The sequence below is a fragment of the Acomys russatus genome, chromosome X (assembly GCF_903995435.1).
Source record: "Acomys russatus chromosome X, mAcoRus1.1, whole genome shotgun sequence".
NCBI classification, from domain to species: domain Eukaryota; kingdom Metazoa; phylum Chordata; class Mammalia; order Rodentia; family Muridae; genus Acomys; species Acomys russatus.
In genome coordinates, this window is record NC_067169.1 from 76,916,319 (window position 1) to 76,975,429 (window position 59,111).

At 43.2% G+C, this 59,111-nt stretch overlaps 1 protein-coding gene across 1 annotated transcript; it reads left to right on the forward strand.

Moving 5' to 3' along the window:
• The first annotated feature begins 6,834 nt into the window (after positions 1 to 6,834).
• Drp2 (dystrophin related protein 2) lies at positions 6,835 to 51,469 on the forward strand. The gene is made up of 23 exons (XM_051140934.1): positions 6,835 to 6,973; positions 21,501 to 21,678; positions 26,207 to 26,370; positions 28,140 to 28,296; positions 29,409 to 29,529; positions 31,757 to 32,025; positions 32,395 to 32,541; positions 32,985 to 33,063; positions 34,607 to 34,667; positions 34,990 to 35,051; positions 36,730 to 36,804; positions 37,819 to 38,020; positions 38,229 to 38,314; positions 39,140 to 39,297; positions 39,784 to 39,950; positions 41,532 to 41,643; positions 44,039 to 44,175; positions 44,439 to 44,504; positions 44,775 to 44,840; positions 45,647 to 45,790; positions 48,093 to 48,330; positions 50,526 to 50,646; positions 50,930 to 51,469. Exons 2-23 carry the CDS (start codon positions 21,562 to 21,564, stop codon positions 51,052 to 51,054), a joined length of 2,874 nt encoding a protein of 957 aa, XP_050996891.1. The 5' UTR covers positions 6,835 to 6,973; positions 21,501 to 21,561; the 3' UTR covers positions 51,055 to 51,469.
• The last annotated feature ends 7,642 nt before the right edge of the window (positions 51,470 to 59,111 follow it).

Below are 59,111 nucleotides of genomic sequence, written 5' to 3' on the forward strand. Positions count from 1 at the left end.
AGGTAGGAGAGTGATACTTAGAGGTGATACAGAGAGAATGCTATAAGAGTATGGGTACTGACCTCAGGGATGAAAATGAATTTTGAATTGTCTCAAGATGATGGAAAAGGAAGACTGTAAGAAGATATGAGGTCAGAATGGCTAGGATAAAAAACCCAAGTGACAGCACATGCTGGCGAGGATGTTGCAGGTGGGCGTGCAAACTAGTACAACCACTTTGGAAATCTATCTGGTGCTATCTCAGAAAAATGGGAATAGGGCTTCCTCAAGACCCAGCTATTCCACTCCTTGGAATACACCCAGAAGATGCTCCAGCACACAACAAGAAAATTTGCTCAACCATGTTCATAGCAGCCTTATTCATAATAGCCAGAACCTGGAAACAGCGTAAATGTCCCTCAGTTGAAGAATGGATAAAGAAACTATAGTACATTTGCACTATGGAATACTACTCAGCTATTAAAAACAAGGAAATCTTGAAATTTGTGGACAAATTGATTGAACTAGAAATTATCATAATGAGTGAGTTAACCCAGAAGCAGAAAGACTCACATGGAATATACTCACTTATAATTGGGCACTAGCCCAAAAGGCATGTCCCATGAAAGTCTTCACTTACCAGGAGATTGGGATAGATGTGAGGACATCCTACTGGTACTCTAGGTAAGAGAAATATAGGAGAATGGGGAAACAGAAGGATCCAGAGGGTCCTAGAAACATATGAAGAGACCATTATGGCTGGCGGATCTGGACCCAGGGAGGTCTGCTCAAACTACTGCAGCAGCCATAGACAATGCATGCAGTAAATATAGAATCCCTACTTAGATCTAGTCAATGGACAGGATGTTATCCACAGTTGTGTGGAGAGAGGGGACTGACTCTGACATGAACTCTGGTGCCCCATATTTGACCACTTCCCCTTGGTGGGGAGGCTTGGTGACACTTAGAGAAAGGATAAGCAGGCTGCCAAGATGAGTCTTGATACGTTGTGATCATATGATGGAGGAGGAGGTCCCCCTCATGTCACAGACCTGGGGGAGCAGAATAGGGTGAAAGAAGCGAGAAGGGAGGAATGGGAGGAAACAAGCAAGGGGATGACAATTGAGATGTAATCTGAATAAATTAATAAAAACTTTAAAAAGGAATATAAAAGGCAATAATAAGAGACCCATCACACTAATTGTTACATCTGTTCTTGAATAAAATATAATGGGTTAAAAAATGAAAATATGAGCAACAAACTTTTGTAGAGGGACCATCTACCTTTTCAGTAAAGGAAAGAGATTATTTGCTGATACAAATGCCTGGCATTGGGTATTTAGGAAGACTAGAAATGAGCTGAAGCAGGACTTTTGGTAAAGTTGGTCATGGAGCCAATGAAGAAAGCCATGGAATGGCAAAAGACAATGGAAACTAACTATACCAACTCTTCCATGCCCAAAGGAGAAGAAAGGGTGCTTACATTTTTTATTTCTCCTTCAGACACTTAGCAAATAACCAGGAATGGTAAGAGGGAAAAATAATATGAAGAAGATACATTGGGGGAACAAAATATACTTTTCCATGATGGTGCCAAGTGCCTGTTTTTCCACCATCATGCACACTGCCCTGCTTCATGCTCTCAACAGATGGATACTACACTGTACCTCAAGTTTCTTCTGGCTGTTCTCTTCTTCAGTCGAGCCTTCATTATGCTCATCACTCCACTGTGTTTATGTCTCATTGGCTACCTCACTTATTTTACTATGAACAACTTGAAAGTCATTTCAGAATTTTATTTTTGATATGGCCTTGTGTTGCTGCACAGAACTCAAGGTATGAGAGATTTTCAGTAATGGTTCTGTGAATAAAAGCCACTGGGTGTTGCTAAAAACAAAATCTGATTACATCACCTTCTTGCTTATAATTCTTAATTCAACTTTAGCACAGGCTTCCATTCCTTTTATGGTTCCACAGCTTTAGCTTCCACTGGAACTTTCTCCCTTTTCACATCTGAATTAGGCCTTGGTTAAGGACATAAAAGCTATATAAGCTTCATGGTTAATCATGTAGGTATTGGCCAGTAAGGTCTAAGTTAAGCCTTATGCTCATTATTTATTAGTTATGTGACCTTGGGATTGCTTGGGTTATTAATGTTACTGTGTCATAATACTTGTACTGTAAAATGAAAGTATTAATAAAAACTATTTGCTGTGAAGATAAACAGAGCAAAATAATTCAAACAGTGCCTAGATAATAGCAAATATTCAACAATCATCATCATCACCATCATCATCTTAAGTGTTACCAGTTGTGTTTGTAATATTGTCAACAGGATTGAGAATCACCTAAGAGACAAACCTCTGGATATGACTGTAAGAGAATTTCTAAGTGGGGTTAATTGAAGTGGGAAGATCAACCTTAAATGTAGATGGTGCCATTTCATGGACAAAATCCAAGACTGAATAGAAAGGAGAAGGTGAATTGAGTAGTAGTATTCATTGCTGTGTTTTCTGATCCTGGACCAACTTCTTCATAGCCCTGCTACCATGTATCTCCTGCCATGATGGAATACATCTTTAAACTGTGAGTCAAAATAATCCTATTCCTCCTTTTGTTAAATCTATCTATCTGTCTATCTATATCTATCTATCTATCTATCTATCTATCTATCTATCTATCTATCTATCATGTGACGAGGTCAGAGAACAATTTGAGGGAGTCAGTTCTCCCTTTCTACTATGTGGGTCTATTTTGTGACACAACTTTTCTTGAGGAGGTGCAACACACATAACTACTCACCCCAGACCGAAGTGCAGATACCACCTAAGTCTAACTTGGTGAACCAGTGACTTTTACTTACAGGAGTATAGGTGAGTGGTCACTTATAGGAGCAGAAATTACTCAAAGACAAGTTGCATCACTAAAGCCCATCTCAGCACGATGACAGTTCATAAAGCTGGGGACCTGGGAGCACACTGTGCAGCCTGCAGGTAGCTCAACGAGTTGGATAGTGTCCTTTCCATGTGCTTCAGTTGGTCTAAACCTCTTCCGGGCATCTCAGTTGGTTTCTGTTTCTTCCACAAAGGTGGTCTGGTATCAGAGTCTTCTCTGCTGCTCGGCTTGTCTGAGGCTTCCTGACAGCTCCAGTGGGCTGAGCCTCTTTGCAGATTGGCTCTGCTTACTCTGGCAGGGAGGGTTCTAGTCAATCTGTTTGGTTTCAGGGACTTCCTGAATCTATTTTGATTGGTCTACCTTCCTGTTTAAAGAGTTTCCCTGCAGGATGGAATGTTCCAGTCTCACAGATAACTGTTATACCACAGGGTCTCCAGACTGAACTTAAGTTGTTAAGCTTAACTGCAGACAACTTTACTTGCTGAGCCATCTCCCCAGGCCCCTTCATTCTGTAAATTGCTTTGTCAAGTATTATGTCACAGCAATGAGAAAAATAAGACACTGGCCAATGGCAGCGTAATGTTTTCTGTCTCACAAGGACCCTCAGAATCCTTAATCTAAAGAGCAAGGAAGACAGAACCTTTCTGCTAAACTACTCTCTGAGAAAGACATTTCAGGAAGCAGTTTGTTGCATCCACCAGATAAACTCTATGGGTTTGTTTTCACAGAGACAGACGCTATATTTTTGATCTGCAGTCTGAATGCTTCCTCTAGAAACAGGAAAGAGAAATGTAAAGGACTATTACAAGTGCTTCTTGTGACCTGGGCAAGTCCAAGCGCCATCAAAGAGAAGAGCATGTACCCCATCAGGCTCCCTCCTCTTCTTCCCTTAGACCATGGCTCTGGTTTTGTGGGGGTGTGCCAGTGAAGTGGTGCCAAGGGTCAGCAGTGAGTCGTGCTCCCTGTGTTTACTGTCTGTCGGCGTTTTCATTCTATGTCCATGCCAGCCAAAACACATTCCCAGAATGTTCCCTCTCCTCTTTTTTCCCCCCTAATTATCACCTCTTCAGAGTCATGCCCAAGCAGTTGTAAAAGACTCCTGAGGCTCCAGGTGTGGAGGTAGTGGTAAAACCATGACCAGGTCCACAAGCAAGCCTGGGTGGTGCTGGCTAGTGAGGAAAAGTTTTGGTGAAGGCACGCTCATTGAAGTTGAACTCGTTCTCAACAGCTCCTCCAGAAACCAGGCACTCTTGTGTTCATTGGTGATAGGGTTTGTCTTCATTTGCTTCCTATGGCTGGGGTAAGAGCTCAAAAGCAACTTGGGAAGGGAAGGTGTATTTGACTTACACGTTGCTGTCCTTTGTCAGAGGAAGCCAAGGCTGCAAGCTGGAGGCAGGAACTAGAGACTGGCGAATGCTGCTTACCGGCTTGCTCTCCACAGCTCACTAGGCTTGCCTTTGTATATGAGCCACATTCATTTTCCCAGAGGTAAGCACATCCCACAGTGGGCTGGGCCCTCCCTCAACAATCATTAATTAAGAAAAATGTTCTACAGACTACCTTGCCTCTGGTAGAGGCAATTCCTTTATTGACTGGTGTCCCCCCCTTTCCAGATGACTCTAGCTTGAAACAATTTGACAAACAAAACAAAACAATAACAACAACAAAATAAACCAGCACAGCATGTTTGTGTGGGCGTACCTATGCAGGATTGTGTTTGGGGCAGGGGATTAGGATAGGTCTTGGTGTAGGTCAAAGGACAGTTTCATGGGTTAGGTTCTGTGCCTTCCATTTCTTGTTTCATACAGGGTTTCTCATTGTCTTGGAACTTTGCCAAGAGGGCAAGTTATCTGGCCAGCAACCTCTCACTGTGTCTGTTGCCCATCTTGCCATCTCTTTGTTTACAGAAGCTTGTTACTGCCTGGGCCTTTTTGCATGGTTTTTAGAAATCAAACTCTGGTCCTCATGCTTGTAGCAAGCACTTTACTGACCCAAGCCCAGAAACCAGTGACCCTTCCTGTGCCTGGCTGGGGCCTGATGCCTCTATTGTTAAGGGCACTTACTTCTCTTGCAGAGGACCCAGATTCAGTTCCCAGTACCCACATGGTGGCTTATAACCATCCCTAACTCCAGTTCTAGGGAACCTGACAGCCTCCTCTGGCCTCCACCGGCAACCCACATACACATGGTACACATGCATATATGTAAGCAAACCACTCACACATATATAATGTTAAAAAATAGATAGATAGATAGACAGACAGACAGACAGATAGATTTGGGGATAGGCAGTGAGTTCCCATTTTGTTTGCTTTGAAGAGATCAGGCCTTATTTTAGCCATCTGTTGAAGCCAGAAATTTCTGGTTTTTTTTTGTTTTTGTTTTTTTTTGTTTTTTGTTTTTTTTTTTTTGAGGGGAGGTTGTTTGCTTGTTTTTTGAGACAGGTTTTTTCTGTGTATCCCTGACTGTCCTGGAACTCACTCTGTAGATTAGGCTGGCCTTGAACTCAAAGAGATTCGCCTGCCTCTGCCTCAAACAAACAAATTTTAAAAAACTTTTTTTCATTTAATAAATTACAAAATAGGGATTGGAGAGATGGCTCAGAGGTTAAGAGCACTGGCTGCTCTTCCAGAGGTCCTGAGTTCAATTCCCAGCAACCACGTGGTGGCTTACAACCATCTGTAATGAGATCTAGCGCCCTCTTCTGGCCTGCAGGTGTACATGCAGGCACAATATTGTATCCATACATAATAAAATAAATAAATAATAAATTACAAACTAAAGGAAGTACAACTGTAAAATATGATGATGATGATGATAATAATAATAACAATAGTTATTGTAATAGTTCTCAGTCCTTTAGACATTTTAACACCAGCCCCAGATCCCACAAATCCAGAAGCATTTTGTTTTACGTTTCAATGCCATCAGAGGGTATCGAGTTTCCATCCTCAGGGGAGTTCAGTAACACCCCAATCCAGTCCCTTTTTCCCATACATCCTCGGTTCTCAGAAGCAGAGGGAGGAAAGGAGACCCTTTGCCAAGACCTGAAGCTGCTAGGGCTTGAAGCATTAGTCTCTTTTGGGTAGGATGATGGCCAGCGAGAGGTTTCTCTCTGCCTTTACCCAGCCATTCATTCATTCTTCATTCCCTTAATATGTGTTAAGTGACCTGAAGTATACTGAGCCCTCAGTAACGGAATATAATAACCTGCATCCAGATCTGTTGCGGGTGTTTGGGAGGTAAACCTTTAACAGTTAAAAGACTGAGAGCTGGTGTGGATAAATTTGGTGACAGTGAGTGGGGTAGTCAGTGAAGCGAGCCAGGAAGGAGCTTCATTTTCTTAAATTATTCAAAATCCCTTTTCTTTCCTTTACTTGTTGAGTTTCACACACTGAAGGTCTAGGAGGGAGTAACTACAAGAGCTCAGAGGTCACTGGCAGACTGAGCTGTGCCCAACACTGTACCTTGAGTACCAACGACAATTGTTAGAGCACAGTGTTTCAGCACAGAAATGTAATCCTGGACGGGCTACTGAGGGGCCCCTGCCAGTTGCTGGCTCCGAAGTTGCTTTTGGCTCTGGGCTGGGTATGTGGAAGTCGGGGGCTAGACACTTCGCCTCAGCCCAGCAGCTCTTATTGATGATCTCTGGGACTCTTTTGTCTCCTCCTCCCACTGGAAGCCTCTCCTCCTTCTCCCCCTCTCTCCCTCTGCTTTTCAGGCTCTTCCGCTTTGCTTTTCTGCTTCTAATGAATCGAAATCTCCGAGAGCGACGAAGGCTCTGGTAGTTTTATAAAACTGTCCTTGCTCTCTCAGCATTTGTCCAGTCAAGGGTATCTTTGGCGGAGGTCGGAACGGTGCTGTTGGTCCCGGTGATGATTGCATAGCAACACAGAGCAGCTCCGAGAGGGGAGGAGGAGGAGGAGTAGGAGGAGGAGAAGGAGGACAGGGAGGTGGGAGATACAGAGGGAGAGTGTGCACACAGCAGCTGTCGGCATCCCTGTCTGAGGGACTTCTTTGCTGATTCACAGAGGCAGCCTAGCCCGGGCCTCCCAGCTTCCAGCTAACGCCTGCTTCGCAGACCTGACGGAATCAGAAGGTAGGCCAACAGAGAAATTATTTCCAAGCCTCGCCCTCATTCAGCTGGCTGAAAGAAGGGAAGCTTCAAGGGTACTGTCTAAGGGGGTGTCTGTGTGCAATGTTCTTGTCTGCCTGCGTATGCCTTTGGGGGAAAACTTGCATTAAAAATGCTTCTAATGAAGTAGCCACTGATTGGATTCATAAAGGAGGAAAAAAAAGAGACCCACAAATAGTAACTCAAGACAATTCAAGCAATTGTGATCTAAAGATGAATAAGAGGAAGGTGCATGGCTTGTTTTGTTAATAGGAATGGGGTGTGTATTTATCTTAGATTTTTTTTTTCAATGACATGCTTTTTGTCTAAAGGTACATTTGCTGGTGAGAGGGAAGGGGTGTGTGTGGAAAGCATTTGCTGGAAAGAGAAGAGAGGCAACAATGAACCTCCAATTTTCTGAGCAAATGGTATTCTGGCCAGGAGCCAGGACACAGGAGTTCTTCCCTGAAGTAAACTGGGCTCAGGCCTCAGAGACCCAGGTGAAGGGCTCATGGCATCTCTGCACTGAGTTCCTGACCCCCGTCATTTTCCCTGATGCACTTTCCCCATCGTCTGTTCTGTTTTCTGATTCTCTGTACCTGAAACTCGGAGGCATCCTTTACCTCTCCAGAGCATAGTTTGGACTGATTTGAAATACAGCTTACTTCTCTAGAGTCCAACACCCCATTTCCTTATACATGCCTGCTTCTCCTAGCCTTAGGTTAAATGCCCTAACCTGATACAGGGACCTGGGACTACATGGCTAAATATGGTTTCTCTTTCTTTTGCTAGGTACATAGGGACAGAGCTCATGGGTTGCAAGCAGATGAAGTGTCTGGGGGTTGGGAGAAGACATCTTACGAGAAGAGATCTAGTGTTAGTTTCTCTTGAGAACATGGCACATACATTAAAAAAAAAAAAAACCCAAACTATATTTTTCTGCTTTCCTTTCCATTGTTCAAAAGAACAAAGGCATTAAAAATCTTCATGTATGGACTTTCTCAAAGGAATCTTTGGTTCTAAATTCAGGACTTCCAAGTAAGTCACCTTCCAAGACAGTCCAGAGGAAGCCAGAAACCTCAGCAGATTCTTCTTCTGCAATTGGAGTGGGTAGATGATTGGAGGGAATCTGCCTCAGCACTGGAAGTTGAATGTCCACTCCCTGAAAGACAATGGAGCTGCTCCTTCCCTGGTGAGCAGGTTTCTCTGCCTCCAAGTGCTGATTCCTGCCAACCCTTAATAGGAGGTGGAGGCACAAAGGAAGACACTTGTACTTTCTGGATTAGGCCGGAGCTGAGTGGCTCTGAGCTCTCACCAGGAACACCTTTCAGCTCCGCTGCCACTTAAAGGAAGTGAGGCTTGGCATGAAGCAACAAACTTAGGATAGGCCCCAAATTTAGATGCACAGAACACATCTAGGACCCAGGCTTCCCATCATGCATGCTCACAAGTTTCTGCTTGATCTGCCACAATACTTGTGAGGTGATGTTAGCTCTCATTCATGAAGGTGAGATGTTACATTTTCATTTGTTTCATGTGCATGGTGGGGGGCGGAGGGATGTGCCACAACTTTCATGTGGAGGTTAGAGGATAACTTGTAAAAGTTCTACTCCAGGGGCTGGAGAGATGGCTCAGCCATTAAGAGCACTGACTGCTCATCCAGAGGTCCTGAGTTCAATTTTCACCAACCACATGGTGGCTCACAACTATCTATATTGGGATATGATGCCCTCTTCTGGCCTGAAAGTGTACATGCAGATAGAGCACTGTATACATAATAAATACATAAATAAATCTTTTAAAAGAAGTTCTACTCCATCCACCATGTGGGTTCCAGGGATCAAACTCGGGTCCTGAGGCTTGGCAGCAGGTACCTTTACCCACTGAGCCATCTTACCATCCTTCCAAATGATTCCAAACACTGACAGATAAAATAGTAAGGAAATCTTTCTAGGACAACAGTTTTCAGAGAATGTTAATAGATTCTGTTTTAAAGTGTGTGTATGTGTAGGAAAATGTTTTGGAAATGCTTTTTTAACTGAATTGTCCTCTTGAAGAGTGACATTGTACATAAAGTACATTAAAGGCTCTTAGGAGTACTGCTAGAAATAGAAATAAATCTAAATATTTTTTGACATGGGAAACACTTGAGTATTTTACAGGGATGGGTTTAGCAGTTGCTGCTAAGTAACCAATTAATCAACCAGACCAAAAAAGAAAAAAAAAAAACTTGAAGGAAGCAATCAACTGAAAACAAATATCTATAAGGCAATCCAGTCCACTATTGTATTTTTAAATATGCAAATCCAAAAGATGAATAAAACTGCCCTCTTTCCTATAGCTAATGAACGGCTGAATGTCAGATTGTCTCCTGATGCCTGGCTGAGTACACCCAACTGTTAGGTTTCTAGTAGGTTCCCTCCTGTGGAACTAGTTCCAGGAAAATGAAGAAGATTTAAGGAACAGTCTTTTATATTGTGAATGCTACATTGGTATTTATCACATTGCATTTATTTAGTGTCTTGTTATATCCGACAATGATCAGCTTTCCATTTAGTATGGGATTTGTTGCATTTTTAAAAGCACTGTGTTATGAAATGTTTTGTCCATTCAAAACAGCATAAAAGGACATAATACGGATATAATGTAATCTATACATGATATGATGTCCAGGTTAAGAAAGACATTACAATAGAGTCTAGTTTTCCATAATTAAAGCTCCCCTATTCCACAATGACCACTATCCTGGATCTAGTGTTTGTTATTGTCTTTATTTAGTCATACTTTTATCTTTACCATGTATATAGTATATATGATATGTGTGTGTTTAAAAACATGTCAATGGTACTCAGTGTATGTATTACTCTGCAACTTGTGTATATAGAGTCAATACTATACTTGTGAAATTTACCCATATTGTAACATGTGGCTCTAATTCTCTCATTTTTCAATAATGTATTTATGAGCACAACCAATGTTTATCTATCAATTCTGTTACTAATGGATGTTTAGGCCACCTCCAGCTTGCAGCTATGACGATTAGAGCTTCTGTGCTCATTTCTAAGGAGTGGAGTTTGGGTGAATGCTTCTGTCCGAAAGATTATCTGGAGTGGAATTGTCCACTCACAAAATACAAGCAGCAGCATCTTTAAGAGATGTTGTCAATTCCCTCTCCAACCTTGCTTACCAACTTACACTCTCACTAGAAGTTAGGAAGTTCCACTTTTTTTTTTTTGAGTTAGTTGACTCTTAGAATAAAATTGTCACTCATGGGATATATCTTTAGACTTTTGAGTGGGAAATACATTTTATTTCTCAAAAGTGCTTGCTAGGTCTTATCTCAGGAACACATTTCCTTGTTGCCATCTGCCAATAAAGGGGTTTCTTAGATGACCTCACGGATCTCTTCCACTTTGGCAGTTGAAGGCTCTCTGATTTCTTCATTAAGTCGAGTGTATGTGATGTAGATACTTGGCTTTGGCTACACTGCAGGAAATGATTTTAGTACCACATACATAACGGGTGCCTCTCTCTAACTACCATACTGTCTAGTAGAAAGCCACATTGGGAGAAGCAAGGTGCTCATGCACCCTCACCTTGGACTGAGGCAGGGAGTCTGTAGCTGCAAGAAGACTCCCCATTATCCTATTATTTCCTAAGCATGTTCACCTTAAAACTCAATGTTTTTTTTCCTCCTGAGAATAATAAATGGTTTGTCAATATGGGGGGCATGACAAAAAAGAATTTCTCTTGTGTAGCTCCCCAAAAGTGTCAATATACAGTTTATTGTATGTATGTCTAGGCTTTCTTTCTGCACATGTTCACACATAGATTTGTAAATGCATTTACAAAATTGGACTTTTTATCAAGCATACCATCCTAGCAGTTGTTTTCTTTGACTAAAATATATATTTTTGGCATCTATAGTAGTTAGGTTTTTGTTTTATCAACTTCACACAAACTAGAGTTACCTTGGAGGAACAAACCTTCATTGTAAGAGTTCCTTTGTAATATGTGCTTACTCCTGCTGTGACTTGAGGTACCAGGGTGGATTGGTACCTCATAGTGCACCCCCTTCTCTGAGAAGAAGAAGAGGAGGAAATGGTGGGAGGGGAGAGTGAGGGCAGGACTGGGAGGAGAAGAGGGTGGGGGCTAGGATCAGGCTGTAAAGTGATTAAATAAATAAAATTAATTTTAAAAAAGAGAAAGTGCCTTCATAAGATTGGTCTGGAATTTTTCTTCCAGTATCTTCTGTAGGGCTGTATTTGTGGCTAGGTACTGTTTGAATGGGGCCTAGAGAGATGGCTCAGAGGTTAAAAGCACTGTCTGCTTTTCCAAAGAGCCTGAGTTCAATTCCCAGCAAACACATGGTGACTCACAACCATCTATAAAGAGATCTGGTGCCCTCTTCTCGCATGCAGGCAGAACACTGTACACAAAATAAATCAATAATTTTTTCTTTTTTAAAAATATATTTTATTGATTTATTCATGTTACACCTCAGTTGTTATCCCATCGCTTGTCAATAATTTTTTAAAAAATTATTTTCTCCCTGTATGGTGATTAAAAGTTTTCCTGGGTATAGTAGTTAGGGCTGACATCTGTGTTCTTTTAGTGTCTATAAGGCCCAGGCCCTTATTTCTGGCTTTTAGGGTTTCTGATGAGAAGTCAGGTGTAATTCCGATAGGTTTGCCTTTATACGTGAGTTGGCTGTTTTCCCTTGCAGCTTTTAATATTATTCTTTGTTCTGTACATTTAGTGTTTTGATTGTTATGTGGCACAGCTCAGCCTTCATGTGGATCCTCAAGTAAGGGGAGTTGGGGCTGTCTGTGACGTGGACATTGTTCCCAGCTTTTTGATCACTCCCCCCTCCCCCGCCTCAACTCCCAGGCAGGACTGCCTTGCCAAGCCACGAGGGAAGAGGACGTGTTCAGTCCCGATGTGACTTAATGAGCTGGGCTGGGTAGAAAGGGGAGCTCCCCTTTTCTGGGGAATAGGGGAAGGGGGAAGGGGAGGAGGGAGGGTGGGGCTGGAAGATGAGAAGGGATGGGGCTTTGACTAGGATGTAAAGTGAATAAGTAAAAAAATAAGAAAAAAGAAAAAAATGGTGTGTAAACAAGTCCGTGGGGGCATTTTCTTGATTAATTATTGATGTGGAAGGATCCAACCCACTGTGGGCAGTGCAGCCCTGTGCAGAGGGTCCTATATAAGAAAGTTAGGACGAGCAAGCCAGAAAGCAGCATTTCTCCATGGCTTCTGTTTTAGTTACTGCCTCCAGGTTCCTTCTTTGAGTTCCTGAGCCGACTCTCCTTCATAAAAAGCTGTAAGGTAAAAATAAACCCTTTCTTTCCCAAGTTCTTTTGCTTATGGTGTTTATCATAGGAGCAGAAATCAAATCAAGACAGCATCTGGTAAGTCAGGGCAGATAAAGCTACATCTTTTTAGCAGCTACATAACATTCCTGTCGGAGTGGCTGCACTAGCTAAACAGCAGAACGTAAGGGTTAACTGCTTGCAACAAGACAATGCGACATAGATTTCTTTTCCATGACTCCACACTGCTCTCCTCAGTTGAAACTGAGACTGCATAACCACATTCCCTCTCACAATGTGGTTTTTCTATTAGACAATGTAGCAGTAAAAGAGGAGGCACACGTTCTCAGTCTTTTCGTTAGCCCCATTTTGTAGATCTAGCCGCTGAACTACAATAAGGTTAGAGAGCTTGTGCAGAGTTTTGCTAGTAAGTGGCTGAGCCAGATGCAGAGACAAACACTCTGGCTCTTGGCCTAGGCCCTTCATCATCATGCTGTGCTTCCTCTCAGCAGAGACCACTGCCCAGTCCCCTGTTGATGGACACTTGAGTCAATTGGACAGTTTTACCCTTTCACATTACACTACAGTCGACATCCTTGTCCATTTCTATAACTCTCTCTGTAGTGTAAGTTTCTAACCGCCGAGCGTTAGGTGGAAAGAGTTTATTTGTTCATTTTAAAGTATCGATTGAGCTCTAGACAGTGAGGAAGCTTGGAGCTCAAACTGAGAAGCTTGTCAGTCCAGGAATTTATTTCTCCAAAGTCCTGCAAAGGACATTTAAGTGCTTTTCTGAGGTTTGTCAGCTTGATACTGCCTCAGACAAACTCATTGCATTCTGGCTCTGGCTCTGGCTCTGTCTGTCTGTCTGTCTGTCTGTCTCTCTCTCTCTCTCTCTCTCTCTCTCTCTCTCTCTGTGGTTTATTTGTCTGCATTGACAAGGCCCAGTTAGCAGTTAGTAGGAGGGAAACCATGCCCTGCACTGGAAACCCAGCCAGCTCCTTGGGGCTAGTGAGGTTGTGACCGTTGGAAAAGAACCTGTCACTGCCGCTTTGCTAGGCCAGCATACTATCTGCAACTATCCTTTATACCCACAAGTCAATGGAGATACCTCCCCTAGACAAAGTACTACAGGCAACTAATGGCTGCTAGGAGAAGGAAAATTAACCTCTCCCAGGGATGGGCGCCTCTACTGGTTGTCCAGCACTGAGTGATCAGCCCTGAAACCGTCCAATAACACACTAATAACAAAAAAAAAATGAACTCAGCAGGTTGTATTTATATATTTGTGCATATACATACACACATTATGTAAAACCAACATATACTAACAACAATGCTTCTGCTTTGGAAAGTGATGAGTTTAGATCATGAGGGTGGGGCTGTAACGGCTGAATCCTCTGGGCATTATTAGGAGGGGGAAAGAATGAAGAGGATGAAGAAAAATGTAAGCATATGGAGAGTTGCAAAGGCCCCAAGCATGATGTGACAAAGCCTGAGCCAATGTCATGTTGTTTGTTTCAATTCATAGCTTCTAAAATTGTGAGCTAACTAAGACTTTAAATTGTTTGAAATTATGGTTTTGTTATTTGACTTTAGTTTTTTAAGACAGAGTTTCTCTAGATAGCACTAGCTGTCCTGGAATTTGCTATGTAGATCAGGCTGGCTTCAAACTCACTAAGCCTGTCTTTGCCTGGGACTAAAGACAAGCACTACCACACCAGGCCTAAAATAATATTTTTAATTGAAATAGATTTACATCACTTTCCCTTCCCTCTTTCCTCCCACCAGCCCTTCCTAGTTGCTCTCCCTGGAACCCATCCTACGTTTTCCCCCTACGCCCCCCCCCGACTCTCAAGTTGATAGCCTCATTTTCTTTATTGTTGTTACATATGTGTGAATTTAATTTATGTCATTTTCATACATGTACAGAATGTATTTGTATCTTAATGCGCGTGCGCACGCGCGCGCGCGCGCGCGCACACACACACACACACACACACACACACACACACACACACACACACATTTATGTTACTCTTTCTTGCTTCCCTTGCTCTTCCTCTAAGCAGCTGCCCTCCTCTGATTGCTAAGGGACCAGTTACAACAGTGCCTCACAGTGTGGGTTCTAGAATGTACAGAGATAACATCATGTAATGGTGAAGAACTTTCATTCTGGGACAGACCTACCTGAGTGCAGATTTCAGCTCTTTGCCGCATGGTTTCAGTATGACTGAGCAAGTTACTGTCTGTCTGTGTGCCTGTTTTCTCATTGCATGTTGAAGACAACAAAAATAATGACTGCTTTATAGGATTGTTGTGAGGATTACATATGTTAGAATGAACATATATTTATATAAATACATATATACATGTTTTAAAATTGAAATCTGTGTGTGTGTGATTTTGTAGGTTGTTTTTCCTTGAGAAAGGTTCTGTCTGTGTAGCCCAGATTGTCCTTATACGCATAATCCTCCTGCTGTAGACTCTTGATTTTCAGCTATGCACCACCATGCCTGGACAGAGAGTCTAGCTACTGTTACTCATTTGGATATAGAAAAGTTGCCACATCATTTTCCCCCCAAAAGAACCGAAGGACTTATCCTAGTTCTTTTTCTGTTGCTGTGATAAAATCACTTGGATAGAGGCCAGAGACATAGCTCAGTGGCTAAGAGCACTTGCTCACTACCTGTAACTCCAGCTTTGGGGAACCCAGTGCCTCTGACCTCCACAGGTACTGGCACATGCCTACATACAAACAGACATATATAAGGAAGAAAATGGATCTTTTAACAAATACTTGGGAAAAAGTAAGTGAAAGAGAAAGGGTTTTTTAAAAAATTTATTTACTTATATGGATACAATATTCCTCCAGGGAGTATGCCTACATGCCAGCTGATGGCACCAGGTCTCATTATAGATGAGCAATCACATGGTTTCTGGAAATTGAACTCAGGACCTTTGAAAGAATGGCCAGTGCTCTTAACCTCTGAGGCATCTCTCCAGCCTCCGAAAGGGTTTGTTTTAGCTTACAGTTAAGGTATTACATCATGGTAAGAGTGCTGGTTGTTTGTTGTCAACTGGACATACACCTAGATGTATCTGGAAAGAAAGAATCTTAACTGGGATCATTCTTTCATCAGCTCGCCTATAAGAAGGTCTGTAGGGCACTTTCTTAATTAGTGATTGATTTGAGAGGGCCCAGCCCATTGTGGGTGATGCCATCCCTGGGCTGGTGGTCCTGGGTTCTATAAGAAAGCAGGCTGAGCAAGCCATGGGGAGCAAGGCAGTAAGCAGCACCTCTCCATGGCCCCTGCATCAGGATTCTGCCTTGGCTTCCCTCAGGGGGCTGTGGATATGGAACCTAAATCAGCCCTTTCCTTCTCATATTGCATTTGTTCATGGTACTTTATCACAGCCTTAGAGACCCTAATTAAGGCAGCAGGTAAGTCAAAGCAGCAGGGACTTGAAGCAGCTTGTCATCTCACATCAAGAATCAGAAAATAGAGATGGGTAAAACCATGCTCAGTTCTCTTTTTCTATTTTATTCAGTCCAAGATTCTCCACACCAGGAATGGTCCCTCCCCCAGTTGAAATGGATCTTTCTATACTGATTAATGCAATGAAGGCAATCCCCTCAGAGCCTACTCTTTATCTAGATAATTCTTCTCTGCCCAGTGATTCTAGCTTCTACCAAGTTGACTGCTAGCACCATCCATCGCAGGCTTCCATGGCATCTTGAAGGAAAGTGGAGAGGAAGGAGAAAGTTGCTGCTTTGGAATACATAATATAGTTACATGGTTAAAATTCAAAAAATACAAAAGAATATTGAGTTTAAAACCCATATTTCCAAGCTTGAAGAGCACTTGTTGATCTTGCAGAGACCTGGGTGCAGTTCCCAATACTCACATAGAGCTTACAACTGTGGGTAACTCCAGTCTCAGAGGATCTGATGACCTATTTTGACCTCCATGGGCATCAGGAACAACAATGATGCACATACTTATATGCAAGCAAGCATTCATACACATAAAAACAAAAATAAATAAATAAATAAGTAAATAAACAAAATCCATATTTCCTACTGGTGATATGAGAATTTTATTGTGTGGATTATGATTTTATTTTTCAGCTTGGTCTGTCATTGTATGGGGATGTAATTATAACTCAACATATTTCACATACATTTTAAATACACTTTTTAAAAAGCATACTACTTTTTTTAAGGGAGAAAATTCGAAAGGAGTTGAGAGAGAATTTCTCTACAGTTCCCTTCTCCAATGGTAACGTTACTTATATGCTTCCAAAAGATATTTTATTGCAAATATAAGGGCGTACTTTTGTGAACAAATGAAGCTTCACCATCTTTGCTTATTTCTTGTTTTTTACTTTATGAAATCCTATTTTAATTGTATATAGTGGCATATATCTATGATTTTGGTTACTTGGGAGGCTGAAACAGAAAGATCTAAATGTCAAGGCCAGTTTGATAAACAGCACAACTCTGTCTCAAAAATAAAAATGGCTAGGGATGTAGCTTAATGATAGAGCACTATCTTAGCATGTATGAAACATAATCCCAGTTACACACACACACACACACATGCACACATGCACGCACAGGCACACACATGCACACAGACAAACATACAGAGATGCACGCGCGCGCACGCACGCACACACAATCAGGGACCCTTTATAGGTTCAGTTATATCTCAGCATGTTCATCTGAAAAAGAAATTATAATTTTGGCTGGGACAGCTTTGCCAAATTGTACTAAAAAAATCTTTATTTCTGTTAGCGTGCTTGCTTTTGTTTATTTCTTTGTTTGAGGCAGGGTCTCACTCATCTCAGGCTGATATCAAACTGCTATGTACTCAAGAATGACTTTGAACTCTCCATCCTCCTCTCTTCCTCCTAAGTGCAGAGATTATAGGCATGGACCACAGTGCCTGGCTTATGGGCAGAAGATCTCAAAAGACAGTTTAAGAGGCTTCAAGTTCATGCTGTACAAAGAGTCTGAATAATAGTATTTTGATGCCTGCCAATCTTAAACATTTATATTTGACAGAATAGCAAAATAAGTCCTAAACCATTGTGCAGGATTTCTCTACATGTCCTGGAACTTACTATGGGGACTAGTTTGGCCGTGAATTCACTGAGATCTGCCCGCCTTGACCTCTTGAGTGCTATGAATCTTTTTCTTATTGATGTTTGCTTGTAAAAAGAGTGTTTCATTTACTTTGACCTCCATCACTGATATTCTTACTTCTGCTATGCTGCTCTTGGTGATGTTTTTCACTAGTTTTAAAATTTTTGATTCATACACAACATTTTATTATTAAATTTATTAATTTATTGGGGTGTAATTTTTGAGAGTTGGCTTTCTCCTTCTACTGAGTATTTCCCTTTTATCACACTCAGGTTGTCTCACATTAGACCATCTTTTTGGCCCCATTTCTAACATTTCTATGCTATCTTTTCCTATTTTCAAACTTTCTGCTTCCTTGCTGATCTTCCCCTCCATGTTACTGCTTTCTTGCATAAGTCTTGGATTCGAATCATGTGTTACTTTGTAGCCTCTTTGAGATCGCTGATCATCTTTACTGGCAAACGTTTGAAACTCATTTCCTTTATCTTTTAGTTCAGTAACTGAGGAGCTGTGCTCCTTCGGGTGAGTCATGCTGCCTTGCTTTTTCGTGTTTCTTGGGTCTCTGAGATTAGATTTGCACATCTGCTGTCTGCGTGTCTCTTGTTAAATTTTACTTGGAGATATTTTGATTGAACAGCCTTCTTTGGAGGGCTCAGTTCCCTAAGACAAGTCAGAGAGGAGAGAGCAAAGTGACTGTGGATGGGAGTTCTGCTTCCCTTCCCCTCATCAGAGAGCCACACGGCTGCAGTTTGTCCAGTTTAGAGCACCTCTAGTTGGTGCAATGCTTTTCATTTTCTGTGCACTTTCCAGGCTTATGCTCACTCACACTACCTTCATGGCTTTCCAAAACACTTCCTCTCCTCCCTTTGAAACAGGCTGTTTTTAGTTAATTCTGACTCCTCTTCCACCTGGTTACTTGCAACCAGTTTCATGCTGCCTTAGTTACGGTTCTATTGCTGTGAAGAGACGCTACGACCACAGCAACTCTTAAAAAGAAAAACATTTAATGGGGGCTGGCTTAAGTTCAGAGCTTTAGTCCATTGTTGTCATGCAGGAAGCATGCTGGCATGCAGGCAGATGTGGTACTGGAGAAGGGGCTGAGAGCACTACATCTTGATCCACAGGCAGCAGGAAGAGAGCTGGCTTGAGTTTCTGACACCCAACGTCTGCTCCCCACATTGACACACTTCCTCCATCAAGGCCACACCTACTCCAATAAGGCCACACCTCCTAATAAATAGTGTTTATGGCCTATGGGCCAAGCTTTCAAACACATGAGTCTATGGGGGCCATTTCTATTCAAACCACAACACAGGTCCTAGAGATCACCTGGAACTTACCAATATTTATTTTTCAAAGACTAAGTACTACATCTTTCCATCTGATAGTAATGGTGATCTCTGGGTTGTGGTAATATGGCAGCTTATTTTCAGTTTCATCCAACAATTTATTTCACATTTTCCAGTTCTCTGTAAAGAGTGTACATGAAGGCTCAATGGTATACCTCTTGCGTAGCACTTAAAGGCCTTGAGCCCTGGTCTGTGCGCTACAAGTAAGTAAGTAAGTAAATAAATAAATAATTTTCAAATGAAAAAGTTTTTAAGGGCTGGAAATGTGGTTCAGCAATATAGATCTTGCCTAGTATGCAGAAGTCTCTGGATTGCTGCACCACAGAAAAAATTCTTTTGAATTTTAAAAACATGAAGTACTTGTGAATTCAACAAAAATAAAAACATTTTTGACTAGAACTCACTATGTAATTAAGGCTACCGTTGAATTCTTCAGAGATCTACCTGTCTCTGCCTCCTGAGTTCTGGTATTAAAGGCTGCACCACCACACAAAATGCAATACATTATATTTCATCTGATCTTTTTCTGTTGGTGTCTTTTAGGGAGAGTCATATTTTCAGCCATCCTTTGGGAAATCTCTTTGTGGGTAGAAAGTTGTGCTTGTATAATTGCCAGGAATTTTTAACTATGACTAAGTGTCTTTCGTACCACAAACCTCAGATCTATAATAGCCCTCCATTTTGGGACCAGGGACCCTTGAAGAAGAAAGAAGGGTACTTGATGCAGAAAGTCTACAGATGTCTAAATGTGTTACATGTTTTTCCTCATTCTGTAAGTTCTAAAAGTACAGATACTATTGTGGGTGTGAGTGGGTGAAGTGAGAATTTTTTTTTTCTCCATCTTATAAAGGGACCTTTATATATAAAATGTTGGGAACTGGTGGAATGGAGTCTAAAAACCGGTCACTATTTAATCATCATCATCAGGAACTAAAGCTTATTGCGTCTTCTCCTTTGGAGGAGGATTTGTTTGGCCACATGTTTAAAAAGATCACCTTTATCATTTGCAAGTTATCAACTTTGCTGCTTATCCTCATGTTGTGTACATTTATTAAGCCAACATTTGGTTTGTGCATCTCATTTTTTTTGCTCACATATCTCCTTTTCAAAGCTCATCAATTCTGATGTGTCTTTGCTGAGCACTCCAGCAAAGCTGATTATGTAGCATCGCCCTCACCCTTTACCAAACCGAAGGTGTTCTTTTTCCTGTACTCTGGCTGTTGCTGTTGGCAATGTTCCTTACCTAGATCCCAAATTAGAAATTTTGACTCCTTCACCTCCCTTACCTTTCACAACCAATTGGCCACTGAGTCCCAAATATTTTACCTCTTCGGTGTATCTCAAAGCTTGCTGTTTGCTTATGCATCCTGCCTACCTATTTTTTATATACTAGTTTCCCCTGGGAGAATCACCACACAAGGCAAACAGAGGAAAACCTGACCATGCTTAAAATCTTCAGTGCCTCTTTGTTGTCTAAAAGATAAAAGCTAGAATCTTTTGTTTGTTATTCAGGGCATGGCCCAATCTAGCACCTATCTCTTTTTTTTTTTTTCCCCTCACACTACATTTTTTGTTTTAGTTTGGAAAATGCTTTTTTTTTTCTTTCTTTTTTTTTTTTTAATGTAATGCAATCCCATTTCTCTTTCATGATTCATCTAAAGTGTATTTCCTCTAGGGAAATTTTCTTTGCATGTCTGGGGAGAACTCACCCTGCCCTCATCTCTTTCTTTACTCCACCCCATCGCTAGTTTTAATATTAATGTGCAGAACACTTAATGGCCTTTAGTCTCCCTGTTTGTTTTCTCTGTGTGTGAACTCCTTGGAGCAGGCACTATGTCTTTTCCCTCCCTGTGTCTCCTAAACTCTAGCTACACTGAACTCATGGTTACCTGAATATGCTTTTCTTTTTTTGTGACATGAACGTTAACGTGGTGGGTCAACAATGAATGCCCTTCTCCCTTTCTCACCTTTTCTACATAGACAAACTACTCTGTCTTCAATGCTTATCTCAAATGCAGTATCTTTGAGGTGTGTGTGTGTGTGTGTATGAGCATGTGTGCATGTGCTTAAGTGCATGCATCTCTATAGAAGCCAGAGGTCAACCTCAGGAGCCTCCTTTTTTGGAGACAGAGTCTCTCACTGGCCTGAAGCTCACCAAGTATGCAAGGCTGGTTAGCTGGAGTGCCCAAGGGATCTGCCTGTCTCCCCTCCCCAGTGTTGAGATTATGAGCACATGCTATCATGCGCGCCTTTTTTAAATCGTGTGTTCTGTGGATCAAATTAAAGCCCTCATGCTTATGTAGCAAGCACTTAACTGACTGATCTATCTTCCTTGGTCCTCTAATGCAGTCTCTCTGAATCTGGGTGGTCTTGGCTATGCTTTGTGCTCTTCTAACCTAGTCTAGCCTTAATTATAGTGTTTGACACATGAGAATTTTATTATAATCATTAGCTTACCTAGCTGCTTCTCTAACCTATCTCAGAGTAACTCATCTTTGTGACGTTAGCACAAAGCGTAATAGGTACCAATAAGAATTTCCTTGGCTAATAATTAATCTGTGATGGCACACAGTAGCTTATTGTGTAGGTCAGTTAGCTGTAGATACTTATCTGCATGGCTAGCTGATCTCTGCAGTGTTAGGAGGTGCTGACGTCATTGGCTTTTTCTAGTCTTATCTCTAAATCTCTTCTTCCTCTTGCAGGTGCTTGATGCTCTGCAGTTGGTCGACTGCCAAGCCTCCCCCTCCATGAGCCTTGGTTCTGATGCAACCTTTGGTCATGCAGGGATGCCCTTACACCCTCCCGCGATGTCATGAGTGGCATGCTGCTGATAGGTTTCATCACAGTAGTAGCCTCCGAAACACCTGCCCCCAGCCTCAGGTAAGTGTCCAATCAGGAAAAGAAAGGCCTGTGTAAAAAGACTGGATGTGTGTGAACATATGTGATACCTGTACTTCCTAAGATGCAAGGATATTCATGTGTATGTGAAAACAGTTAGATAAGCACAGAGCCTCCTGCAGCCCATCAGCCATGAGGTCGTTAATGGGGGACATGCAACAAAGAAAGATGTCTGTCTAGGCAATCCAAAGGCTCGTTATGACCAATGGGGACCAATCCCATGTTAACTTTCTGAGGGTTATAGGTCTCGAAAGGTACCAAAAGAACATGATTCTTCAAGGCATGGTCTAGGGCGAAGTGAGATCTTTCCCTGGACTTGGTTTCTGGGTAGTGTACTTTACATTCTCCTGGTCTCTCTTTCTCTATTGACTCTTCTCAAGTTCCTAGTCTTCCTTGCATCTCCTGGATCATCTCTGCTCAGAAGTCCACAAGCTTCATACTTGCCTCCCTCTTATCCTCTAGGAGTATGGTGATGTGATGATGGTGCTAGTGGCAGCGTGTGTGTGTGTGTGTGTGTGTGTGTGTGTGTGTGTGTGTGTGTGTGTTTGTGTTTGTGTATTGGCAAATGGGTGAGATGTAGTATTCTAGAGAGAGAAAGAACCCACCTTTCTTGACAATGAGGGAGGAAGTCCAGGGGACCTTGGCTGGAAAAGAGGAAGAAACAGGTATACTTTTGTTTTCCCTGCAATGTGTTGGGGTCTAGAGACTGTGGGGGTGTAAAGTGCTATGTACCCTGGAGAGTCACAGAGGAACTGCAGTTCTGAGTCACTTCTAGAGTCACAGATAACAGGTGAATCTATAGGGAGAATAGAGGCACTAAAGCGAGAGGGAGGGAGGGAGGGAGGGAGGGAGAGAGAGAGAGAGAGAGAGAGAGAGAGAGAGAGAGAGAGAGAGAGAGAGAGAGAGAGAGAGAGAGAAGTGTTATAGAAATCATTTGGGAAAAGCTAAATAAGGAAAAGTAAAGATCCAGAGAGTAATGAGGGTCAGGCCTTTCTTCCTCCTTTCTTTTCCTTCCTTCCTTCCTTTCTTCCTTCCTTCCTTCCTTCCTTCCTTCCTTCCTTTCTTTCTTTCTTCCTTCCTTTCTTTTACATTTAGCCAGGGAGAAATTGCTGCCTGCAATATGTTCTCAAAGCCAGGGTCAAGTTAGAATCTCCCAGTAATCTGCCTCTTCCTTGGGGTGTGGCTCTCACAGTGTTGAGGGACTGAGAAGCCTGAGTCTTCCCCAAAGCCCCCTGTTTGCCCACTGCCTCCCCACATCCAACAAGCTTCCCTACATGGGCAGGGGGCGCGAGGGCTTCCGTGTGTGCTTGCGAACAGAATGGCACTGTCTCTCTTTTCTGCTTTGATGCCATTTTTCTTCCTTCCTGTCCTCATACCTCAAGGGTCTGAGGTATGGATAGAGTTTTGTGCATGGGCCATGAGCAGCAAACATCGGCCAAAACCAGAAAGAGAAAGCAGCTGCTGGGCAAAGGGAAGGAAAATAATTCCTCTTCATAATTTGCTGGTAAAATGTCCCTGGCACTCTTCAGAGGGAAAGTGAGGGGAGAACATGGCTCTAGAGACCAATGTGGGAGCTGGGTGGGGGTTAGGATACTAAGAAGAAACGAGTGCTGAAGGAGATGAAAGGCTAACAACGATGGCGCCAATGTGTTTTCTTCCTCCAGAGCACAGCCAGGACAGCTTGGTCACGGCTGGGTCACAAAGGGCTGTTTCCAACTCTGGGGCATTCCCACTCCAAAGGACTTTGTGACACTGGCTTTAGCCCAATTATTCTCACACAAGTAATGCCTGTAGCTAGAAACTCCTCCCCACTCTTGGCTTGTCATCCCCTGCCGTCCTCTAGCCAGCCAGCCCAGTTGGCTTCACTCAGGCCTCTCGAAAGGGCCAGGCAGCTGATGCAGCTATTCCTGTAGGTGGACCTCAGCATGGAAACTATGTGGAACTGTGGAAAGCCTAGAAGACTGTGGGAGATAAAGAAGGATGGGAACAGAACCCTTTTTGGTATAAACATAGTGTTTTCCGAAAGTGCTCAAGGCTGGGGGCTGAGCTCCGGAATGTGAACCTTTTTTTTTTTTTCTTCTTCAGGAAATTCTACTAAAGAGGAAAACTAGTAGTCATTTCCAATAGAGGCTCTGCCCCTCACTCACTGGCTTAATGGAAAGGGTGTCCCTCAATCCCATCCTGTATAGCACAGACTGACTCAGGAGTGTCTCCATCCCTGGCTCTCTTCATGGAGCTGCTAGCTTTACTTGACTAGAGGGATGCCCCGAGCCCCTCACTCTGTCCCTAGAGTACAGAGGTCTATCACTCCTGGCTCGTGCCCCAACCCCCCAAACCCCCCTTCACACCCCCTTCCCAGCTCACAGGCAGGGCAAAGCACTCCCTTGTTTTCATAGTGGTTTCCAGTGAATCTTCTGGTCTCTGCACTCATGGGAGATAATCAGATGAGGAGGGATGCTACTACCCCGGCTTCCCAATGCAACATTCCACGACCCTGTCCCCAAGTGTGCCACACACATTCCTCCCTGCCGCTGAGGAAGCTCACTTAGTTCAGAGCAAGGCTTATTTCCCAAGCTTGTCTTCCTTCTATCGGGCTTTGTGAAAAATTGCCTCCAAGATTTTATTGCTGAGGTTGTCCACTTCAGAGCAGGGCTGGACCTGGAGGCAGTGAGTGTTTTGTGTCTTCCACAGAAAGGGAAAGTTAGTCAACAGGAGCTGCCCTCTCCACACCCCTGCTCAGCACCATGGAATGTCCAGTCCCACTCCTGCCACCCTTGCCAGCCTGGGAGCTAGCCGGAATTCCCCCCAACAAAGCTCTGATTCACTGGGTAGGCTCTGACCGGGCCACCCCCTTCGGATTCCTGGGGGGTCAGTAAACAAACAGGGTAGCAGCCCCCGCCTCCTAGCCTGGCTCAGCTCTGTCTGTCTCCCTGAGCGAGCTTGCTCAGAGCTCCTCAAGATTCTGCAGGCTCCAGATTCCTAGTGAGGGAAAAATCATGGAACTCCTTGGTCCTGCCATGGACTCTGCAGGCAGCACAGGTAGGGTCAGCACACAGGGTGCAGGGGTGGAATGGGGGTGAGTTCGCAGCTTGTTGCTCCAAAGTTGGCAGCTCCCTTACTTTCTTCACATGTTCTGGTGGTGAGCTGTGGTTTTACTGGCCTGCTTAGTGTCGGAACTGCCTGGAGACTCTTGTAAGAAGTATGATTTTAGGAATGGTGGCACACACCTTTAATCCCAGCACTCGGGAGGCAGAGACAGGCGGATCACTGTGAGTTCAAGGCTAGCCTGGTCTACAAGGTGAGTCCAGGACAGCCAAGGATACACAGAGAAACCTTGTCTCGAAAAATGAAAAAAAAAAAAAAAAAAAAAAAAAAAAAAAAAGACGAAGAGGAGACTTGAGAGTCCCAGCCTCTAGGAGTGATGCAGGTATACCTGCAGGCAGGCATGGGAGTCTCCTTGGGTAAGGTGGATGAGCTCAAAAAGAGATTCCCTCCTACAACTCCCCTCCTCCCTCCATCCTCTACTGCCTATTGGCTGGGTATCCCCAACACTGTGCTTATCATGGGTGATTTGATCAACTAGACCCCAGACCCACCAGTACACTTAATGGACCTTACCAGTGCCCAGGACAGCAACAGTAGAGTATGAAGCTGAGAACCCAAGCTACAGTTTAGCAAACGTCAAGACTGCTGACATTGTAAGAGTCCTTTTTAGTGCAAACTCCAGAATGTTTGCTTAAAGCTCTTTCTGAGTCTGTGTTCACCTTTCTGACCAGTATCCTTTGGGACGATCTCCAGGCTGCTTGACTATAGTTTGAAGAGTGGGTAATAACTGGATGAAGGTGACCTCAAAGGCCTAGATCTGTTTGGAAAGTAGGCTACAGGGAACTGGTCACTTCTCTTGGCTTACCTGCTTCTTCTCAGAATCTTTGTGGGACAGCCCCTCAGCTGTATTTTCAAAAGCTTGGGTAAAGTGCAAACCCCTGTGGATTGAGTCTATAGCTCAATTTTTGTTTTGTTTTGTTTGTTTTTTGAGATAGAGTTTCTCTATGTAGCCTTGGCTGTCCTGGAACTCTCTTTGTAGACCAGGCTGGCCTCGAACTCACAGATATCTGCCTCTTTCTGCCTCCTGAGTGCTGGGATTAAAGACGTGTGCCACTGCGCCCAGCCTATAGCTCTATTTGAATGCTGTGGTTGTTCACATTTGGGCTAACCCCTGAAGCTTCTTACTGAATGCCAGAGCATCATGGCAACATTTCTAACAGGAGGGAAGTAACAATAGCAACGCTCTGCACCTCTAAGTCTCACCCCTGTCCCAAGAGAGGTCTTGCCAGTGAGTGGGGCCCTAGAGTCCTTCGGTAGCTGACTCCCTTGAATCCACGTCCTTACAAAAGTAGGATAGGATGTCTGGACCCCGGAGCCAGTCTTTTTCTCCTCTTGTTCATTCTTGCCTCACATTTAGCTTTGTATAGAACTCCAAGGACCACTGAATATTTGTGTCTTTGTGCAGGTTAGAGCTGCGGTCACCACCCCTGCACCTCCTTGGGATGGTGCCAGGGATCCCTGCCTAAGTCCAAAGCTCTTGAACGGGTCTGTTGGAGCCATTGGGCCCCTGGAACCGTCAGCCATGAATCTGTGTTGGAATGAAATAAAAAAGAAGTCTCACAGCCTCCGGTAAGAACTAACCCCTAGAAACAGTGACTTTAGGAGTTGCCTGGTACACTATTGGGCTCCGTTTGTTGTTGCAATTTTGTGTGCCCTCCTTCTTCCATCAGCGTATCGACTTCTTTCCACTTGGTTTTGTTCTGTTCTGAGATTTCAGTGTAGGCTGGCTGGGAACTCTCTGTAGAGTGCAGACTGGCCTTGAACTTTAGAATCACCTTGCCTTTACCTCTCTAGTGCCAGGCTTACCACCAACACCTGGCTTCATTGGTTTGGTTATTTCTTTTTTCAGAAAAAGAAATAAGTGGAGCAATAAACCATAGCTGTCCTCCACACTTCACAGTGTTGTCATGAACATTCAAATAACACATGAAAACACTTTCTAAGCGGAAATGTATTGGTATGTAAATACAAATGAAGTAATTGTTCCTATCTCCTCTTCCTCACCACTGCCAGCCTTTGGAGGGTTTCATCTGTATAATCTCACCTCTTTATTGTATTTTGTTTAATTTATTTGTTTAGAGACAGGCTCTCATGTATCTCAAACTGCCATTAAAGTCACTATGTAGCTGAGGACCTGGAACTTCTGATTCTCGTATTTCTGCCTCCTGAGTCCTTGGATTACAGGCATAAAGTACAATATTTATGTGGTCATAGAAATCAAACTTCATGCATGCTCGGCAAGCACTCCACCAACTGAGCTGCATTCCGGCCCCCTTGCATATTTTTATGTCCTCCACTTCTGTCCATGTGTTGTCAGCTCGGGTAGGTGCCTAAAGTAAGAGCCTAAATACAATTTCTATGTTGTTTCCTTTCTGCCCTTCTGTGTGTGCCTCATTCTTTTATAATCTCTCTTTCCTACCATCAAACCCCAAATTCATGGCTTCTGGGGTCTGTGGTGACGTGAGGCACTATAGAAAAACGGAAAGAAAGCAGGTTGCACAGTCAGATAAACCTGGTTTCAAATCATAGCTCCATGTCAGTCACTTACGTCTATGGTTATGAACCCCATAAGATTGTAAGAATTAGTTGATACAGTGATTTTGAAAAGGGGTTTTCCCCCCAGGTATAGGGAAACAGTGGATAAAGATAACTGTTAGTGCCATCTAAAAGGAATGGGCTTAAATAGCTGTACCAAGCCTCGCTTTACCAGTCTCCAACTTCCCACCATTACACACCTTAGCTCACATTTCCTTTGGGAGTCGGTGGGGCGGAGCTGGCTGGCTGGGAAAATAGACATAATGATTACAGAATACAAATACTTTCTTCTGTATTCTCAACCTGAAGCCAATGCTTCTGTCATCTTCTGAGTCTCTTTGGGCTGCTGAGATTTGTGTGCATTCGTGTTCTGGCTCATGCCCATATTCAATCCTCTGCCCCACCCTTCCCATGGACAGCATTCCCTCATGCACAGGGCATCTTGTGTGGCTGAGCAGATTGCTGTGATTTGGATTCTGCCAGGGCAAGACTCCTAGATGGCTGTCACCCCTAATATCCTTGCTCAGTTTCTTCCCTTTCCCAGCCTGATGCTGGGCATGAAATGGCGAAGATCCATAAAGTGATGTTTTAAACCATATTCATATAGGATAGCTCCCTACCACTGTTTTTACTACTGTACCCCATGTGGTGGAACCTCAGGAATGTCCATCACACCTCCCACCACTTCATATAGAGCGGTTCCTTTGAATCCATTTTGTATATTAAAGCTCCATATAGTTGGGAGAAATAGATCTTGCCACTTAAAAAGAGGACTCAATCACTGGTCTTACTGTTACATGCAGCGCTCGCCTAGAGGCTTTCTCAGACCACAGTGGCAAACTCCAGCTCCCGCTCCAAGAGATTATTGACTGGCTCAGCCAAAAGGATGAGGAGCTGTCAGCCCAGCTGCCTTTGCAAGGAGATGTGGCCCTGGTACAGCAGGAGAAAGAGACACATGCGGTAGGTTAGACCTGGAAGTGTGGGGTGGGGCGTCTCAACTGGAAATAATGTTTCACAAAACTCTGACACACAGGCCCTCAGTTCTTCTACTCAGACACCTAAAGCAACAGCTGATGGATGGTATGCAGTCCTAGCCTGGGGCTTCCCCTGCACAAAGTTGAGCCAAGGCTTGTTATCTGATTTAAAACCCTGCTTTGGTTTATAAGGAAAATAGGGACAAATGAACATAGTATTGTGTTTAAAATGCAAAATATAAAACCATGGATTTCAGTTACATAAAAATGTATATAGATGTGTGCGTATATACAGTAATGTCACAGCACAGCAGGGAAGAACACCAAAATGTTAACAATGTTTAACTCTAGGTGATAAAACTGGAATTCTCTTTAATTTTGTGCTTTATACTTTTCTGAACTTTTAAATATTTCAGTGACATCATCTCTATAATCAGGAAATGACAAATACCTTTTTGTTTTTTTTTTGTTTGTTTGTTTTTTTTTTGTTTGTTTTATTTTGTTTTTCGAGATAGGGTTTCTCTGTGTAGCCTTGGCTGTCCGGGACTCCCTTTGTAGTCCAGGCTGGCTTTGAACTCACAGAAGTCCGCTTGCCTCTGCCTCCTGAGTGCTGGGATTAAAGGCATGCGCCACCACGCCCAGCTCATTGTTTTGTATTTGGGACAAGTTTTTACTGCATACACCTGGCTGGCCTCAAACTTATTATATAGCTCAGGCTGGCCTCAAGCTAATTGTAAACCCCAGGATAATCTTACAATGAGTCTTTTGGAAGACTAAGATCTACTCTGCTCTGTGCCATAGCCAGACTCATTGTACACTCAAGAGGATTTCCAGCATTTGAGTCATTTTCTGCCTATAAAGGAGGACTGATAAATAAAATTTAAAAATATGTATATAATATAAATACACACAAAATACCACATACATACATATATAGATATATTTATGTGTGTGTATAAAACTATATAAATATATATATTGTTTAACTCTATGATACCTAGTAATGTCACTGGACCAAGTTACCTTGAGAAGAAAGGTTGTGACCATGAAATCAAATAGAAGTGATTGAAAGGCTAACTTGACTGCTAACTTTCACAGGCCTTTATGGAAGAAGTCAAGTCTAAGGGCCCCTATATCTACTCTGTGCTGGAGTCTGCCCAGGCTTTCCTGTCCCAGCACCCATTTGAGGAGTTAGAGGAGCCTCAGTCTGAGAGCAAAGGTAGGTGGCCTTCCTGTCCTCCTCTGCTTCTCCTCGAGCTGTATATACTACTAAAAAAATACCTTTGGGCCTTTCATGGGCCCCTATTCTCGCCTGCTACTTTTCTTCTCTCACGCTAGAGTTGGAAAAGGGCAAGAGTAACAGTTAGTGGTAAGAAAAAGGAAAGAGCCTGAAGCATGGCTCACCAGTATGTGGCTTTTCAGTGTATTATTCATGTGAGGCCTTGTAATTGGATATGAGAGAGAGAGAGAGAGAGAGAGAGAGAGAGAGAGAGAGAGAGAGAGAGAGAGATGTCAAATGAATTGAACTAACTGACTTGGGGGATGAGAGGAGTGTGTCCTTTTGGAACACTGTTTGTCACCTGAGTAACAACCCAAGGCTGTACTTACTATTCATGTGATCTGCACCTTCATTTGTTTGTGAAGATACTAAGGAGTAAAGGTAGCATAAATTGAAAACATTAGATTAAAAAAATCTGCTTTATTTCAACATAGAAGGGCATTGGCAACGCTGGTATTACCCAGCAACTACAAAACAAAACAAAATAAAATGGTGACACACGCCTTTAATCCCAGCACTCGGGAGGAAGAGACAGGCGGATCACTGTGAGTTTGAGGCCAGCCTGGTCTACAAAGTGAGTCCAGGACAGCCAAGGCTACACAGAGAAAACTTGTCTCAAACAAAACAAAACAAACAAACAAAAACAAACAAACAAAAATCCTTAAAACCTAAGAAGTTCGTTGTTGACCTTTGAGATGAAAATTGATTGCTTGTCAATACTGGTCCTTCTGGTACCTTCTGGACCTGCCATCATAGGGAGAGCCATTCTCTGTTTAGGTTCCAATAAACTGCCAATGTGACATCCATGGAAACTAAGTCTGAATGGTAGTCTAGCAGAGTCTTCCAAAAAGAATCCTCAGTCCCAACACATGAAGTGAAGCCTTCATTAGTGAAGCCCTTCCATTCACAGTCTCGGTTTATTTCTAGTCTCTCCATTGGCCAATTAATACGTAAATTGCTGCCTAACAGGCCCCCAAATAGGGCAAGCTCCAGGTAGAGTAAGGTAAATTCCATCTAGCTCTGAATCCTCTCTCAATAGGAAATCTGAGGGACAAAAAGAAAGCCTAAAAATGAGGATTTTAGTAAACAGCAGACACTCGTGCCTAAATCATTTCCCACTGGTACATGAGTAGGATTTTACTATACCTCTTAAAATACTTTATTCACTATTTACCATACCATTTAAAAATGAGAAACCCTGTCAGGTGTAGTGACACATGCCTTTAATCCCAGCACTAGGGAGTCAGAGGCAGGTGGATTGCTGTGAGTTCGAGGCCAGTCTGGTCTACAAAGTGAGACCAGGACAGCCAAGGCTACACAGAGAAACCCTGTCTTGAAAAAAAAGAAAAGAAAAAGAAAAAAGAAAAAAAAGGAGAAAGCCTGAATATAAAAGTGTGTGTTTGTGTGTTTGTGTGTGTGTGTGTGTGTGTAACTAAAATGGTCTTACGTAGTAGTAGTTTCATAAACCAACACATAATAAACTTGTATAGAACTAAATGTGATTGTGAGAACATGCACAAAATTGAATACAGGTAAATCTAGGGAAATCAGAACAAAATTAACAGAGGATGTCAATGCCAAAATCCTGGTTGTGATATGATCCTGTCAGTTTACAAGGCATTGCCATCTCAAGAAAGAGTGCAGGAAATGATATTATTACTTATAAGCAAAACCTAATCTATAATAATCGTAAGATAATTTTTTTTTTTTTTTAAATCTTGAATGTGGTACCAGTGAGATGGCTTGGCTGGTAAAGGTGCTTGCCCCTAAGCCTAACAACATGAGTTACATCCCCGGGACCCACTTTGTAGAAAAAGAAAGCTAACTCCAGTGTATTGTCTTCTGACTTCTACACAGACACTGTGGAATGAACACACACACACACACACACACACACACACACACACACACACCACATACAATGTATATACTTAAATACATAAATAAATGTAATAAAATTTAAAACTCCAAATATGCAAAAGGAGCTCACCCATGGAAATATATATGTCAGTATGAATATACATATACAAGCAAGCACTCGCTGGTGTCCCAAACCCTCCGTTTACAGGCAGGCATGTACATTGTACAAAGGTAAGCATTTGCCTTAGTTTTTCTCTGGGTTGCCTCTGCTGAGTTAGCTTGAGTTGCTTCCTAATTGTACTCACAGATACCTCCCCTAGACAGCGAATTCAGAATCTTAGCCGCTTTGTGTGGAAGCAGGCAACGGTGGCCAGTGAACTGTGGGAAAAGCTGACAGCCCGCTGTGTGGATCAGCATCGCCACATTGAGCATACTCTGGAACATCTATTGGAGATCCAAGGGGCAATGGAGGAATTGAGCAGTACTCTGACCCAAGCAGAGGGAGTTCGAGCCACTTGGGAGCCCATTGGAGATCTCTTCATTGATTCCCTCCCAGAGCATATTCAAGCCATCAAGGTATGTAGGGCTCCCTTCCCTGACTATAGTCCTCACTGAGAGCAGATATGCTTTCACAGTACCAATTTTCCTTCGGCTGAGACTTAATTGTTGGTCTGGGCCTCAGCTGAGCTCTTTTTAGTTATGAGCTAGATTGGGGGCTGATTTGTCTGTCCTACTGTTGACTCTTTCCCCGCTTTCCTAAAATGAATAGAAGAACAGGATAAGGCCAGGGACCACTCATATCTTAGTGTATTGCACAAATAGCCAAGTAGCTATGTGTTGTTGGAACTAACCCCCTGTATGCAAAGGGAAGAGTGAAGGTGAGTGACTGATGTGTCCTCTTCCCTACCCTCTGTCTGCTATGGCCCTCGGGTTCTGGCTTTGTAGCTATACAAAGAAGAATTCTCCCCTGTGAAAGATGGAGTGAAGTTAGTGAACGATCTGGCCCACCAGCTTGCCATTTCTGATGTCCACTTGTCGATGGAGAATTCAAGGGCTCTGGAGCAGATCAACATGCGGTGGAAACAGCTCCAGGTAAAGGGGCATCCTGCAATGAGCTCTGGGGAGGCATCTTGGTATGGCCGAGCTTGTGGGGCAATGGTAGGGAGGAGTATATGCAGGCCCAAAGAATAGCATGGGTTTGGAAATGAAACCTACACAGGAAAAGAACAGCAGAGAAATAAGGGTCAGCGAATAAGCTTCTCAATTTGTAAGCTGCAGGAAATGGCTGAACTGGAAGAGCGAGAGGGACTTGTCTAGATTTAAACATGCTGATTGCACTGGAGAGAAGAATTACTTGAGATTTAGGAGCTTTTTTCTGATTTCTCGTCAGTGCTAGAAGAGGGTGGGAGTTGGGTGACTATTGATGGGATTGAACAGGAAAAAGGCCAGCCTATGGGGGCGCTCGTAAAGATTCTTGGAGGCAACTGTGGGTTCCACACTAAATGGCTAGGAGTCATCCACTGCTCTTTCCATAGGTGTCAGTTGGTGAGAGGCTGAAACAGCTCCAGGATGCCCATAGAGACTTTGGGCCTGGGTCACAGCACTTCCTCTCCAGTACGTGAGTCAAGCTAGACTGTGTACAGTAGAACCTCAGCCCTTTCCAAGACAATCTCTTGTTGTCAGCTGGGGGTTTGGCGGGAGCCCAGTATAATTTTGGCATCCAAGAAGCAATAAGGAAAAAAAAAAAAAAGCTGTGTGGTGTGGAGGCTCAGCCTCCCCATTCGGAGATTGCTGGGTCAGAGCCACTGTGCTTCAACCTAAGAGCCGTGAAAATTTGAAAAGCTAGGCCAATCTATTTGAATCTCACCTTTCCCATCTGAAAGGGGGCACATTTGTTAGCTCTTTAGGTTTTAAATTTCAAATAAGCATATTGGTACAACAGTATTAATTGTGAGGCAGGTACTTTTCTGGGCACTGGTGGAAAAAATAGACAGAAATCCTTGAATTTGGACAGTTCATATTCTAGGGGAAGAAACAGATCCTAATCAAATAAGTAGATGTGTGTAGAGAAATGTGTGACAGGTGCTATGGAAAATATTAAAGTGATGTAGATATGCCAATGGGCGGCGGTAGACTTAAAGGAAAGAGACATTGCAGAGGTCTCACTGAAAGGGTGACAGTTTTACAGTGTCTTCAAGGTGATGAGGGAGCGGACCGCATGCTTAGTGCAAAAAGATATCAGAGCTCTCATTGAGAAGGTGGCAACTTTACAGAGCTCTAAAGACAATGAAAGGAAGGCCACTTGGATAGCTGAGGAAGCAAACGAAGCAGAAATTCTAGCCCTTAAATCAGGGGCTCAGGGAGGTTTACTGAGGCACAGCAAGGAGACCTAAGGAGAAGAAAGCAAAAGGAAGAGCAGAGATGTTACAGCCCAGAAGGCCTTGTAGGTCAAAGTAAGAACCTGAGATTTTACTCCAAATAGAATGGAGGGTTTTTGATCAGGTTTGAGGAGTAGAGTGACATGATCTGACTGCCATTTCAACATGATGCTCAGGATAGATTGTTTGGGACCAGAGTGGAACTAGAGAGACAGACCTCTCAGGATTTACTGTATCATAATCCACGTGAATGGGTGATGCTGGCCTAGACCAAGGAGGTAGAAGTGAAGACGGCAAAAATATTTCAGTTCATGTTCTAGCCCTGTTTGTGGTTAGGTAGCCATTAGTGACAACTCCTTCCTCTTCTCTTGCATCAAGGAGCAACTTGTATTTCTTGTTAAGTGCCACACTCCCTGGGAACTGTTAACACGGGGAAGTGAATGTTATTTCCTTTGAGAAAGGGTAGCGCATAAGAATGGCCAAGACAGCTGGAGAGGTGGCCCAGTGATTAAGAACACTTGTTGCTCTTGCAGAGGACAGGGATTCAATTACCAGCCCCCCAAGTGGGGACTCCCAACCACCTCTAAGTCTAATTCCAGGGGATCTAATGCTTTCTTCTGACCTCTACAAGCACCAAGTGCACATGTGGTGCACATGTACGCATGGGGACAAAACACATAAAATACAATGAGTTAGTCTAATTAGATTTCATTTAAGAATGGCCAGGATGCTTGAAGAATACTAGTGGCCAGCTTTCTTCCTCTTCTTTTTTTTAACAGCTTCTGTCCAGGTTCCCTGGGAAAGAGCAATTTCTCCCAATAAAGTTCCCTACTACATCAAGTGAGTGATCATCAGAATCAGAAGCCAGTTGGTCAGTTACCTACCTAGCCCCTCCATCACCTGTTTTTCTGCTTCCTGACTCCATTACTTCTTGTGCATTGAGATTCTCATGCTTAGTCCTCTAATGCTTCCTCCAATGTGCCAGAAGGGTCTGACAAGGTTCTACCTGGGTGCTGGTGAACTCTGCTATATCAGGATCTTCAGAGTTTGTGTCTGCATTGTGTAACATCTTGAAACCCACCTTTCAGGGACTGATGGGTGTCTGTGCCTGCAGAGGGTGTTGGGAATGTGATATTGGTGCTATTGATGGTTTTGTTTATAGCCACCAGGCTCAGACCACATGCTGGGACCATCCCAAGATGACTGAGTTATACCAAACTCTAGGTGAGAATACAAGGTTCAAATATGGGGTGGGAACCTGTACCTTTATCTTTATTCTCTACTCAATCAAAGTATGAATGGATGAAGAATATGTGTCATGTGCACAAAATGGAATAATACTATTTAGTCTTAAAACAATGCCATGTTTTAATAACAAGACAATATGGATAAACCCAGTGTTATGCTAGCTGAAATAAAGCTTAAAAAGAAGATCAAACACCGCATGATTCCACTTATATAAGAAGTTAAAAATAGTCAAACTTAGCCAGTTGGTGGTGGCGCATGCCTTCAATCCCAGCAACTCGGGAGGCAGAGGCAGGTGGATCGCTGTGAGTTCGAGGCCAGCCTGGTCTACAAAGGGAGTCCAGGATAGCCAAGGCTACACAGAGAGACCCTGGCTTGAAACCCCCCCCCCCCCAAAAAAAAAGGAAGAAAAAAAATTAACTTATGGAATCAGATAGTAAAATGGTGGATGTCAGAGGCTAGGGGAAGAACAAACAGGGAGATAATTGTCACAGGTCACAGCTTCAATTATGCAACAAGAATAGGTCCTAGAGATCTGCTATGTGACATAGTGCTAAAAGTACTGTTTTTGTGTGTCAAATTCTACCAAGGGAATAATCTTATATTAAGTGTTCTTACCAGCAACATACCAGCACTACTACTACTACTAATGATAAATAGGAAAATGGGAAGAAACTTCGGTAGCAATGAATAGGCTTATGATACAAGTTGTCCTGATGTATACTTTTTGCCAAATATATCAAGCTAGATACATTAAACACCTGTTTCCTAGCTGTCACTTCACTTATAGCTTCTTGTGTGTCTATTGTACTTCAATAGGTGTTTGGTTGTTTTCAAGGATAGAACAGCCCCTCTGCTTTTTCCTTAACAGTATATTCTTGTAGTGGGTATGTATCCACTACATATTCTCCATTCCCTCTGGACCATTTTAACATCATTAGGGAACTAACTTGTAGACATAAGTCTAATCTGATTTGAAAGGCAGTCTCTGGGTTGCAGTGTGGAAGGCTCTTTCATGCCTAGTAGGAGGAATACAGCCTACGTCACAAGTTTATCCAGATGACTACAGTTAGGACACTTTCACTGCTGTGGCAGATCCCATTGGATATAGCCTTTCTTTACCTATTCTATTGCAGATAGGCACAAGGGTCTCTAGTTTAGAGTGAATATGTGTAACGCTGCTGAGGAGTTCTTGTATGTGGCTTCTGGTACATGTGTGCATGGTTTTTCCATACTTTTATGTAGGTCATAGTATTATTTCAGCATGTTATAACTAACAATCTTCTTCAAAAGCTGAAAGAGACTAGGTGCTATTAGTAGGCATTTAGCAGGAGTCAGATTTGATATTAATCTTATGTTTTTGATTTGTATTAAGACTAGTAAACAATTGCCTTATGAAATGTGTATATACTGGATCATGATAAAAAATACGTCTCTTACTGTGAAAAAAGGTTTGCATATCACTGCTGTGGAATATATTAGCTGCCTTGATGGCAGGATGTATGTGTCCCACTTTACTGGATAATACCAAGTTGTTTTCCTGGTGGTCACATCAGCGCACACTTCCACTAACAACCCTTGTTCACACAGAACCTTGTTTACACTTGGCCTACTTCACAGTTCTCTGGTCTAAGTGAGTCTCTTTTGTTCTTTGCAGCTGATCTGAACAACATTAAGTTCTCAGCTTATCGCACTGCCATGAAGCTCCGCAGAGTCCAGAAGGCCCTGCGCCGTATGTCTTCAGTTGTTCTTTCCCATGGCTTCCCTCTCCTCCTCCTGTTCCCCACCCATCTGCTTCTTCCCACTTGCATCCCACCCTGGCCAGAGCCATTGATTGTTTGGACAGGAACACTACAAATGCTGGGGCATCTTGCCTATGAAAACTTGATCTTTCCATTCACCTCAAGCCCCAGATTTGGATTCAAAGTAACTCAAGAGCCATCCAATTCCTAGTTCTTTTTTCCCTAGCCAGCTTGGGTACTTGAGAAACTGCTTTTCAGCAGGCAATATCTGCCTCAAGGTTTTCCATTTTGGGGTTATTAGATACAGCAACAGAACTGTTAAAGCAAGTGCTTGTGGTTGGTCTTCAGCATGCTGCAGATGTATTCTTGTCTCTTCTGGCCTTGCTGAAGAGTACTGTTCATTTAAACTTCCTGAGTCTAGCTAGGCTGACTCAGCATCCCAGGTAATTAAAATGTCTTCCTGCAGTATGTCACATTCACCCAGCCCTGCCTGATCTTTTGTGGCCAGGACAAAGATTCTTAGGATAGGGCTTGTTTTCAGTTGAAACTGATATTTGGCTCAGTGATGGAGTGCCTAGGGTGAGCAAGGCCCAGAGATAAGACCTCTGTCCTTCCCAAGTTATTTTTAAAGGCAAAAGAAACCTTTGCAAAGAGATACACTTAAAATTAGATTTGATCTCTCAGGAGTCAGTATGGCATGGGAGGTATGTTCATTCACATCTCATTGTTTTCTCAAAACTGATACAAAGAACTTAGGTATACAGAGATATGCTGCATTAACTTTGGGAACTTTTTGCTGCCTTGCTCTTCCATGAGATGGGGTGGGAGGGGAGGGCGAGTCGGCGGGGGAGGCAGGTCATGGTAAAGGACAAGCTTATGGCATACTTGCAAATATTCGGTCTAGAGTTAGTACCAGATTTAGTGATAACGTGGCCTTGCCTCATCAGTCTCATCACCCCTGGGCTTCTGTGGGCTGTATTTTCCTTTTCTTCTCTCCTTTCTAGTGGACCTAGTAACCTTGACTACAGCTCTGGAGATCTTCAATGAGCATGACCTGCAGGCCAGTGAACATGTGATGGATGTGGTGGAGGTCATTCACTGCTTGACTGCTTTGTATGAACGACTGGAGGAGGAAAGAGGCATCCTGGTCAATGTGCCACTGTGTGTAGACATGAGCCTCAACTGGCTCCTCAATGTTTTTGATAGGTAACCGCCAGTCCTTGAAACCTCCCAGAGCAATCTAGCGGGGCATCTCCACCGGCCACAGTGAGAAGAGCTTGCTCTTGTGGTGTACTTAGATCTTAGGACATGGTTGGCCAGTAAGCTGCTGAGGTCAAATCAGTGAGGAAAAAGACTGCCAAGATGTTAACCTTTCACATATATTCATGGTCTCTGTCTCTTCCTTTAAACCTAGTGGCCGCAGTGGAAAGATGCGAGCATTGTCCTTTAAGACTGGCATCGCATGCCTATGTGGCACTGAAGTGAAAGAAAAACTTCAGTGTGAGTACAACTCCAGCATCTGCAGTGATGTTAGGTAGGGGAGGGGTGTTGCAAGGGGAGAAAGGAGGGAGATCATAAGATGAGCAGAATTTAGATCTTGTGACTCAGCAGAGGAGTGCCTGTGCCACTTGTGATGTTTTTCAGTCTCCTGTGTATTCTCTAGGTCTTAGGTGAGGTTGGAAGCAATGGATGTTATGTCCAGAGCGGGTTTGCTAAGGTTGTTGGCCTGGCTTTGAGGAGGTCCTAGAAGAGCTGCCCTTTCTTAAGGGTGGGGAAAGCTGCCCTATGCCTGCTCCCACACCCAGGAGGCATCTGCTTTCCCAGTACTGTAACAGCTGCATCTGGCACTGTCATTACTCTCTCTGCTTGCTTTCTCTTCTCTTTTTCTTCCTGTCCTTGTGCCTGTCCCTCTCCCTCCGCCCCTCTTCCTCCCTCTCCTCCCCCTCCCTCTGTCTTTCTCTCTCTCCCCTGCTTCCCCATTGATATCTATTTGCTTATTTCTTTCTTCTGTCTGTTCTCCCTCTGTGTCTGTCTCCTTAACATCTCTCCTCTGTTATCTCTCCCCCCTTCCCCCTTCCCTTACTCTTTCATTGATAATGCCCTCCATTTGTCTGCCTCATTCTCCCACTCCCAAACTCAGGAGTGCTCTTTTTAGATCTCTTAGGGGTTGATATGGGTCGGGGGGTACATTTCTGGATTGTCCAGTTTCAGATCATTAGTTCAACAACATGCTCTTTCTGTCACCCTTTTCTGCTTCTTCCTCCTCCTACCATTTTCTGGGCATTCTAAATTGGGTCTGGCTCTTGGTGATGGTGGGCCCAGCAGACCTCTTCAGCCAAGTGGCCAATTCAGGCAGCCAGTGTGACCAACGCCATCTCGGTACTCTGCTTCACGAAGCCATTCAAGTGCCCCGTCAGCTGGGTGAAGTGGCAGCATTTGGGGGCAGCAATGTAGAGCCCAGTGTTCGTAGTTGCTTTCGGTTTGTAAGTATGGAGCTGTAGATTCAAGGAGGGAGGTGAGGGGTGAGGGAGGTGGAAAGGAAGGTGAGTGGAATGGATGGAAACCAGCATCCTGCCCCTTTCTCTCTCTCTCTCTCTCTCTCTCTCTCTCTCTCTCTCTCTCTCTCTCTCTCTGTCTCTCCTCTGTTCTCTCTCCTGTCTCCGTCTTGTCCTGTCTCTGTCTCTGTCTCTGTCTCTCTCTCTCTCTCTCTCTCTCTCTCTCTCTCTCTCTCTCTGTGTGTGTGTGTTTGAAAAGTATTCAGGGGTACAGGAGCTTTTTTGAGATGGGATGACAGAAATAAGAATTCTCTGGAGTGTAGAGCTGGAGCCCCGTGGGGGAGGATGTCGACTCAAGGCAGAAGGGGAACACCCCTGGAGGGGTGGTGATTCCCCTGCTTCATTGGGAGCTGGCTGACAATCAGGCAGCGAGATACTTGGCCTCATATCCGTTGGCATTCATATTTCCTCTAGAGCACTGGCAAGCCAGTCATTGAAGCTTCCCAGTTCCTGGAGTGGGTCAACTTGGAGCCCCAGTCTATGGTGTGGCTGGCTGTTCTGCATCGAGTCACCATTGCTGAGCAAGTAAAGCATCAGACCAAGTGTTCTATCTGTAGGCAGTGCCCCATCAAAGGATTCAGGTATGGGATACAGTACCTTCTGGGATGATAAAATGTCATGGGACAGCAAAATCAGGTGCAGAATAGCATTATTTAATTATTATATTTTATAATTTATCTAGGGTGTGAATTTGGTGTATTGTGAACTTTTATTGAAAATGTTTAAGTTCTAAAATTTAGAAAGGAAATATGTTTGTTCTAATTGTGATCCAAGGTACTACAGATACTTAGAAATATATAGTAAATGTTATAAAAATATCTATACACTAAGTGTTGTATCAGCAAGTATTTCACCATCAACTCCCCAGAAGAAGAAAAAAGGAAAAATTTTTTAATGAGACAGATGTGTTTATTTATTTTTACATATTTGATACCACAATAAACAAAAATTTAAATTATTTTAGAGTTGAACAGTATTTCAATTGTACAACCATTTATGCTGAGAACCATTTTGCTTCTCAGAAACACATAGTAGTACTGTTCCAGAAATTATTAGACTCTTTTTCATCATCAAACTAAATTTTAGCATTTTCTATGAAACTGAAGTCTGTGGCACAAATATCAATATTTGATTTTGAATTAGTTTTTGATCATTTGGCACTCAGAAACACTTTTCTGTTTCTGAACATTTGTGCCACCCTCACGACCCACAGTTTAATAAACTGGAGCTTAAACAAGAGTTCCCACAGTTCTGGAGGTGGAGGCTTGAAGATGACAGAGCTGTGTAGTTTGGCTTTCGTTAAGTTCCTCTCATTCTTCCTAGCTTGTAGACAGCTTGATTTATGTAATTTGTGACATAAATACTGCCTCCACAGCAGAGCAGCAGGTTATACACAAGGAGACTCCAGTGCAGAGGTGGAAAGAGGCACACACTCACGTGCACACTGTGTATAACATTGCTGCCATGCAGATGCAGCTCACATATCCCTAATCTAAAAATCGGAGGGGCTGGAGAGATACCTCCACAGTTAAGAGCACTGGCTTTGTTTTTTATAACTCGAGTAAACCAGGTACAGAAGTGAATTGTGACTGCCCAAGATAACCTGGATATTTAGGGGTAAACCCAAGGATAGGTTGATATTGGGTCATCTGTGGCTAGGCATTTCACATTTTGATGCTACTAGGGCTAGGAAAATTTAGCTTGCCTTTAAAAGGAGATGAGGAGGACTGGTGTATACTCTATAATAACATAACTAGAGTTAATATGAAGAACAGTTGAAAACAACCTTCAGTCAATTTAACCACAGCTAATGAATCAACTGCTGTCATATGGGAGTTTTGACTTCTCCAGACTAGGGAGGGGACCTTTGGGGCCATCCTTGCTTAGAAAGATACCACAGTGAGATGTTTACTCCTATCTGGCCCACCTTTAAAACCTGGCTGAAACAGTATACTTTCCCATGCTTCCTGAGACCTGGGACCTGTAGTTTAATGGGGGTTTGTGCTCTCTAAAATAAGGCTCTTGACCTGTTGAGGACTTCACACCACTAGGTATTGTAGGTTGAGCCCCTCTACTGTCTCTGTGTGTATTTGGATTGGGGAAATGGTGAGGTCGCTGTGGTACATTGGATTACCTTTGTGACCATGTCTTCTCTCCCCAAGGTACCGGAGTCTGAAACAATTTAACGTGGATATCTGCCAGACGTGCTTCTTGACAGGCAGAGCCAGCAAAGGCAACAAGCTGCACTATCCCATCATGGAGTATTACACCCCGGTATGGAGCCTCCTCACTGGGTGGGAGGGGTGGGCATCTCTCAGACACTAGGCTTTGGTCTTCTTTGCACACACTGGCACACAGGAGTCAGCTCTCCGACGGAGCATTACCCACACAATAGAGGTTCACTGGTTTGGCGGATTCAGGCCTCTCTAGTCCTCCATCACAGCTTCTCTGTCACTGGAGCCACAATTGACTAGGGCACTCTTAGTCCTTTAATTGGCATTAACTGTTTAGCTGCAGAAAATAATGTCTCGGGGAGGGGGGGAAGAGCAAAATAGTTCCAGGTACTTCCCTTTCTCTTGCACATCTTTCTGACTAGCTTCTTGTATTGCTCCTGTCTCCCTGGGTCTCTCGTCCTGCTACTTTGTAATTTTTTTTCTACCCCTTCTTGCCAGTACCAAAGTCTGTGCTCAGACTACTCAGTCCATTAAAAGGAAACAGATACATTTTTAATCTGTACTCAGAAATCATACTTGGTTTCTATGGGCAGCCTTGCCTTCCCAGCTGCCTGAGCCCGTCTTAGTCAGTGTTCGCGAACTCAGCCCCAGGTTAGCTACTTGTATAGTATCCGAGTTCATTCCTTCAGTATCTTTTAAGATTTATTATTTTTTTTAAATTTTATGAATCTGGGTGCTTTGCCTGCATAATATAATTGTAGACTACTTGCACACCTGGTGCCAGAAGAGGCCAGAAAAGAGTGCCAGATCCCTTGAAACTGGAGTAACAAACAATTGTGGGCAGCCTGACAGCCCTGTGGGTGCTGGGGACAGAACCCAGATCATGTGGAACGGCAGTGCTCTTAACTGCAGAGCCATCTCTCCAACCCCTCCCTCAATGTCTTTATACTTTTCTGTTCCCCCTAGGTGTTTTTCTGAACCCCAACTATACTCCAACTGGCTTTCTCCTCTCCCCCACCTCTCCATTTTCAAACAGTTTCTCCACAATCTGCTTTTCTAAGGCATTATGTTCAAATTATTTTAGCACAGGAATGTGTGAGCCAGAGGGAGTAGGGGCCATGCCCTTTATTTTTCCTTTATTATCATTTACATAAAACAGTATAAAGAGCCAGAGAAAACTAGCTAGAAGAGAAAAGCTGGTCCTCTGCCTCCTGCTCATCTTCTTCATTCCTAGAATTTATAGAAAAGACGGGGCAGCAAGATGGCTTATCTGGAAAAGGTACTTTGTGCCAAGCCTGATGACTGGAGTCTGATTCCTAGGACACACGTGGTGTGAGTTGTCCTCTGACCTCACTTGCATGTTACAATGCATACACACACATACACACACACACACACACACACACACACACACAGAGAGAGAGAGAGAGAGAGAGAGAGAGAGAGAGAGAGAGAGAGAGAAAGAGAGACAGAGACAGAGACAGAAAGACAGAGAGGAAATAAATAAATTTTCAAATTTTATAAAAAGGAATCCATAAAAATATTTTCATGTAATAATTTTATTTTAAGAACTTCATATATGAGCAGTGTATCTACACACTCCTACACCCTCCAATTTTTGCTGGGTCCCCCTCCCAAATACATGATATCTTGTTTAATTATTGTTACTTGTATGTACGTGTGTGCATATGTACATATATATGTATACACATGCACATGTGTGTATATAGGTATGTGCACATGTATATATAACCTACTGAGTGCACTTAGCTTTGTTAGTATGTACATATGTCCAGGGCTGACCACTTGGGATTAGATAACCTATGCTGGAGTTTGTCCCTGGAGAAGAATGGTTCTTTCTCAGCAGGCATCTTCATCTAGGGGTGAGACCGTGTGGAATTTCCCATCTGTGTTGGCATGCCAGCTGCTGTTGTCATTATGGATACTATTACAGAGATCCACAATGCATCAAAGTGTAGATGAGTGACTGTGAGGGTGTCCACCTCCAACTCATTGATTCTCAACATTAGCCCTGTACCTAAGACTGAGAGAAAATCTCAGAAGAGGGCATGGAAAGAGTGTAAGAGCCAGAAGACCAAGGCACCTTCTATGATGTTTGACAGTGAAGAACCCGTGAACTTTCAACAATTTGATTAACTGAACAAGCCCAGCATAATAACAGCAAAAAATGAGATCTTAAAACATAATATTGACATGCTCAGTGTACAAGATTCACACCATGCAGGTCGAGGTGCTCCAAGTTTAAAATGAGAGTCTTCCCTTCCCCTCACCCCTCCAGTCTACCTCCCCAGCGACAACCAGTATTCAGAGTATAGGGTGTAGTCTTTGAGACATTTTTTTTTAATTGGGAGGGTATGGTAGGCCCAAACAACAGTGGGATACCAGTCACATTCTGTGCTCTAGCAGAAGAGTCGCAACACCTCCTAGTCTCTGGAAGTCACTAGTGTGAGTCTCTCTGTCCTGTCTCCCTGCAGACCACATCCAGTGAGAATATGAGGGACTTTGCCACAACCTTAAAGAATAAATTCCGCTCGAAGCAGTATTTCAGCAAACACCCTCAGCGAGGTTATCTCCCTGTGCAGTCAGTGCTGGAGAGCGACTGCAGTGAGACGTGAGTGGCTGAGCAGAGGCTGTGGTTGACCCCATTCAGCTCACCTATGGGTTGAAAAGAGGCTGGGATCCAGCTAGGTTGGACAATGTGAAAACTGCCAACAACAGGATGGTTCCATTTGAGTCTGACCTAGACTCTGGCCTGAGAGACAGAGTGGGAGCCTTTGTATCTTCTGACTCTCTTGGCAGTGTAGAGGTGAGGGTGGTGAGGAGACAGGTTTTCAATTGCCTTTGGTCTTCTGAATCTCAGTTGTTTTCTTCCAGACCGGCTTCTTCCCCGATGTTGCCACATGCTGACACACACTCTCGAATCGAGCATTTTGCAAGCAGGTACCGTTACCCTTCAGTGGAGTTGGAGACTGTAGGATGTCCAAGAAGAAGGGCTAGGAACTGTAGGAGATCCAAGGACAGGAGAATTAGAATGAGCCAAAGAGGTCCAGAGTGGAATGTGCCACTGGCCAGGAATGCCCAACCCTCAGTGGTGGTAGGTGGAGGGGGGCAGCTCTCTAAGCCAGTGATATTATTGTTCCATTAGAGTGCTAGTGATGGAAGCAGACCCCACCTCCTGCCTTCTCTCCTATTGTGGCCCTTTCTTTCTAGGCTTGCTGAGATGGAGAGCCAAAATTGTTCCTTTTTTAATGACAGCCTGTCCCCGGATGACAGCATGTGAGTTTCCACAGCTGCTAATTTTCCAGAAATAGCTGTCCTTGGGATCCTCCTGCCCCTGTTTGGGGATGGTATATCTTCTAGAGAATGGGAGGCTGGTGGGTAGGGTCCCTGATTCCCCCAGGAAGGAAGGCTACTTCCCAACTACAGTATTCCATAAAAGAAGCAATTTTCTGTCAACAGAGCTGTCTGCTGAGGCCCCTTCCTATCACATGACCCTATCTTTCCATGCCCAACTTTGAGGAAAGAGGGGGGAAACCTCCTGTCTAAAGTTACAGCAATTATCTTGTGCTCAAGATACAAAACATCATTAATGCCACAACAACCCTAAGAGAAAGCTGAGACTTGACTAAAATGTGGCCTAAGGAGGCGTGGTGCTATAGCACAGAGAGGGCACCCTTACCTCTTTAAGAGAGGCCGCTTCCCTATAAAGAAGGCCTAGGAACAGTTGGTTACATTGGGACAGTCTGCTCTTTACTCAGACTCAGGTCCTTCTGGAAGGCAAGAAAGGAAAGTGACATAGAGAGGGGAGCAACATGGAAAGAAAAGTAATTTCCTCATTATACTCAAGAGAAGACCCCCAGAAACCTCAGCATCCTGGAAATAGCTCCTAATCCTCTCTCTGACACTGCCTCTTTCAATATCCTAAAGCCTGAACTCGAGGCCTGCCTTTCTTTATGTAACTTAAAAGGAATCTGCCAGTGTACATCTCCTGGGGGCTGAGCTGGGATATGAGAACTGGCTCCCTGAGTTGTTTCTGTGTTCAATAGCTGATCACCACTTTTCCTCTCCCTAAACCCATGCAGAGATGAGGACCAGTACCTGTTGCGGCACTCCAGCCCCATCACAGACCGAGAGCCAGCCTTTGGGCAGCAGGCTCCATGCAGCATGGCCACAGAAAGCAAGGGGGAACTAGAGAAGATCCTGGCCCATTTAGAAGATGAGAACCGGTAGGTGTGGTCATGGCATAAATTTGTGTGGGTGCCAGAGGCTGGCAGCTTGACTTTCAATCATGACACTTCATGCGTTATGTAACCTGAATCAAGGCACTTACATCCTTCCATTTTCTTGGCTGTATAATAGGGACAATAATGATATCAATTCCCAAGGGTTACTTTGAAGACCAAATGAGATCAAGAATAGAATGTGTCGGTCCACAGGCTGGCTTACAGTAAGGGTTAATCAGTGCTGGCTCTTCTAGCAATTGTTTGAATTCTTGTAATATAACCCTGACTTTTCCAAGTACCCTCTAGATACATGTTGAGAGAACAGTAGAAGAATGCAGATGAGAATATAACCTGTCCTTGCTCTCAAAAAGCTTTCTGTACTAAAACCAGAAAGAACTACTTGATGCCAAGCAAAAATATCTCAGGGGCATTGTGACACTACACACCTCATTTCTGAACCAGAAGAGACAAAGTGCCACAGATGGCATGAATCTCCACAAAAGTAGAGGTGGCTGCATGGGCCTGAGGACAGTTGAAGGCTCTTGGAAGGAGGGAAGCACTATCTGCAGAGCCTCTTACAGCAGTGATTTTCTTTCCTTTGCCCTTTTAAAAAATTAATTATTTTTACATATACATTTTTATTACACACATATAAATATACACATATATATTAAACTACCTATAGCAAGAATAACCATGACACAATCAAGAATTATATATATGTTACATTCATAGTGTTTTGGCTATTTGTATTTGGCAGCCTTGAAGAAAACATCTTTCCTATCTTGGTGTGTCTAAAATTCTGAATGTAAATCAATCTCCATCACATCTTGTCATTATCAGCTTAAAACACCTCTCTAGACCTAAAAACATCTTAACCCCTAAACAACTAAACTTTGTTGTAAAACTAAGCTACCTGGTCTTCAATTCCATCTGAGACTTGAGAAGGAATAAACTTGATTACCTGTGTATACTGGGAGTCCAGGTTAGCAGCTTTCCAAATAAGATGACAGAGACAGTTTGCTACCTGAGTTGTCACCCAAAGCTATAACAGTGGAGCATCATCTTCAACCTTCTGGCCCAATTTTTTCAACAGACATACTTGTGAGGCAGGAACTATTTGAGGACTTGCATACCCTGTTTTGGCAGAGTTTGGCTGTTGACTCTGCCTGCATCCAAGCTTGCCCATTTTTAGGAAGAATTCTGTCTGTTGCAGAAATGAAGATATTTTGCCCAGTGGTTGGTTTGCCACATTTGAAGCCATCTCCATCAGTGTGCACAGGAGTTGATGGCAAAGCTTAGGAAAATGGAAGTCTTGGTTCTGGGGTGGGAAGGGCCTGAGTTTCTGTTTCTAACCAGATGTCAGGGGATATTCATGTCACTGGTCCCCACACCACTCTTGGACTGGCAAGTCTTAGAACAATGCTCCTCCAGTGGTGGAATGTAGGTGAAGGAAAGGAAGTTTGCAAAATGTGTGCTGCCAGTGTGGAAAAGATAAATGCCCAAATGTATTGGAACCTTTTAGAAACGTTTCCAGCAAACTTCACACTGTCAAGATGAAGTACATAATTTGTCTAAGTCCGTCACACTGAACAGGCTAAGGATCAATTTGGGTGTTGTTGAACGAGTGGGGCATGGGAAGACAATGGTGTGAACTATGGACTAGTTGTGAACGTTAGGACAACAGTAGAGTGAACTAAGAGCAAAGCCCTGCAAATTTAGAGAACTGCTACATTAAAGCAGCAGAGAGCAGGCTTTGGGCAATGCTAAGAAGAGCATGATTCTGTTTACCCAAACAACAGAAAGTGATGTGCCTCAAAGTAGGCTGTCTCTTTGGAGTGTCTGCTTGATAACCCATTATGAACAGTCAAAGCAGGTCAACTTGGAGGGCTGAAGAGAGAAGATGAAAGATAGGTGATCTTTTTATTTATGCTATGGCTTCGCCGAGAATCTAAAAATCTCTAAGTAGAATAGGTAAGCCATTGGCTCTAGTGCTTCTTTTATTTGCAGAACATGTTCTCACCTGCCTTTGAAGGTCAAAATTAATCCCCAAAGCATCAAAGCCCTAAGACATTTCTTACGTGAAATGTCAGCTCACTGCTCTGAGGCCTCAGGATGGCAGAGCAAATGTCAAGCAGGCTGGAGAGGAAGTGGCTGTGGCCATTTCAAGCAGAGCATCCCCAGGGGATTGGGTGAGGAGATGGCAGAGACTCCCTTGACACCTGGGAACGAAGGGCCCTGTGGGATCTGAATAGCTAGTTAACCTTATTCAAGTCCTATCTCTTGGCTTCCATGTCCATGGCAGGATTCTCCAGGGAGAACTGAGGCGCCTGAAATGGCAGCACGAGGAAGCAGCTGAGGCACCCACCCTGGCTGAGGGCTCCACTGAAGCAACTCCAGACCACCGCAATGAAGAGCTTCTGGCTGAAGCCAGGATCCTGAGGCAGCACAAGAGCCGTCTGGAGACACGCATGCAGATCCTTGAAGACCACAACAAGCAGTTAGAGTCTCAGCTGCAACGTCTGAGGGAGCTGCTCCTGCAGGTGAGGCTGAGGATGTCGAACCAGAGCAACCCCCTGATTCAGGAGAAGGCCACAGAGAGCTGGGGTGCAGCTGAGAGAAGAAAAAGTGTCCCTTAGATGTGGCAGTCAAGTGAGTTCTTAAGAAGAGTTGACTGGCAATTGGGATGAAGGGATGAAGGGATGAAAGAAGCAGCAGGCAGAATCGATACATCCTTAACCAGTCCTTTTCCCAATCACTTCCATACCACCTCTGTGTGTCACTCTCGAGCTACCTACAGCCAGAACAAGGACTTTTAAGGATGTGCTAGTTCACAGCCCAGTGGAATCTGGTATTAAAAGAACAAACTTCAAAAAGCATCTAAAATAAAGGGGCTCAGTTAGCAAAGCACCAAGCATGAGGACCTGAGTTGGTCTGCAGAGACCATGGTTTTTTGTTTTGTTTTGTTTTTAAAGCCAGGTGTGGTGACACACACTTGGAATTCCCATACCAGGAACATAGATTTCTGTGGTGTGCTGGCCACTCTGGCCTACTTGGTGAATTCCAGGCCCATAAAAGACCCTGTCTCTTAAAAAACAGAAATGAAAACAGGAAAGAAAGGTGGACAACACCTGAGGACTGGTGTTCTCTGGCCTCCACATACTTGCCCGTACATGTACATTCAAATGCATATAAATGTGTGCACACTCATGCACACATATACACTACAACTTATAGTCCAAAATGTGACATTAACACATTTGGACATATTTGGTAAGAGAAATAATTTTAAAGTAAAGTCTCCTTTTTTGCATTTTTGCCCTTTCTGTCTCTGGGAGGTCAAGCAGCGCTAGGGTCAGACAACCTGGGTTTGAATATAGTGCTGCCGGTTAGTAGCTGTGGGGTACTGGGAAACTTAGTGAACCTTATTTGGCCCTGGTTTCTTTTTAATCTGTAAAACAGAGAAAAACAATACCAGCTAAAAACTGGTTGTTCTTCCAAAATTCAGTTGCCCAGCACTCAACTTACCACTGTAACTCGAGGTCTAAGGAATCCTACATTTCTTCTGGCCTCTGGAAGTGCCCACATACATGTGGCATGCACCCACAAATGCATAAAGAAAGATAAAATCTTTTTTAAAAAGGGGCCAGCAAGATAGTTCAACTGGTAAAATCCTTTCCACACAGGCTTGACAATCTGAGTTCAATCCCTGGGATCCACATAAAGGTGGAAAGAGAGAACCAACTCCATGAAGTTATCCTATAACCTACATATGTGTTCTATAGCATAAATGCATCTACACATCCCAGGAAGAAAGGGCACACATACAGTAATAATAATAAATAAAAATTTAAAAATGAAAGCACAAACATCATAGGATTGCAACCATCCTAAAAATCGAATAATATATGTGCAGAATTCAGCAAGATAGCAGGAATAGAGCACACTGATCATATATGTTAACTTCCATTGTTATCATATGCCACAGGCAGTGGCCCCCCTGTTTCCTGTATTATCCAAGGAACTGCCTTTTTTTCTTTCTTAACCAATTTTTAAGTTCCCCAGCACTTGGGAGGCAGAGGCAGGCAGGTTGCTGTGAGTTAGAGGCCAGTCTGGTCTACATAGAGAGTCCAGGATAGCCAAGGCTAGATGGTGAAACTTGGCCTCAAAAAACAAAAAGTTCCCATTCCAAGTAATATTTTTATCATGGCCTCTTTATAATATTTGTGTCATCATATGTCATTTTTATCTGTTGTCCTCCCCCATTGCCCTCCTCTGTGTCCCCTCTACCCCTCTAGTTCCCTTCCTTCTCTTGGTCAGTCTTCCACTCTGCTTTCATATGGCATGTATTTCATTGCCCTCTGTAGTTCAAGAGACAGTATTTAATGAATTCCTGGAGTTTTCTAATATAAACTCATACACTATGTCATGAACTGGGGATCAGGCATGTAATGATGAAACTCCAGACAATTGGGCTTTAAATAGCTTAATTATAGTTGAAATGGCAGCAACACACCCTTAGGTGTAGTGGCATTCTTATAAGAACCAGGAACCTTTGACTCGTGTTGTTAAAAGAAGAATTTACTTGATAATTTGACATAAGAGGTTTTCCTAAAGTGGAAAGCCATTGTTCATGGCACTGTGAAAAGCTTCTTAGAGGCCAAAAGGATGGGCATGAAATCTCTAAGGTCCTCTTTTGAACTCAGGAGTCTAAGAATTATGTCTTACCTCTTTCTAGCCACCCACTGAATCAGATGGCAATGGCTCTGCAGGCTCGTCCCTGGCGTCCTCTCCACGCCAGTCAGAAGGCAGTCATCCCCGGGAGAAGGGGCAGACTACTCCAGACACTGAGGCTGCTGGTAAGTTCCACCATGTAGCCCCTTCCTCCAGCTATTTGTCCTGCCCAATTTTTACTAGAGCTGGGACTAAGGTAGGGTATAATTGGCTTCTTGAATGTTTCTCTCATATGCTTCTAAAAATGTCTAGTGTGTGCCTCCTCCATACTTGTCATTTGACTGGGAGAGTGCAAGTACTCTGGACCCACTATTCAGCTAATAGCTGCCTATCTCAGCTTCTTTCTTAGCTTTCTTCTTATAAATGAAATCTCAAGTTACTTTTCCAAATCTTTCTCTTCCAACTTAGATGATGTGGGGTCAAAGAGTCAGGATGTCAGCCTATGCTTAGAAGACATCATGGAGAAGCTCCGCCATGCCTTCCCCAGTGTGCGAAGCTCTGATGTGACTGCAAACACCCTGCTGGCCTCTTGATGGAGTCAGATCCCCATCCTGTAGTTCATAGTCCTTTCCTGATTCTTATCAATGCCTTCCCTTAAACATTGCCCAACCTTTCCAGTACCCACTGACTCTATATTCCTCAATCAGAGATATTTATTTGGGCCTGCGGCAGCAGCAGACATCTGATGGTATGTGAGATGTGGTGGGGAAAGGGGAGGAGGAGAGGTGTACTTCCTCTGCCTTCTAGAAATGTACCCATTCATACTTAAGATTGAGCCTGTCTCTTATGCGATTCTACTGTTGCAGCCCAGGCAAAGGCACTTGTCATCCAGATAAGGAGCAGAAACTTACCTTGCAGAGCTAAGCAGTATGTACTGGTCCCTTTCCCTTCTCCATTGAATCATGAAGGAAAAAGCTTAATGGCCCCAAGGTGTCTGCATTATTCCCCCCACCCTCCGCCAGGGATTAGTCCTACTGTCTGGCCCAATTGAAAGAGGCAAATGTGTATTCCTGAGACACTGTTGCAGAGCGCCTCTTAGGAGCTCTGGGCAGTGTATCCCTATTATGTCAGCTCCAGAGCATAACTCTCACTTTTAGGATTCCACCTACATGCTTTTCCCTCTAAAATCTTCAATTCATCCTGCCCCAGTACCTATCATATATTCTCTGATGGAGGAACAATTCATCCTAGGTGTGCTTCCACATACTTGTGGGTTTATATCCCCCACCCTCCTGTTTCCTGGTAACCTTGGCATCCCATGAGATTCATTGAGAAGCTCTGGAAATCCATCTGAAGTTACTATTTGGTTTTCTGAGCCTTTCCTCACAGATCTGGGGCCAGGAGTAGCAGCTTCTTCAACAAGGAGGCCTTGCTCTCTCTTTCCTTGGATGAGAAAGGAAAAGAAAACTTCTATCCTAGGGGAGTATGGGCCTGACATTCTCCAGGCTATAACCATTTGATAGCATAGGTTGGACAAGGTGAAGTGGCTGATTGCCCCTAGCTATGCACTGGAAAGTTACAACTGACCAGCTTTAATAGTGGTCCCTGCCTAAAAGCCACTAGACTTGAACCCGAAAAATGGCCAAATTCCACTCAAGGTGGCATAGCAGCAAGATCTTCCTGTGCATAAAACTTTTACTAACACCAATAGGTGAGCCCCATCCTGAAAATGTACTAACTTTTCCTAGGCTGTATATACTGTGATTCCTTTGTCTAGCAGTTGTTCAAAATAGAGTGCCGAGGTTGGAAGACTGGGCTAGGTCACTTAGAACAGAAGCAGAGTCCACTTAAGCTACATTCTACAGAGGAGAGCTTCCTCTCCAGAGCCTTGCAATTGACTACATTTTGAGTTTATACATATAAAGCTATTCTATATATATATATATATATCTATATATATATATCTACTGTACATCAGTATGCTCCCAACCTCAATCACACATTAAATTCTAATACTTCTTAAAGAATTAGTGTCCTGCCTTGCTCTTTGTTAGCCTCAGTCTCTGGTTGGGAAGATAAATGCATCCTGGCTGTGCCCCTAGGATGTTTCTCTCCCCCTGATATTTGAGATGAATTGACCTTAAGACCAACATAATGAAAGTCTGTGGCCACAGAGTAATCTAACATGAAGAGACATTGTGTTCTATGCCCCAATTCCAAACTTTGTTCCACTGACACTTGGGCCTTTGGTTCATTTTGATTACCACCCTAAACAATGATTTAGAACCAAAATAGAATGCATTAAAGTTCTACCCACTCCACATAGAAAAGAAGGAACAAAAGGCATATGTTAGCCTTTGCCAGGCTAAGACATAGAATATATCCTATGGTCCCTATTAGTTCCTAAGGTCTGGAGTATGGCCTTGCAGAATGCAGTGGTTGTCACCAAGGTCAGGAGGGAGTGAGATGATTAGAGTTCTGTGTTACAAACCAAGCCATGACAAACAGGTGGAACAGCTAGGAACCTAGACCGATTTGTTCCAGGGATGGAGAACAGTAGTTTGGCTCCAGAAGCCAAGATTGCATTCTCCCCAACCAAGTCACATGTTCAGGGCTAAAAATTCATGTCTAGAGGTCTCTAGGCAGGAGAACTGAATATCTGATTATATCATGAGCATTTGGTAGGCAAGCATCAAACACAGAACCAGGTCATCAGTCAGAATAAGGCATCTTTGTAGGAGCCTAGATTGTGGGAAGGATTCAGATAAATTTCTTGTGCAATAGGAAACTCAGAAACTATGAAGTATGCACCTTCCTATCTATGCCTTAGGAGCACAGATACTATGGAATAATCTTTTGAAAGAGTCCTTTGGTTATCACAAGTTCATTCGACTGGACTTGGTAGAAAAGATGTTGATCTTGTTATGTAGGATTTGTGCTGGAGGTAGATTGAAACAGGAGGTCAAGGTTGAAGTTTCACCAAGGGAGTCACTGGCACGTTGCCATCTTTTGTTTACCTCTAATACCTGAGGTGTGTATGTTGTTCAAGGGTCCAATAGCAGTCACTGCTGCATATGTAGGCAGTTTGCCTGCAGTGAGGAAAATGTCTCCTTAGACAGTGTGAATCCACACTGGAGTTGAATTTAGCAAAATGTGTTCTGTGTTGTTGGGTATGTGGTGTACTGTAACTACTGAAGGAGTCTTGTGTATTGTATGACCCTAGACTGGAAAGTAGTGAAGGAGCTGCTGGATTATTAGTTTAAGAAAAACCTTCTGACTTATGAGATTAGCATCAGTGGTGAATAATGTGTTTACTGGAATTGTTATCAAATAGTGTAGGCAATAATTCCGAACAGAATTCGAAAGAGAACAATAAGCCATTGGGAGGGTAGCTGTGCTTTCAGCTCAAGCAGAGTAGCTTCACATTGATTGGCAATTGTTAGGGAAGGCTGACCAGCTATAAGACATAAGGCTGTGGTTTATAGTTCCATAGAGAGCTTTCCACCCAGGAGGACACGTGCCCCGTCTCTTTAGAATGCAAAGTTCAGAATCAAGGCTCCCAATGTTTCTCTCAAGGCCCAGAGTCAGGCAGTTCTTCAGTATGGAGAAACCTGATTGAGATTTCAGTTGTTTTATGAACTAGTTTGACAGGCTACTATAGTTAAAAACAAACCAAGGGAGCAAGGCAGAGGCAAAGCCTGGGAGGTCTTTTGCCACTAGATTAATTGTAATACCCGTGCTTTTGGGGGTATATGTTTCAAAAGGGTTTGGGTATCCCATGCCCAGCTTCAGGCTAGAGTATTTTTTGAACTCATATTTTCAGTGGCAGAGTTATGGCCTCTGAGACTATTTTATGTCAGTGATTCCTATACAGTTTCCCTTGATGCTGACAAATAACCAACAAAATTGCTGCCTTATTAGGAACAGTCCTGGTAGACAACCTGGAGGCATTGCCCTAAGGCTGTGGAAATTCAGATCCTCAGCTGGGCAGTCCAATCTGTGCCCCTTTCAAGAAATCTGGTACTTGGAAGAAAGAAATACTTCAGCAATTTCTCACTGCTTTAACACTTGCAACTGTGGGAGAGGGAAAAACTCTCTCAGTGTCCTATTCCTTTAGCTGCCATATTTGGAAGGAGACCTGCTGAATTTCCTTGCTGTTCCCAAAGCAGTATTAAGGGCAGACTGATGTCTGCTATGTTGCTTGCTGGCTTCAAGAATGGATCACAAGGATAAAAATTAGGGAAGACATTGGAAAGGTGTCAAGGGTGACATGCAAATGTTTAGAAGTTTGGGGTGAAGGGTTGGAGCTAGGAGCAGATGGGTTAACTTCAATTGCCACTCACTGTGGTGCTTTTCCCATTTTATCCTTGAATTTTGCTTTAAAAAGAATAAATTTGTATTTGTTTATTTTGATTCCTCTGGTTATTCTCTCTGATCATGACATTCTACCCTCTCCCAATATTTCAGAGGTACAAAGAAAAGAGCATAGGTCAAGAAGCAATGGGAACACTGCCAAACAGGTCAGTTGTCTGGATCGGTGGTCCAAGTTTTCCCTTCCAAAAGGAAAAGCTTGCCTCACAGGATAAGTAATGGTCCCTATATTTTCTCACCCATCTGATTTTATTTTTAACAACTAAAACAATATGAGAAAAATCAGGATCACTGCTATGAATTTCCATGAAAGAATTGTATGACTTAGATCTTTCGAGCGATCTCTAGTCTATTCCCAGAGTCCCTACTGAGAAACGGAGTCTGTTGTCGATGCAAACACATAGGAATTTATTGAGCCAATGCGATGGGGTCTGCTAATATCTTTCAAGTTGGAGACCCTGAGAAACAGAGGCATGGGCCTTTTATAGGTTTTAGACAAAGAAATGAGTTTTACAGTATGTGATTGCTTGAAGCAGTCACAGGAGCTTTAGGAATATTTTTAGTTGGAAGGGGTAAGTACATTCCTGGGAAAGTGGACATTTTAAACACAAGCTATAACACAAACTTGCTGTCCTTTAGTTAAGCTGGACTCTCAGCACAGGTGGACTGTCCTTGGGACAAACTGGATTCTCCAAGCAGATATGATTTACAGACTTTGGCCTTAATGGGAGTCCTTAAGGGAGGACTGAGTAGGCCAGCTTTTACATTCTCCCAGACTTTGGCCTTAATGGGGGTCCTTAAGGGAGGACTGGGTATGGCAGCTTTTACATTCTCCCAGACTTTGGCCTTAATGAGGGTCCTTAAGGAGAGGGACCTGGTTCCTTCAGTATATTTATTCAGTCAATCTCTATCCTTATTTCTGAGACTGTGGCTCAGAATGTGTGTGTGTGTGTGTGTGTGTGTGTGTGTGTGTGTGTGTGTGTGTGTGTGTGTTAAAATGTCCCCATGAACTGATGGTGATCATTTCATTTAATGTCATTTCATTCCAAAATAAAGCTTTGTTAGTCCTTCATCTGCACCAATTTTTCTTTCCTTGGCAGCCAATACAAATGCAAGTCATATCCACAGTTTAAAATTTTAAAGCACATTTTTATAATTTATTCAGATTACGTTCTGATTGTTATCCCCTCACTTGTATCTTCCCATTCCCCCCTCCCTCCCCCTTTCATCCTATTCCCCTCCCCCAGACCTGTGACAGAAAGGGAACCTCCTCCCCCACCACATGATCACAGCCTATCAGGTCTCATCCTGGTAGCCTGTTTACCCTTCCTCTGAGTGCCACCAAGCCTCCCTACCAAGGAGAAATGGTCAAATAGGGGCACCAGAGTTCATGTCAGAGTCAGTCCCTGCTCTCCAGACAACTGTGGAGAATGTGCTATCCATTGGCTAGATGTGAACAGGGGGTCTAGTTTTACTTGCATGCATTGTCCTTGGTTGGTGCATCAGTTTATACAGCCCGCCCCCCCGCCCCGGTCCAGCAGGGGATCAGGACAGATGCTGGACTCCAGGTGAGCATGGTATGGAAGAATGGGGGGATGGAAGGACCCAGAGGGCTCAGGAGCCCCACAAGGTGTATACACATCTTAATATGTGTGTATGCCCATGTTAATGTTGGAGAGTCATGGCAAAAATACTGTGATGAAAGAAGTGGTAAGGCAGTCCCATGAGTAACATTGAGGAGTGGCACTAGAGGGGACAGGAGGGCACTCAAGGTGTACAAGCTTATCTTTATGTGTTTGTGTTGTCTGACCTCTTCCTTGCCTCTCAGGAGGATTCTGGCTGCTCTAAGTTACAGTATTGGATGAAGACAGCAAGAAGGATCTCTTATGTATGTCATCACTGAATGCCAACTGTATGGCACATACTTGTGCCATCTTTACTGCCTCTGACTGTCTAGAAGTGTGCTTTAGAGCTTTCTGTTCCAGTCCTCCACTTTGGCTGACCTGGAAGGTCCATCTCCATTTCAAACTCAGTCTCTGCCTACCCTGAAATTTTCTTTTCCTCATTTTTATTCTTCTTCCTCATTATCCTTTTCAGTTCTATGTTTCTAGAAAACAATTTTATATAATCTTTGCTTTTAAGATTTTCTCATACTTCTCTTGTAATATTAGCTTAACTTTTAAAGACATGCTTATATTCTTTGGTTCTACTTCTTTCTGTGTATTTCCCTTAGAATTCCTGCTGTCTTTGACCTACTTTCCCAGGCCCCATCCATATCTCATATATAAAAATTTACTCTTCTCTTCCCACTGCTTATTTTTATTTGGGATAGAGCACTAACCATGGTACAGAGAACCTAATTGTATATTTCTTAGAGCAGCACTCACTTTTTAAATTGGAACCAGACCTAGGTCTAGCTGATCAGTAGAAAACCCTACAAAGCCTCTTGGTGATAAATTTATCACCCTTAGTAACTAGATGGAGGCTCAAGGAGGTAACCTACCCACAAGACAAATGCCAAAGCTGGAACTACAACCATTTTATCAATTCTACTACATGACTATTTGATTCAAATACTGGAGCTGCTAATTTGTATTCCATCTCTTTGTCCTTTTGCTCTAAATTCCAGTGTTACATAGTTATGGTGTAGTGGCTTGCTTCCTTCAAAAGAACATAGGCTGTTTTGTAATTCAAGAATTCTTCTTTAGAAGGACTCTTTAGTATTGACGACATCTTGTGTCATGTCATTTTCTATCAAAAAGTGCTACACAGTGAATGTGTCTACCCAGCATTTTTATGTTAAAACATCACCTAAAATATAGTGGGTTTTACTATGTTGTGCTTTTGAGTGGTAATTAGGTCAAGAAGGCCTGAGTAATACCTTTATAAAAAGAGGCCTGGAGGATTTTTTTTTTTATCCTTCCATGTAAAGATGTTCAAGAAGTCATGATCTATAAATCAGATTGTGTGCCATCTGGGGTCAGACTGTAGCTGTTGATGCCTTAATATTACATTTCTCATCCTCCATGTGTCTGAGCAATAAGTTTGTATTACTTAAAAATTTAAAACTATGGTATTTTTGTTATGGTGGACCATAACAAAATATTAGTTCTGAGGCCAGGTGTGATGGTGCATGCCTTTAATCCCAGCACTCGGGAAGCAGAGGCAGGCAGATTGCTGTGAGGTCGAAGGCAGCCTGGTTTACAAAGTGAGTCTAGGACAGCCAAGGCTACACAGAAAAGCTCTCTCTCAAAAAAACAAAAGAACAAAAAACAAAAACAAAATTAATTCTGCTTGGTGGGGTAAAGCAGAGCTTACTGTTGTATTTTAATATGAGCCTGATTCTTGTAGAGCAATGAAGGGAGGAGGTTCAGTTTAGTGGCACAGTACTTGCCTAGCTTGTAGAGGGCTTTGGGTTTGATCACAAAGCACCACAAAAGCTACAGCCATTTGTTTAAAATAAGCATTTTTTTCTTAAAGTGCACACACCAGAATGCCATAATGACATATATTTATTACTGTTGTCATTTGAAACAGGGTTTCTCTGTGTTTAGTCTTGCCTGTCCTGGGCTCACTTTGCAGACCAGGCTGGCCTTGAACTCATAGAGATCTGTCTGTCTCTGCTTCCCGAGCGCTGGGATGAAAGGCGTGTGCCACCATGCCCTGCAATGACATAGCTTTTTAAAACCCTATGAAATCCAGTGTTGTTAAGGAAGTCTTCATAGGTTTTACAGGAATCTATTTTTTATTAATATTTTCTTATGGAAGTTGCAATGGAAATTCTGATAAGGATAACATCTTTGCTCTAACTCTTAGCTGAAGAATAACAACCAGCTACCACCCTCAATACCCACTCAAAGAGCAACAGTAAGTAGCAAGAAGTCACCAGTGAGCAGGAAAGCAGCCTTTTACCTGAGAAAGGCAGGGCAGGACCTACTACTTATTGCTAAGAGGTAAGAATTTAAATAATTGTGACAAATACCCAGCCCTTAATAGAAATTAAGGGCATTTTCATGGTTTTATTTTATTTTATTTTGAGATAAGGTCTCATATATAACCCAGGCGGATCTTCAACTGTGACCTTCTGTTTCTGCCCTTTGAATGCTGGGATTACCACCTGACAAACTGATTATTTTCTACATTGTCAGAAATACTTAAAACAGGATTTGAAAAGCTAACTTGTAAAGCACCTGCTTCTTTCTAGACATGTCTTTGATAAACATGGCTGAATGATCTCATGGTACTATAGAACAAAAGATAAGTACATACATACATATAT

Excerpts from the sequence above, each read along its gene's own strand:
- Drp2 (XM_051140934.1), top strand. The coding sequence starts at position 21,562 with ATGCAACCTTTGGTCATGCAGGGATGCCCTTACACCCTCCCGCGATGT. Across the intron at positions 29,530-31,756 it reads GCCTCAGTCTGAGAGCAAAG|ATACCTCCCCTAGACAGCGA; the intron begins GTAGGTGGCCTT and ends TTGTACTCACAG. Across the intron at positions 41,644-44,038 it reads TCATGGAGTATTACACCCCG|ACCACATCCAGTGAGAATAT; the intron begins GTATGGAGCCTC and ends GTCTCCCTGCAG.